The 60413-nt window shown below is 42.9% G+C and overlaps 1 protein-coding gene across 2 annotated transcripts; it reads right to left on the bottom strand.

Annotated features, from left to right (window-relative positions):
• Positions 1–7515: 7515 nt before the first annotated feature.
• LOC111951649 (heparan sulfate glucosamine 3-O-sulfotransferase 1) lies at positions 7516–36685 on the bottom strand. Of its 2 annotated transcripts, XM_070434882.1 has the most exons (3): positions 36406–36685; positions 31460–31629; positions 7516–8998 (listed from the first exon to the last, which is right to left on the bottom strand). In XM_070434882.1, the coding sequence occupies exon 3, from the start codon at positions 8807–8809 to the stop codon at positions 7904–7906; it is 906 nt and encodes a 301-aa protein (XP_070290983.1). In that variant the 5' UTR covers positions 8810–8998; positions 31460–31629; positions 36406–36685; the 3' UTR covers positions 7516–7903. The 2 variants fall into 2 exon arrangements, with proteins under 2 accessions (XP_070290983.1, XP_023825631.1); XM_023969863.2 differs by lacking the exon at positions 31460–31629.
• Between the last annotated feature and the right edge of the window lie 23728 nt (positions 36686–60413).

Genomic DNA, 60413 nt, shown 5'->3' with positions numbered 1-60413 from the left:
ACGTCTTTACCTTGCGTTGAGATGATACCGTTTGCCATTACTAGCCTGTTCACTCAGACTGTTGTTGTTTGGCAGAGGGAAAAAACCGAGCAGGACTAAAAGCTAAACAGTTCGCTCAGATGGGAACTGATTTCTCATTCTGGAGTGGAAATCCCTCCCGCCACATTTCTGCCAGCCCAGAATGTAAATAGACAGGAACTCCTGGGGTAGGGGTGAATGGTGAAGTGGAGAAAAGAGAGAGGACTGAGGGGTTTCAGCACCAGAACAGAGTTTATCTATCAACATTCAGACATTATGATGAGAACATTTAGTGTGCATTTAGTGTGCATGATCCCATCCATTCACCAGATGAAAGCCCATTGGAGCATTGCCCAGTGACCACACAAGGAAACATCAGTGTGAAAGGTGCACTTGACTGTAGGCCTACTCTCTTCCACACAAGCCCCCATCCACACAGCATGTCTGACTTTCACGCTCTCCACTCATTAACAGAAGACGGTATAATAAGACGGTATGGTAAGGAATACTTTTTGGGGGGGGCTAAATATGAGCGGTAATTCAGTCACTCTCATAAACACAGTCTGGCTTTTTTACAGCAGCCAGTCAGGTTTTACCGCACATTTACCCTGTGTGCCCCTGATTTTACACCTACTACTCTAACATCTACATCTTCCCTTGTCATCTAAATTAATAAATCACAGGGCTTTTATGCTGAGGGCCCAGATGAGCAGAGACAAGCCTCCTTTCCCCTCCCTGTGACCTAAATGCAGCTGCTTTCCCCCTCTCAGTAAAGGCCGCTATGGGAACACATCAAAAACCAAGCCCTCTGCACTGTGAAGGCAATTGAAAATCCACAAACAAATGAATAGCTAATTACACAGAGCGGAGGTGTAAACCTTATGAGGTACAGTGTTCCATCATTTACATATGATCAGTTTAGAAATGTTGTTTTGTGTTCTTTCTTCTCATCTCTCAATATCTCAGCCCAGCTAACAATTCTAGGGAGAGAGAATGTATTTGTAATGCTACCCGTAATGTTTCAGTGTCCAGTTTTTCCATTAATTAGGGGTACATTCTGTTTGTTAGAAAACTTGTTTAGCATGTTCTGGTGTTAAAGTTATGTTTTACATTAAAGGAATGTTCTCTTATCTAGGACATTGTTTAAATGTTCTCAGAATACACAACATTGACGTTCCAGATGCGTTTTATGGGACGTTTCAAGAACATTCACGTGTCCAGTTTTCTGAGTGTAAGGAGAGTATTGCAACAATGTCACGTCAAACATACACAGAACATGGTTGCCATGTTCTCACAACATAATTTAAACTCAGCAAAAAAAGAAAACGCCCTCTCGCTGTAAAATGTGTTTATTTTCAGCAAACTTAACATGTGTAAATATTTGTGTGAACATGACAAGATTCAACAACTGAGGCATAAACTGAACAAGTTCCACAGGCATGTGACTAACAGAAATGGAATAATGTGTCCCTGAATAAAGGGGGGGGGGGGTCAAAATTAAAAAGTAACAGTCAGTTTCTGGTGTGGCCATCAGCTGCATTAAGTACTGCAGTGCATCTCCTCCTCATGGATTGCACCAGATTTGCCAGTTCTTGCTGTGAGATGTTACCCCACTCTTCCACCAAGGCACCTGCAAGTTCCCGGACATTTCTGGGGGGGGGGATGGGCCTAGCCCTCACCCTCCGATCCAACAGGTCCCAGATGTGCTCAATTGGATTGAGATACGGGCTCTTCGCTGGCCATGGCAGAGCACTGACATTCCTGTCTTGCAGGAAATCACGCACAGAACGAGCAGTATGGCTGGTGGCATTGTCATGCTGGAGGGTCAGGTCAGGATGAGCCTGCAGGAAGGGTACCACATGATGGAGGAGGATGTATTCCCTGTAACGCACAGCGTTGAGATTGCCTGCAATGACAACAAGCTCAGTCCGATGATGCTGTGACACACCGCCCCAGACCATGACGGCCCCGACGATAAACGCGAATCCGACCATCACCCCTGCTGAGACAAACCGCAACTCGTCAGTGAAGAGCACCTTTTGCCAGTCCTGTCTGGTCCAGCGACGGTGGTTTTGTGCCCATAGGCGACGCTGTTGCCGGTGATGTCTGGTGAGGACCTGCCTTACAACAGGTCTACAAGCCCTCAGTCCAGCCTCTCTCAGCCTATTGCGGACAGTCTGAGCACTGATGGAGGGATTGTGCGTTCCTGGTGTAACTCGGGCAGTTGTTGTTGCCATCCTGTACCTGTCCTGCAGGTGTGATGTTCGGATGTACCGGTCCTGTGCAGGTGTTGTTACGTGGTCTGCCACTGTGAGGATGAGCAGCTGTCCGTCCTGTCTCCCTGTAGCGCTGTCTTAGGGCGTCTCACAGTACGGACATTGCAATTTATTGCCCTGGCCACATCTGCAGTCCTCATGCCTCCTTGCAGCATGCCTAAGGCACGTTCACGCAGATGAGCAGGGACCCTGGGCATCTTTCTTTTGGTGTTTTTCAGAGTTTGTAGAAAGACCTCGTTAGTGTCCTAAGTTTTCATAACTGTGACCTTAATTGCCTACCGTCTGTAAGCTGTTAGTGTCTTAACGACCGTTCCACAGGTGCATGTTCATTAATTGTTTATGGTTCATTGAACAAGCATGGAAAACAGTGTTAAACACCTTTACTATGAAGATCTGTGAAGTTATTTAGATTTTTACGAATTATCTTTGAAAGACAGTCCTGAAAAAGGGACATTTCTTTTTTTGCTGAGTTTATTAGTATTCTAGACACATTTCATGGGAACGTTGCATTTCTGTGTATCAGTTGTCAGGACATTGCCCGATGGCCCTAAATAAACACCACCCCCCCCCCCCAAAACAAAGTTACATTACACATCACACTTTGTTACCAAGTCCATCAAGGTCCTGATTAGTGAACCACTGATCCACTCACAACTCATTTTGTCTGTTGGCAAGGTTAGGGATATTCACACAGAGTGCATTGAACAGTGTTTTCAACTTAAATATTTGACACACTTTGACATACATGATTACATTGTACATGCTCATTGATTGATACAGTAATTATTACTCAACATGTCCTCCTCTTGGATTTGAACTTACAACCTTTTGGTTGAAAGATCATTCAGATCTCACTGCCACAATGTCTGTGTCAGTTAACAATTAAAATCTTTGATCATTGATTTGATTTACTTATTTCAACAATTGATGGGATTTTAGGATAATGGGGCTGGAGGAGATGGCTGCCGTTTTACAGTCCCCTAACCAATTGTGCTATTATGGTTATTTGTAACTTATTTTGTACTTAATGTTTCTGACACCATCTCGTATGACCGAAAAGAGCGTCTAGATATCAGGACAGCGATTACTCACCGCGTACTGGAATAATATTTTTTTTACTCAATGAGTCGGACGTGAAGGATTTACTCCAGACACCCGACAAGGCCCTCATCCCCGTCATTCGCAGGAGAAAGAGACGGAGATATCGGGGACGTAGGTCTGGGTGCCTTGTAAGGATCCGACGGCGAGTGGGTAATCTGCCTTTACCATCGGTCCTATTAGCCAACGTACAATCACTGGATAATAAAATAGACAAACTACGAGGACGTATATCTTACCAACGGGACATTAAAAACTGTAATATCTTATGTTTCACCGAGTCGTGGCTGAACGACGACATGAATAACATACAGCTGTTGGGTTCTACACTTTTTCGGCAGGATAGAACAGCGATTTGTCATCAGGTGGAACGGAAAACCAGCAAGGTCCAGACCTTGTAGAGTAATAGTTTAATTCCCCTGCCCTAGAGATATCCCTTATTTGGACAGTGGGTGTTCATTGGTGCCCTGTGATCGAGACCCGCTAAGCGAGTCACCCTACTCTTGCATTCTTAGCAGGCGTAAAAGTGCATCCATCTAGGTCGGCGCCGGAAAAAACAGGCGCAATAGATTATGGTCATTGTAGTTAATTACCACGTTCTTACGCTGAACTAGGTTGAATAGTTGCTTAACGAAAACTACAATTCCCTTCAACCCAGCATCCCACATAGCTCTTGACATGATTTCTCTCATGAATGATTTGATCTCTCTCTAGAGAAAACAAAACAAAAATCAAAATGGAATTCAAGTAATTGAACCAAAGTCAGTCAATTAGTTGTTTAATAATAGAATTAAAAAAAAAACGAAATGTTGGTTAAATCGCTCAGCACTAAAAGCCTGGGAAATATTTCCATTATGGTCTCTATTTTTACATAAAATACATATAGAATTACATAGATGCAGACACATTACAGAGATACAGGCAAAAAAAAAAAAAGTTATACCATTCACTCATTAGCCAAGTGGTTTTAAGGTTGATATGGCTTTGAGTTGCTGTGGTACAGTAGTTTGTGCTACTCGACAGCACCTGCATATAACAATTTGTTTTTACCAAATAGACTTATGTTTAAAAACAGTGAATATTAGAGTATCTGGCACTGGTACTATGCTGGTGGACATATCTAACAAATAAAAAATAGTTGGCAGGTACCTGGGGGTTGAGTCTGATAATTCTGTGGATTTAATAGTACTCTTTTTTTCCCACAGATGGCCTGCATAGCTGCTTAAGATTCGTACAAGCTTGTTTTGGCTGGTCTGTAGCTTACTCTTTACATGTTTGGGGCTGCTGGTGAACCATGATGTGCAGGCATAATCAAAAGTGACACTGGACTAGCGCACTTGCCAGTCTTTAGGGTGTCGTTGTCAACCCATTTTGCGGATGCTGGAGTTACATTTCGGACGAAGTAGCCTAATCAGATTAACACATTGTGACTGCTTGTGCTTATTATGCCCTGCATCAAATGTAATACACATTTTAAAAGTTAAAATGACACAGTGTTTAGGCTATATTGAAGTCTTAGGTTCAAGGTGCGAGAGGACTAGCCGCTCGGATTGGAGAGGAGGCAGAGTGGCGCATGCAATACGCTTTCCTGAGTAACTGGACCTGCCCGGCCCACAACAGACAGCCCATCGCAGTATTCAAAGTAAAAATACAGCCGGACTGGCCTGCTACTGTGCCTTTCTAGACCTTATAAAAACGGTGGACACCCACAACTGATCCAAATAGAATAAAACATTGAAATCACAGGGCTTTTTGGGCCGTTATTCAAATTACATTTTTCACTGCAGTTTACAGCCTAGACTAGAATTTTGAACTCACTTGAAAACAATGACGCAATTATTCATTGCATTGTGGTGTTGTAGGCTAGGTCTGGGTCAGGATCATTGTATTGTCCCCGAACAAGATCAAGAGGGGAGCTTTCTGAGCTGCGCATGTCATGTCTTCACTTATTTCATGCGCAATGACGCATCTGGCCTCTCCACTGCCGATCAGTTAGCCCATTTCTATTCGTTCTTGTGTAGTCATAAAGAAAATGTGTGCAGCTCTGAATGGTTTTATAATGTGGTATGATTGCTAGTTAGCCTATTGCAGATCTGGACAAACGATCCACCTACTGTACCTCTATTGTCACTATGACTGGTGGATAGAGGGCCAGACAGACAGACTGGTAGACTATATTGACCTGTGGTATAGTAAAAAGTTAGCGTGCGGAAAAGCGTAGTGCATAAGGGAAGTACCAAAACACCTTGATATAGGGAGGGCGCATGGAAGCAGATGAGGACATTTGTCTAGGACGGAAGAACGTGTATAGTAAAACCAGCAAAAGAGCAAACAGACCAGGAGAAAAAAAGCACTACCTTCCCATGTCCCAAAAAATAAATAACACACTCAACCCTCCCCAAAGCAAAAAATAAATAAAAATTAAACCTTTCATTGTTAATTTCTCAATCAACTTGCATGAGAAAGAGGTCGTTTAAGGTGATGATCTACGGGGAGTTAACGTCTCTGAGAACATCTCTCCCTCAAGGCTGTTTGCATTGAACCCAACATGCAACAATTGACCGTCCTCCTCGCCTATGAGGACATTGTTGTTGCAACATGAAAAAGCCGAGAGATTCATATGGCTGAATATCACTCAGACATGACTGAATTAAAAATACTTGTTGTACCATGTAGCCAGCTTTGTATTGAAAAGGAGCTTCGAGTCCAGTGCCGATGGTCACTGCTGTGATATGGTGAAGCAGCGGTCTAGACTCTGGAGCATCAGTTGATAGAGGAATATATTCCAGACAAGGTTATTCATTGATCTGGCAGTGAGTTTGTATTAGAAATCCTGTAAAAATGCCTTTCCCTCTTACAAGCATGCAAATGAGTAATGAAAAGAACATAAATCTAAAAATTTTATACAAAACATTTATAGAGCTATAATTTACACAAACTTACACAAAGCATGACACACCAGGAGTGTGTCTACAGTCAGACAAGGGGTTGGTGGGTGGGTGCTGTGCGGGCTGGAAGCATGTACACACACGGCTGAGATGGCTCAGTGACCTGGACAGGGCCTCCTTGTGGAAGCAGGACAGGGTGTGCTCTTCCAGGTGAACAGGCACATGAAACACACGTGATGGGGCAGGCCCCAGCGAGGCCTTGGCAAGGGTCACCGGTTCCCTGTCACAGCCTCTTCACCTGCACCACTGACAAGGGGAACCCTTGAAAGAGCATGTCCAGACACATCACATCATACTATTCCTGAAGGACCTATGCGCCCCCTAGTGAAGACATAGGGCAATAACGTCCCTTGGTCCAGTACTGCAATGACAAATTACTTTTGAAACACTACCAGCTCCTCTAAGTCAAAATAGAATACTGAGTATTCTGAGAGCATGTGCTGGATGGAACCTTAGAACAAGACTACAGTTGAATACACTAAGGACATATCAATAAACACAAGAAAGTATCAGTAAATGTGAGATGGTAAGATTGAGTGCAAAAACATTGGTTCATATTTTTTGTGTGGACTGACCAACACACCCCTTATTCCTGCTGGCCAGGGATAAAGCCACCAGCATCGATGTCTGTCCCCCCTGGGGTGGGAGAACTTATTTAGCCTCTGTCAGAGCCAGCACAGAAGGGAAATCACATAATCATCACTGGTCTCCCTGGCTTTGCCTGCTCTTTAAAGCCTAATCAACGAGGATAATAATCATGATGAAAATAGTAATTGCTACTCTTCTGTTTATGTTGAATAATCACAACTCCAGTGAGAACTACTACAATACGCATCTGATTTACTGGCTGCCTCTACAGCCTGATCAAACTGTTGAACACTTAACGGTGCTAAAATACAGGAAGAGCTCTGACTTCAGCTTGCTGACTCTCGCGATTCGGCCCCTTTTGCTGCAGGCACTACCTTCAATGTCCAAACCATTAGTGATTTCTGTAATACTAAAGTGGCGCTCTAGGGCAACCATTTCCCTGCATTAATGTCCTTCTTCCACTGCAGTGAATCAAAGGCTTATCCTAATGGCTCTGTCTACCTTAGCATGCTGGACTAAACAACTCCGGTTAGGATCTGGAGGACAGCACAAAGAAACAAAATGAGAAACAGATCCCGTTCCACATGTACATTTTTAAAGCAGAACAATTTATTATCAAGTACAAGAATATCAAACAAAGCAGAAAAAAATTCATCAGGTTCACAAAATTGTTTTGCCGCAATCTGCATCACTTCACTTTTGTTAGGTACAGTACAGAGAATGACTTATCAAGCTTGGCGATTTTTCCACGTTAGCTTATATTTTAAGTTCTTGCTTTATTTTGTAAATGTGGAACTGCTCTGCTGACACCAGAGCAGAGTAAAAGGCAATTGACAGGAGTGTTTGGGTGTCAGAGTTCTTAAAGTGCTTTTGCCCCTTTAATAGTGGTCAGTCAGTCCTTAAACAGGGCAATGGTTCCTAAGTCTTCTGTGGGCCAGGGGGAACTAGTCCACATAGGAAGAGGGGTGCCCTGCCTTACTGCCAGTCAAAAGAGCGCTTCACCAGCCGGTAGAAGTTACGATTGTGCTCCCGGAGGTAGGAGCGTAGCTGTTGCAGCACGGTACTGTTGACGGCCGGGTGGGGACGCCCTTTGGACTCATGCAGGCAGCGTTCTCGCCCCTCACTCCGGATGCAGTAGAACCCCTTGGTCTGGTTGAAGTAGAAGTTGGACGACATTATCCTGGGGGGCAGGTTGAGGAAACGCTCTACTTTCTGCAGCTCAGGAAGGGGGTCCCGGATCAAAGTGTCCCCATCAACGATGTGGATCTGCTCCAGAGGGAAGTGGCGTAGCCAGTTCCGCATATGCACGTCGTAGAAGCTACGCTGGATAGCCTTGTAGCGGGTGTTGAGAGCTCCGCTGCGCACCAGCAGATTCTCAATGGCCTGCACTGGCTTGTGGTTCTCCAGGCGGTTGAAGTAGACCTGGGTGTAGTCCGAGATGACGCGTTCAGTTGGGTCCCGCAGGATCAGCAGCAGCTTGATGGAGGAGTTCATGGCACGGATGCGTTCTGGCGCCAAGGAAGAGGTGAAATAGCCTGGCGTCTTCTCCACTGTGATCTGGTGCGGGTAGGAATAGGGCATCAGCTCACGGTACCAGTCAAAGCCCTTGGCGTAGTTCTCATCCCAGTCGAAGAAGTGCACCTCTGTGGCGGCGGCAGCTACCTCAGGGTGGATATCTAGCATCTCCAGCAGGGCGCGTGTCCCCCCCTTGCGCACCCCAATGATGATGCTGTGGGGGGCATGTTTGCTAGTCCCCGGGGGTGGTGACAGAGTGACATTGGCAGTGAGTCCAGGGCCCAGATCCAGACTCTGAACAAACTCTGACGGGGCAGCATAAGTCTGGAGAACCAGGAGGAACACTGACACCAACAAGCAGGCCATGGTGAGGGAGGTTGACGAGGAGAGAAAAATAGAGGAGAGGAGATGGTCAGAGAGACAGGAGAGCAGTGGATCAGGTTTAGCTGTGGATCAGAGCCATCTCTTTGTGATCAAAGCTCACACGAACGGAGCGGCTGTCTTCGTCTGCCATTGAGCATGAGGAGGAGAAATCACAGCCAGTCCAGAGCACATCTGTGGAGACAGAAGGGGAAAAAATGTACTTAGGTCTTCCCATTTGATTGTCATGAAAAGCTAGTATAACCCCAAGGCAATTTCTTTAACCTGACAAAGCTTTCCAGTAATTAATAGAAGTCTGTCTCAAGTATTTCCTCTCTTTTGGTTATTATTATTCATCTCACTCTGTTTCAAATGTTTTCCTTCCATCTCCCCCCTTTCCATATCAGGAGTCACTGGCATAATTTCACTGGCTGAAAAATATTTAGATCTCTCAGCCACATTTTTTGGGATGAACTATGCAAGTGCCTGGCTCTGGGCCAAAACAGAGGCCACACTACTTCATTTTGTTTTACCAGGGGTCATAATCCTCACTCGAATCAATACACTTAACATTCACCCGGGAACATTTCAATGAAGACAGCCGGGGGTTAAGCGTAAAGGACAAAGTGTGACTGTAGAAATAAGAGAAGTGTTAAGTTCTGGATACTGTACCTTCTGATTTTCTATACATGTGAAGCAAGATCAAAGACAAGGCCAAGAGAACTAGGCCAGGAGGACTAGGATTTAATAATACCGGATAGACTCTGAACAGCCATAACATTTAAATCCTCCTGACCTTAAGTCTTCCCAAATACTTTCACCGGGATAACAAACTAAGGGAGAGGTCGATTCCTCCATGCAAGTCAAAATAACTGCTCTGTTGCATAAACATCAAATACCACCAAAAGGTCATGGTAAGGCTCTCTAAACAAACTCCCAGAATCATTATCCGGCTGAAAATAGGCTTCCCTGCTGAGAAACAAAACGGCATAGGCTGGTCATGCTGGTGACCAGCCGCCTCCGTGTTATGGACACTGGTAGTCTCTCGTGAACAGACTGCGTAAACATAAATGATACCATAGATCTGTCACGATACGTGATGCGTGAGATCCAGTACTATTAGTTCCAGTGTTCGTTTTTTTCCGTCACTGGTTATTTGGACAAAAATAAATAAAATCACACTTTCGTAGGTGTTAGAATCTTTCGAATTCTGGAACAGGAGGGAACATTTGGCTCATAGACCTGCCCGTAACTAACAAAGAGAGAGGACGGAGCTCTTCCTTCCGGTTCAGATCCTCATTCTAGTTCTTCTCAACACGTATGGACCCAGAACTTAAATCATACTTTCGTTCTGTGTTAACCGATATTAGGACATTGGTGACCAGCCGTCACTGTGTTTTGGACACTGGTAACTACGCTGTTCACAAGCATACTAGTCATGCCGGTCACCAGCAAAACTAGCATCAATTCAGCTTGCAAAATTATGTTTTATTCCTATTGGGATCCAGTCAGAGTGGGGATATCCAAGAATCTGCATTCAGAATGACTGCCAGGGTTAGAAAGATTTATAAATGACAATACCTAAACCATCTAAAACAGGAACAACCATTTTAGCAATGGTTGCAATACGTCCAACTAACAGATTGGATTCGTTTAGAAAAATCAATATGTTAATCATGTTTGTGTAGCATAAGATTMAATTAATTCAATGTATACGCAAAAAAAAGTACATTTTCATACTTGAGTACAAGTAAGACACCTTAAAAGAAAGACTCAAGTAAAAGTCACCCAGTAAAATACTACTTGAGTAAAAGTATTTGGTTTTAAATGTACGTAAAAGTATAAATCATTTAAAAATGTCTTATATTAAGCAAACCGGATGACACAATTTTCTTGTTTTTTTATTTACTGATAGCCAGGGTCAACACTCAGACATCATTTACAAACGAAGCATGTGTGTTTACCTCTGCCAGATCAGAGGTAGCAGGGATGACCAGGGATGTTCTCTTGATAAGTGCGTGAATTAGACAATTTTCCTGTCCTGCTAAGCATTCAAAATGTAACGAGCACTTTTGGATGTCAGGGAAATTGTAAGAAGTAAAAAAGCACATTATTTTCTTTAGGAATGTAGTGGAGTAAAAGTTAAAGTTCTCAAAAATATAAATAGTAAAGTACAGATACAGCCCCCAAAAAATTACTTAAGTAGTACTTTAAAGTATTTTTTWCTTAAGTACTTTACACCACTGGTAAAAATATACTGAAACAAACTATTCTAAAAAGCTAACGGCAATAGACCATGCTGGTAAATATGATAATGATTTACATTTAAGACAGGACGCTCTTATCCAGAGCGACTCACAGGACCAATTAGAGTTAAGTGACTTGCTCAAAAGGAACAAGTAGATTATTCACCTAGTCGGCTCGGGGATTCGAACCAGTGACCTTTCGGTTACTGGCTCAACGCTTTTTACCGCTAGGCTACCTGGGCATGGTTTTGCAGACCAGCTTGACCATGCTGGACTAGCATGGACCAGCTTGGTCACCAGCATCACCTGCTGTGGCTAGGTAGCTAAGGGTGTGGGCAATGTATAGGGCCGAGGCTAGATATGAGGTCTGGGACTAGGAGTAGGTATGGCCGCTGGGGCAGGGGCTAGGTATGGGGACTGGGGTTAGGGAATGCAGCCCTGGGGGCTGGACCTGCCCTGCAGCACTGTGGGTAGAGAAAAGGTGCTCTACTGTAAACGTCTGTGCAGGGAGCCACTTATGCGCTGTGACAGGCGAGCTTGCCTGTCAGTGTTTCAATGGTGGAGAGCTGCCAAGTCCAATGCTAACAGCCAGGCAGCCAGACGCGCTTCCTGTCTTATCCAATTCCCCTCACTCCCTCTCAGCACACCGTCACCTGGAATAAGCCATTGTTTCACATCCCGCTGGGCCGCATTGCTTTATTCAAGACTTGATGCATATCTTCATGGCTTTCTTCGTCACACAGCTGCCCGGCACACAATCTCAGTATCTGGGAGAGCATTTAACTAAAACTATTGGACTGAATGCTGAGGGAGAGAGAAAGGGAGTACTGGAAGGTTACAGACAAGACACTGGCATTGATTTACAGTCCCGAACTAGGTAAGAGGTCACGTTGTAGTTGGCTGAGTAAAACAACTAAGATAAAATATACAATGCCTTCGGGAAGTATTCAGACCCCTTAACTTTTTCCACATTGTTACATTACAGCCTTATTCTAAAATTGATTAAATAAAACAATTTCCTCAGCAATCTATACACAATACCCCATAATGACAAAGAAAAAAAAAAGTTTTTAGAAACTTTTGCACAATAAAAAGAAAAATACCTTATTTACATAAGTATTCAGAACCTTTGCTATGAGACTTGAAATTGAGGTCAGGTGCATGCCGTTTCCATTGATCATCTTTGAGAGGTTTCTACAATTTGATTGGAGTCCACCTGTTGTAAATTCAATTGATTGGACAGGATTTGGAAAGGCACACCTGTCTATATAAGGTCCCACAGTTGACAGTGCATGTCAGAGAAAAAAAACAAGCCATGAGGTCGAAGGAATTGTCCATTGAGCTCCGAGAGGATTGTGTCGAGGCACAGATCTGGGGAAGGGTACCAAAAAATGTCTGCAGCATTGAAGGTTCCCAAGAACACAGTGGCCTCCATCATTATTAAATGGAAGAAGTTAGGAACCACCAACTTTCTTCCTCGAGCTGGCCGCCTGGCCAAACTGAGCAATCAGGGGAGAAGGGCCTTGGTCAGGGAGGTGAACAAGAACCCGATGGTCACTGACAGAGCTCCAGAGTTCCTCTGTGGAGACGGGAGAACCTTCCAGAAGGCCAACCAGCTCTGCAGCACTCCACCAATTAGGCCTTTATGGTAGAGCGGCCAGACGGAAGCCACTCCTTAGTAAAAGGCACGACAACCCGCTTGGAGTTTGCCAAAAGGCACCTAAAAAACACTCCGAATATGAAACAAGATTCTCTGGTCTGATGAAACCAAGATTGAACTCTTTGGCCTGAATGCCGAGCATCACGTCTGGAGGAAACCTGACAACATCCCTACGGTGAAGCATCATGCTGTGGGGATGTTTTTCAGCAGCAGGGACTGGGAGACGAGTCAGCATCGAGGCAAAGATTAACGGAGCAAAGAACAGAGAGATCCTTGATGAAAACCTGCTTAGGACCTCAAACTTGTTAATTTTGATAAATTAGCTAATTCAGGGAAAAAGTTTTTGCCTTGTCATTATGGGGTATTGTGTGTAGATTACAATTTAATTCAAGGCTGTAACGTAACAAAATGTGGAAAAAGTCAAGGGGTCTGAATACTTTCCGAAGGCACTAACTCTTATGGCAAGTTAGTGTACTCGCCCTGAAAAAGAATCTGCTATAAACAGCTTCATGTTTTACATCCGCAATCGTTTAGCTACGCCTACGTATGACAAATGACCCAACTATCACACACATACGGCACGATTCACTGACCTGTGATCTCATTCTACAGTTTGTCAGTGGCTGCAGACACTGTGGCTTATCTTCTCATAGCATTACCACTGAGAGCCTGAGCCAGCAAAGCTCATGGTTCTACCCTACTATTCATCATCCTAGCAGGCACAGCGGGAGAAACAACAGGTTTTCTGCTCCACGGGAACCCAGCTCCCACTAATTACTCAAACCAGCCAGCCAGCTATATCTAAGGCAGGAGCCAGAACAAACCCTCATTCATATTCAGTGGGTTCCCCGTTCGGTAACATGTGGTGAGCAGCAGGTATTGTACTGCAGAGTTAGTTTTCTTAATGACACCTCAGAGATCTGTTCATCCAGAACAATTATTGATTCTATGGAGCTTGATTACCAAGCCCTTTGTGCAATCAAAACAGTATCATTTTTGTGCCTGGTTCAGTTGCAGGGTATTACTATTGATATGTAGGTATGCCCTCTTTCTCTCACACACACACACACACACACACACACACACACACACACACACACACACACACACACACACACACACACACACACACACACACACACACACACACACACACACACACACACACACACACACACACACACACACACACACACACACACACGGCTGCTGAGGGGAGGACGGCTCAGAATAATGGCTGGAATTGCGTGAACGGAATCCATGTGTTTGATGTGTTCAATACCATTCTATTTATTCCGTTCCAGCCATTATTATGAGCCCGTTCTCCCCAGTTAAGGTGCCACCGGCCGCCTGTGACACACACACGCACTGTAACACACACACGCACTGTAACACACTGCACTTAGTGATGAGAAGTTAGTCTATTTACTACCTGATCTTTTTGACTCGTTCAGTCAACAACAAAAAAAATACATATTTTGCTTAATTTCGTTAATTTGAGTCGGTAACGCCCAGAGCATGCAGGACCCTCTACCGGTGAACGATGAACTGAAAACTAGAAAGAAACGTGATTCTCTCGATCACATGCCGTTCACCATAAGGGGCTGATTGGAGCTGTCGTTTGTGACTGAGACTTGTAAAAGTGTGCTTAAAAACAATGTACATTTATTGATTGCTAGGAGTACAAATAATATTATTTTTTAGTACATTTTAAACAAGGTGTAGTTGTGGCCGCAACTGGACTAGATTGTGAACGACTAGGCGGAATTAATTGCTTGATTGCCGTGAGGATGATAAGCACAACATTATTTGCGAACTGCAGCACCCCAAACAATTAGTTCTTGAGTTCGAGTTTGTTGAGCAGAGGCTGTGTATGTTTTGGCTCATAACATTAAATAAATTGCACCATGCGATCAATTATCAGCTCTAAACATGTATTTTTCTTCTCTATGCTGCCTGCAGCCTCATCTATTTTGCCTGTGCGCATATACAACCGTTGTTTGTCGGAGCACGTCTCCGGAGTCACCGGAGGAGCGCATATTAATAACACTGCTGTAGAATTCATTGAGGCCAGCAGGTCAAACTAAAGACTAAAATGAACGAGCCATTCAGAAAAACGAATCATGACACTTACTGAACTGTGCTAGACTACACTGTACTGTACACACGGGCCCTTTCTGTGGGCCACTGGGTCGTACTGTGCCGGATGGCCCTCGGCCAGGCTCCAGGGGCTTGTTACCGCGGTGAAGAATAGCCTAGCGGACCGGACGCCAGCGGAGTGTGGCGATAGATTATGTTGGGAGGTGGGACTCAAGCCCCCAATCAAAACGCACCACCGCTCTTCTTGCTGACGAGATGGAATGATCAAAACCAACTGCAGCTCGCACACACAGTGAGGTCAGGGCATGGAGCCATCCTCCCATATATTTTCTTATGTCCAGGTACTCCTTCCTTGTTTGTTTGTTTTCTTCCGCTTGGTTCCTAATAAACATAACCCTGGACTCTTGGGTTGTTGTGGTTTACTGGATATTGCTACACTGATGTTTCAGAATACAGAAAAAAAACATATTTACACAGAACTCTATGGAGAGAGTGTTAACAAGGACACATTCATTTCAATGTATGAAAAAAACAATATATATATATATATATATATAAATCATTAAGCGCCAGAGAAAGAGTACAGTACACAAGCTATTCAATAGCCCAGGTTCTTGCGACATTCCTTGTAGACACTCTTTGCAAGCAGCGGACATGCGAAGGTCACACAAGAAGGGACTTGAGAGAGGGCGGGAGGGGGGTTGGTAGGAGACTTGCTCTCTCATCAAATTTGCGTTGGACTAATGTAAATGTACCTACAGCGCCCCCTGGTGGCCAAAAAGTAAACATTTGGCCATTTCTACCCACTTAGCAGCTAAACGGTTTGTCAAATCAAAGTTTATTAATCGCATACACAGTTTATCAGGTGTTACAGCGGGTGCAGCGAAATGTTTATGTCACTASCTTCTGACAATGCAGTAAAATGTCAAACAAGTACACAAATAATTCAATTGTAAAATAAATACAAAAGAAACAAGAAATCAAGAACGGCGGGACGAATCCAATTAACAATCCAAATAGCACTGTAGCAGCAATCAAAATGCAATCTATACATATGTACACAGGGGAAATTTGCACAAGATATAGTAAAACCAATATGTACAGCAGTAGATATATTAGAGTGAGTTACAGTATGTCAAGAATCCAGTATAAAAATAAATATGCGGTGTGTATAAACTAACTAAAATACAATGTACAGTKGTAGAAGTATTAGAATGAGCTATGTCAGAGATACAGTATTTAAATAGCTCCACGGACAGATTTTACTGCAACTMTATAGACCMTTTATTTCAATATTTGCACTCTATGTACACCCTACATACTCACTGTCACTCCCACMCAAATCTACCTCCATTTCTCCATTATCCCTGCACATATGGTATTGAAATTAAAATATTTCCTGTATATAGTATGCTTACTTACCTACTTTGTGTATTTCATATTTTTCTAGTWATAKATTGTTATTAATTATTGAATTGTTGGGGTTTTAGTTAGCAATAAAGGCATTTAACCGTACTTGTGCATGTGACAAAACCTGAACTTAAATACAGTTGCTCAATGGCTCTATAACATGTGACAACAGTGTTGGCTGCGTGTGAGTGTGAGTGAGTATGATAGCTTGCGTGTGTGTTTTGTATGAGTCAGTGTGCATCACCTGGTAGACGACTGGTGAGGGCCGTTCAACAGTCTGATGGCCTGTTAATATCACTAGGCCCTGAACTTAGTGATGAGCTTGGAGGGCACTATGGCGTTAAAAGCTGAGCTGCAGTCGATTAACAGCATTCTCGTATAGGTGTTCCTATTGTCCAGGTGAGATAGGGTGGTGTGCAGTGCGTCGGGTATGTTCCTTSACTAGCCTTTCAAAGCACTTCATGATGACAGAGTGCTACAGGGCGATTGTCATTTAGTTCAGTTACCTTAGCTTGCTTAGGTACAGGAACAATGGTGGCCATCTTGAAGTAAGTGGGGACGACAGCCTGGGAAAGAGAGAGGTTGAGAATGTCCGTAAACACTCCAGCCAGCTGGTCTGCGCATTCTCCGAGAACGTGGCTTGGGATGCCTTCTGGGCCGGCAGCCTTGCGAGGGTTCACACGCTTGAAGGTCCTACTCACGTCGGCTACAGAGATCGGGAGCCCACAGTACTCGTCAGCAGCGGGGCCCATGTCGGCGGCTCAGTGTTGTTTTCCTCGAAGTCTGTGTCCACGATGTGGCTGGTTTTCCCTTATAATCCGTYATTGTCTGAAGTCCCTGCCACATGCATATTGTGTCTGAGACATAGTAGAATGTATTTGTGAAATTTCGGGAGAATTTCTTACATTTTCTTTGTTAAAGTACCTGGCTACAATGAATGCGGTGTTTGATTTTTTCAAAGTCCAGTGTAATTCCTTGAGTGCCAGCATAGTGTCGGCTTGTGGGGGAGGGGGGGTATTCCAGGTCAGGGGAACAGAAACTCTTAAGGGTTTGTACATTCCTACAATCACACCATGGGTTGTTTATCATGAAACATACTCAACCGCTTTAAGCTTGATCAAGCCCCTACTGTCAACAAAGTCTCTGTAAGGCAGAGTAAGTCACAGTCTCTCGTATCGCTCTGGTAGGAGGTCCACGCTCTGAGCTCGCAGTTTTATTGTCCAGAGACTGTACATTAGCAAGTAGTAGAAAGCGAAGGGTGGTTTGCCCTTTCCTTAAAAATCAGACAAAGGCTCCCGTGATGAATGGAACTGGGGCTCCCGAGTAGCGCAGCGGTCTAAGGCACTGCATCTCAGTGCTAGAGGCTTCACTACAGACTCTGGTTCGATTCCAGGCMGTATCACAACCGGGCGAGATTGGGAGTCACACAGGGCGGCGCAGAATTGGCCCAGCGTCATCCGGGTTAGGCAGTCATTGTAAATAAGAATTTGTTCTTAACTGACTTGCCTAGTTAAATAAAAGGTTAACTAAAAACTGCTTCGGGTAGTCCAGACAAAGGATCCAGCTCCGTAAAGTGGTGATTAATCTTCGATCTGATGTCCAGAAGTGCTTGTCTGTCATATTAATTATACTAGAAACTTTCTGATCAAATAATGTAAAAAAGAACACAAAAATAAACAGACTGACTGCAAAGTTCCCTGGGAGCTGGCAACAGGGCGACCATTGTCGGCACCATCTTGCCATTGAACTTGTCACTCAACATTGTGTGAAACCTGGCTTGCCAGACTAGCAGTAGTTCAGAGTAACCCAATAATCGATGCACGCTTTGCTTCAACTCAAACCCACAAAACACTCCATCAACAAAACGTGATCCCAGTCTTCAAACCAGCGTCCCAAGATGTCCTTCTCTCGATGAAGATGGTACCACACACACACACACACACAGAAATATTATATTTTCATTCTATTTATAAAAAGGCACCACTTTACAACAGACTTCCCACATCTCCACTCAATATGCTGATTTTTGAATGACAATAAGCAGGGCGAAGGAAGAAAATCGCTTTGTTTTGGCTGAAATTGGGGAGCTGTCGGCAGCACTAGCTGGGTGAAAAGCGAGGAGCGCCAGCTATTAGGCTATTTCTGTAGCGTGTGAGTAAGGCGACGACCTAATCCGCACCCACATGTCAGCCGAGGCATTCATTATGTGCTGCTGGTAAACTGCAATTAACTGGTACAGACACACATGCCCTCAGCGCAGACACTAATTGTGGTGTTTTAACTCTAATCTTGTGTTCTCTCTGGTTAAGTCTATGGTGGAGTGGAGCTCTTTCGTTCATTTAACTGCAGTCGGCTTGACTGTTGAGAACAGCATCTCCCAATTAGACACCCGTCTGCCCACCGCCATCTGTAGCTAGCAGCGTTTATGGCTGGAACTCCGTGTGTGTTTGTATGTGTGTGTACATGCATGTGCGTGCCTGTAACAGAGTGCTCCCTGTGGACCACGATACAGCCAAATGTCAGAATGCAAATGGGGATAGCCTACAACACTTTAATACGTACAGTATTTCCAATGAGTTTGCCACTAGCAAGTACTGACCTTTTGTGTATTTGTGAAATGACTAGATACCCTGGCAGCAGTGGTGTAAAGTACTTAAGTAGTACCTGAAAGTATTTTTTTACAGAAGTTGTTTTTTGGGGGTGTGTATATTTTACATCCCTAAAGAAAATGTACTTTTTATTCCATACATTTTCCTTGACTCCCAAAAGTGCTTGTTACATTTTGAATGCTTAGCAGGACTGGAAAAATGTTCAATTCACACACTTATTGAGAGAACATCCCTGTTCATCTCTACTGCCTCTGATCTGGCAGACTCACTAAACAAAAATGCTTTGTTTGTAAATTATGTCTGAGTGTTGGTGTGCCCCTGGCTATCTGTACATTTAAAAAAAAAAAAAACTAAATTGTGCCATCTGGTTTGCTTAATGTAAGGAATTTTTAATTATTTATACTTAAGTATATTTGAGCAATTGCATTTACTTTTTATACTTAAGTATATTTACAATCAAATGCTTTTAGACTTTTACTTATGTAGTATTTTACTGGGTGACTGACTTGAGTAATTTTCTATTAAAAAAATGTATTTTTACTTTTACTCAAGTATGACAATTGGGTACTTTTTCCTTCACTGACTGGCAGCCAATAAACATCCCTCACTCTGAAACAATGGAGAACAATAAGCTAAAACATAAAACAGACATGGAAATGGATGACCGGTCTACCCATATTTATCTTACATGGCTCTGGGTCGTACCCATCTTCAGCTTGAATATATGCATGCTTTACCATATAAAGTATTAACACCTTTTTACTTTTTCCACATTTTGCTGTGTTACAAAGTGGGATTTGTCATTATTTGTCAAAGATCTACACAAAATACTCTAATGTCAAAGTGGAAGGCAAATTCTAACATTTATAAAAAATGATTTAAAAAAAATATATATATATACTATTATCTTGATTATAGAAGTATTCAACCCCGAGTGAATAAATATTATAATCACCTTTGGCCGCGATTACAGATGTGAGTCTTTCTGGGTAAGTCTAAGTGCTTTCCACACCTGAACTGTGCAACACTTGCCAATTATTCTTTAAAAAATTCTGTCAAATTGGTTGTTGACCATTGCTTTTCAAGCAGATTTAAGTCAAAAGTGTAACTCGGCCACTCAGGGCCATTCACAGTCTTCTTGGTAAACAACTCCAGTGTACTATAGATTTGGCCTTGCGTTTTAGCTTATTGTTCTGCTGAATGGCAAATTCAGATATCTCCCAGTGTCTGGTGAAAGCAGATTTTGCCTGTTTTTAGCTCCATACCGTGTCTTTTTTTGACCTGAAAAATTCCCCAGTCCTTAACTACAAGCATACCCTTAACATGTTACAGCCACCACTATGCTTGAAAATATGGAGAGTGGTACTCCGTAATGTGTTGTTGGATTTTGCGAGTAATTGAAAAACCTCCCTGGTGTTTGTGGTTGAATTTCACTTCGCCACTGAGGGACCTCACAGAGAATCGTATGTGTGGGGTACAGAGACGAGGTAGTCATTCAAAAATCATGTCAGAAACACTTATTGTGCACACAGTCCATGCGACTTATTATGGGACTTGTTAAGCACATTTCTACTCCTGAACTCATTTGGGATTGAATACATATTGACTGAAGACATTTCAGCGTTTCATTTTGACAAAAACATTTGGAAACATTCAGGGGGTGTGAGTGACTACTTTCTGAAGACACTGCACATACACCCAGAGTTGCTTCGACATTTGTCAATGTCTGACGATTTACTTTGGGCATCAACTGACATCGATTCCCGAGAGGCATTCTGGCAGACAAAACAGGCCCACTTACTTATCGCCCCTGAATGAACGGAGACCGCTAATCAAAACCTACACTGACTCACTCAGGGAAGCAGTCTACAGTCGGTCAGATAGGGACACTGGGAAAGGCTCCGATCAGAGAGTGGCCAGATGAGATTCATGCTATCTGCCAGTACTGACAAAACAGCTAAGTAAGACAGAGACGCAAGCATGCACACAGAGACTAAGTCAGTGACAAGCATGTGAACACAAACGCATTATCTCATCGCGCATCTTGAAGTCGTTGCAAAGAGTCTGATCTCTGTTTTGAGGTTCTCTCGTAAAGTAAATTGGTCAAAAGTTCTTCTAAAAGTGAACACAAATCCGAGTCGGAGACATCCACGCTCTCTCCCTACTTAATTCAAACAAATTCACTTCTGCTTTCTCTCTCTCTCTTCCCTGTTCATTCTCTAGAAGGCTGAGCCAGGCTTTCTCTCCAGACTCTCCAGGCCTCCCACAAGCTGCAGTACACACATACATTATGGATTAATTACTTCTTCAAATAAAAAGCAGGGCATCTTGTGATAAACTGCAGGGATACTTTTCATCGTTGATGAGGCCTATCTGATGAATAGTTTAACGAGGGAACTATAGCAGGGCCTGTTTAGTGCTGACAAAGTTTTCACAGCAGCGTGGGGGAAAAAAGCAGAAAAGAGTAAGACCGATCGGAGATTCACATAGTCACTTAGCGAATGTGTTTCGTTTATCGTCAGCCCGTTTGTTTATCCTCCACCCAACCCACTCTGTTCACAATCTGCGCAGAGCAGGAGCATGTGCACGACCTAGGATCAGTTTAGCCTTTTATATCATAATGTACACTGAGTGTACAAAACTGCTCTTTCCATGACAGACTGCCCAGGTGAATCCGGCTGAAAGCTATGATCCCTTATTGATGTCACCTGTTGAATCCACATCAAATGGGGGAGACAGGTTAAAGAAAGAATTTTAAGCCTTGGAGACACGGGTTGTGTGTGTGTGCCATTCAGAGGACGAATGAGCGAGACAAAAAAAATGTACGTGGATTTGAACAGGGTATGGTAGCAGGTGCCAGGCTTTGAGTGTCAAGAACTACAACGGTTCTGTTTTTTTTCCACGATCAACAGTTTCTCATGTGTATCAAGAATGGTCCAACCACCCAAAGGACATCCAGCCAACTTGACAACTGTGGGGAGCATTGGAGTCAACATGGGCCAGCACCCCTGTTCCGATGGACGAAAGGGGTGCAACTCAATATTAGGAAGGTGTTCCTAATGTGTGTACACAGTGTATACGACTATATGGACAGGTGGTAACCTGATCCTAGATAAGCATTCCTACTGTGAGATGCTTTGTGGATAAGGGCCCAGTTACCCCGTCCATATAACCTTATTCGTTATGAACTAAATGAAAAACGTATCCTAAATCTTTACTCCTACTTTGAGAAGCTTTATGAATACAGGCCCGGAACTCTCAAACTCTATGGATGTCCTGGCGTTGCTTCTTCCTCAACACAGCTTGCATGTACCCTCCAGAGATGTAGGCCTACCAAATCCTACAGAGGGGTAACCAGTAACTGCAGACTTAACTTCTGATCTTCTACAAATCTACAGCTGGTATATGTCATGTTCTCCACATATTGGAATCTGTTCCCTGTTCTGGCACAATAGTGTCCTATTGGAAGGCGCACAGTCTGGTCCCGCCAGCATTTTCGTCAAGACAAATATGTACTTATCAGGCACTGCAGACAAGACATTTCTTGGGTTTCGAGCTGGCCCTTCTGTGATCCAACGTTGAGTGCCAAGCACTGGAGCGCTTCGAATGCTGATGCAGCTGGGAACTCATTCTAATAATAATCCATTGGATCCAAAGCATTTCCCAGATTCCCAAAGTGTTGGGTATCTACTGCAGTGTGTGCTATCTGTAAACCATTCCAGCTGAGACTGAGATATGCAGATCATAAGTGGTATGGATCGGTATTGACAGACCTGGAAGCACATTTGCACACAGTGCGTGACCTTGATCTCACACAAAAACACGATGTTCACGTGAGACGATCCCAGTGTTGAGTTCTCAGATAACCAGAAGTCGTTGCACTACATGCATGCATGCTGCCTATTGATTGTAACCTAAAAAAAAAAAAACACACGGCTCTGATGATGTAGGTCAAGATGGCGGAGGGGGAAAAAAACATGAATCAGCACAACATGCTTTCATGTTCGCTGTCATGCTTTGAATGCGTAGGCAAGCTTCCCATGGTCGTCTGTCTTCGCATAACGTATGCATTTTGTTCAGCTGCCATCTGAGCACACTTTGTATCCCTTTGGATACAAACGAAACTGTCCCTGTGCTAAACTTCCAGCGGCATCCTTGTAATTTCCCACTATTAAGCGGAATAGATTGGAGGGGACATGTTTATCTATAATGATCATCTCTAGCTCCATTTCCCTGCATCCTAGCTCTGGCTCTGAAGCAGAGGAGAGGAGAGGTACAGAGAGCTGATTGGGCCGACGCAAATAGCATCCGAGCTTCACCTGGTAGTCGTGTTAACAAGCTAGGCTCCACCATTAGATTATTACCAGCATGCCCTTCCCCGGTGATGCTGTACCCCCAGTTCCCATCTCTACGGCTGTCTGCCAGCCATTTTAAAGGGAGATTTTGGGAGTGTGAAAAACAATCTAGCACTTCACTTAGAGGGTGTCGATGTTATCAGTTTAAAAAAAGGGTGAATGTGTGAAAATACATGGTAATTATTTCTGACTCAAAGTACATTTAATACCCAAGAGGGAAATAGCTAGTGATTCTGTTTGTATAGATTTTACTGTCTGACAGAATGAGGTTATGACTGTGTAGTCAGGAATTGTTTGGGATTGTTTTACAATATCAGTGTTGTAGCTCTGGCCTAATAGACAACCACCAAGTCCATGTCAGTCATCCAAGCCCCAAAACTCTCACGTTCCTCTGTATGCTATTTGACCAACCCAAAGAAATATATTTCCAAACATACACAAGCATTTTGTTTCAGAGCAGTCCGAAAGTCATCATCTGTAAACTTGACCATAAAGTACATGTCGAGACAAAAGTTTTCCCCGGAGTCAAACTTTAAAATCAGGTCACAAGTCTTTTCTGACACGCCTTATCATAACTGTAACGACTTATCGTCCTAACCTTTCTCTGTCACTTTCATCCGTGGCCTCTTGTTCTGCGCTCCCTATGAATAAGTCATCAGGGCCTTTGGCTTATTGCTCATCGTTCCACCGCCTCCGTGGCCCTGTAAACCAACTGAAGTGTTTATGGGAGATAAGAGGCGGTGGAGGTTGCACACCCAATAACGCCTTTTATCATCCCACGTTCTGCAGCGATATACATTAGACGAGAGAGAGAGCCCATACTGAAGATGAATATTTAATTAGAGAAGTTTGTGGACCCAACATCAGAGGCATAATGGGGTGGGGGGGGTGGGGGATAAAAACAGCCATTGAAAAGGGCAGCATCTGCGGGATCTCTCGTTGGCCTTGTCTGGCGCTGTGCTGTGTCTGCCGGCGTCGATGGAGAGATAGGAGCCCTGTAACCTCAAAGCAATATCTGTAAAAAATCTTTTTTAGAGAAGCATTGTAATGCTTTTCTGCAACGCTTGAATGGCACAGGTTGTCTAGACTATTTAGAATAGATTTGAAATAAATGTGTTCAGTTCATTGATTTTCTTGAGCTTTATCTGTGCAAGTCATGTCTACATTATCGGTTGAATTACTGCCAAAGTCATTCATTTACTCTGCTCGGATTTCCCGTAAGTCTAACACTACCCACGGAGCAGAAAAGGTTTACAAATATATATATTTTTTTAAATGAATGTGCCTTATTGGTCATGGTGACCATACGGAGGAAAACAGATGAAATGACAACAACAAATCTCGTCGCAATTACTCAAATTTTGAGCACACAAACACATCATTACATAGACAATGGTCATCACCATACTTGGACAAGACAGGCAGACTCCAAAATCCTGAATGTAAAACACCTAGCACAAAACATCCTCTACCTCTAGCCAGACCACGCCGTCCCTCTTGACAGCCTATGATACTTAACCTTTGACAATATTCAACAGCAATTTTAAAAGGTTAGCATCGTAAGGCCATTCTGTTCCTACTCCATAAAAATGTTACCTTTCAGACCTCTGAATAGGAAGTAGTTGAAAATGTAATTAGCCAAGCAGACATGTGCCAAAATACTCAGATAATGACTGGCGCTCCTATTCTCAGTCATCTGAATAATCATTGGTGAAAAAAAAAATTGAATTAATTACTCACTCTCCCAGACTGAGGAAGAGCGATTGTGGCCTCGATTGCATAATTTACCAAACTCCATAATTATCTCCACTCCACAGTGAATATGTAGTAGTCAAGGGGACTCGCATATAGTTCCTGTTTGTCCCTTTGACCGTTCAAAGCGTGATTATCGCCTGTAGAAGACAACATGACCAAAAGCAATACATGTTATGAGGGATTAATTGGCTTTGATTTTCACATCATTTTTTACACCTACAGTGTATGGAGTAAATCGTCAAGTAGCCATATGCCCCATATAACAGCCCAATGTTCAAACAAGTTCAGATATAGTATCACAGGTCTAAAACAATACGAAAGACAGTAATAGCCTAGTGGGAACTGGGGGAAAGGGATGAAGCGATCCTCTTCTTCCCTGAATCTCCTATAAACCCTAAATGAACCATTCTGCATCACAAGCAAGCGCCAAAGCACTATTGGTATTTAACAAAGATTAGCTTTAAATTGATGATTAACCTTCCTAATCCTATGTGCACATTGAGAATAGCTCCACTTGTCTCTTGCAAGAGCCACACTAAAGAGCTGCAATATTGTCCGGGGGGAAAATTGAGGCTCAGCGAGCAAATGAGGAAGCAGCGTTATCTGTTAAAATGGCGCTCCGGCGGATAATGAAGACGAATCTCCAGAATGGAGAGTCCTCTCATAACGAATCACACCAGAATAATTTCTCTCTCGCATTGGGGCATCTTTTAATAAAAGATCTACGTCTAATACATCCCATGACAATATCGCGGCCCTTATCTCACCAGGGAGCAGAATTAACATCAGGGAATGAACGCCTGCCATTGCTTACGCCGGCTGTATTAAGGACTAAATCGACATTAAACGAGCAATTTCTTCATATTTAACTCAGACTGGGGAGGTAATGGTTTAATTTGCCGGGCAATGACTGTCCCTACGTTGTGTATACCTGCTCCCTCTCGTATACAATTTACTGGACCACATCCGCGTATACACTTCTGAAATGATCAAATATGGCACGAGCGGTGGGGAGAAAAAGGCATGGCTCAAGGCTAAGACGGCGCTGTCCATACAGACCCAAAGCAACGGACTTGAATCTTTCAGGTCCGCGGAAAGCACCAAGTCAAGGTTCTTTAGACTGTCACTCTGGCAAAAGGGTAGACCGTTTTAAAGCCACACTGAGATACGTCACAGGATGCTTTTCATAACCGGTGCACCTCACTGCTATCAACAGGTATCTCTTTAGATGCCTCTGCCTTGGGCCCATCCTGACCACCCTGTGTGCCCATGACCCCTTTTACCCCTCTGGTACCCAGCCTACTGCTCAAACAATCTCCATACAAGTTGAATTACCCATACATTTTTTTATATACGAGGCCTTTATACAGATTAATTTCCCTATCCCAATGGCACCTTGTCACTAACCCATACTGCACCACAATATGGAGTTCAATTGCAGGGCACAAACACTGAACTACAAGCCATTCATAAGAGCACAGCATGCATGTGGCTTGCCCTGAAGTTGATTGACCTTTTCACCTACATAAACCTCAGTGCTTATAAATAGCAAGTTTCAGTCCAACTCAAATCTTTTGCTCATTACAAATGTCAAATACCACTCCTGGTGCTATGTGAGAACCAGTAGAGTTGACTGGTTGACATTCCTTTTGCTATAATTTGTTCTTTTAAAATGACTTTATTAAGTGCCAACAAAACCCCCTAAAACTTTTGATAAAAGCCCCTGCTGAATTACAAAGCTACCTCCCGATTTCATTTAAGAAATGAGTGACAACAGCTTGATCTTCACCTAACAGTTGCTATGACTACACCTCACACATGCATAATATGTGCATAAAGTGGCCCCTAAACGGTGTCCCTCCTAAATCACCTTGTCAAGGCGCCCAGACAAATGAATGCCCTTATCCTAAAATACATTTTAGAAAAGCCTCTGTGCTGAGCCTCAGTCAATTAAACATATTTAAATTAAAATCACTTCCCGTAAATTATTTCTTAAAATATTCCGAGGCCAAGAGAGTCAGAATATTGGCATACTTTATAAACATGAGAAGAAGAAAATATTTACAAATGAACTTACAACATCCATCGCAAGGGTAACGTATGTCTGGTGTCTACTCTGTAACACACACACTTCATGAACAAATAATGTTGACACATAAGACCTGAACTCTGCTGAAATCCAAACAACCCCCCCCCCCCCCCCCTCAAAACTCGATCTCTGTGGCAGAAATGACATGGCACGGCTGCAACATGAAAAAACCTGTATGCTACACAATACCCAATAATGAGGGATCTGCTTGACATGTACCTACTCATCTGACAGAGGAGATAGGGAGGGAACAAAAGGTAATGAATAAATTAGCTGCCAGTCATCAACAAGGGGAATGATACATCTACTTCATAACACACGGAAATTATGGCGTCTGCCGATCTCAGAATCCCTGATGAAAAAAATTACCCATAAAATACATTCTGAATTAGATGTCAGAGCCTCTTCCCCATCTACTGCGCCCTCACCCACTCCCTCTATCCCTTTATCCCATTATTCCAAAATGACAGCAAATTGAGCAGAACAAAGCCCATCGTCTGGTAGCAAGGATTGTAGAATGCATCTAGGAAACCTCATCAAAATCCATGTGCCTTTAATAAGGCTTTCCTCAGGCAAGAATTCAGACTCTGGGCTTTTGATGCAACAGCATCGCGGCTCCCGAGCAACAAGAGACGAAAGACGGCGACAGTATCAATACTGCTTTTTCATGTGGGGTTTCCTGGTTACTGGTGCGAAGGCAGGCGAGCCGGCAGAGTGGGATCAGGCAAAGTGGGATCAGCCAGAGAGATAGATACAGTCTAAGTAGCAATACGCTCCACGCAACGCTGCCGTACTCATGAATAATGGAATTCTGTACAAATATGCAAATCTGGGCATTAGCCTAGTTATACCCCTGTACTGTTACTTACAGTGACTTATCTATTATGTATGAGCCCCCTATTGGAAAGACGGTCCGACAGCTAACTTCACGGTCTCCACAGTCACTAGCTAAGTCGCGTCACAAAAAAGGGACAGAATAGCAGGGGAAGTGGCTACATGCTACGGCTACGCAGCACTAGATCGCCGAAGACGTAAACAATTAGCATTGGATTCCACCACCACACTAAATTGCCATGCTACTTAAGATAAACAATTGCATAGATAGGCTTCCAAATCCTATAAGATAGCGGGAATGAGCATGAAGTTGTCGCCAATCCCCTGATTCCTCTCAAAGGCTGATACGAAGTGTTGATCAGTAATAAGTACACAGGGGATGGAAATGAAGGTTCTACAGGCAGGCAGAAAATAGGCCACTGTTCTGTATAACATTGCCATCATGATGTAAGCCTATGATGAACACTCCCTGTTGAATATAGTCCTACAATGATATGGTAGTCATCAACAAGGACCCACCAGTAGCACAGGTTGTTACTGGATCCATGAGAGGTTGAAATCACAGGCCACGTGAGGCTACTGCCACGTTCAGCACAGGCCAGAAGCACAATGAATGAGTCACCACGGTTCTACGATGAGCAACCTAATCATTAGCTTCAATCGAAGTCAATTGTTGAGGATATGACTGTTCAGATTTGAAAGAGAACCTGACATACAATACCTGTCCTCTCACCATGGCAACAGAACAGGCCACACCCCAGCCTCATATCCCTCCAGCATTCAAATATCCCTAAATAGCCAAATCAGGAAGATAGGCCTGCTTTTAACTGGAGAATATTAACTCCAGATTTTAGGGTTTGGAGATTGAATCTGGCACACATTACTGTTGAAAACACTGTTGATTTCATGATAGATACTCCACTTCCTGAGGGAGAATACCAAACATTTTCTCCCATACATTTTTTGGGAATACATTTACATGTTTAAAAAAAAACTGTGCCATTCCTTCCACTAGTACAGTTATTATTTTAATTCAGCAAACACAACCTCATTTAATATTAATACCAATCTTGTGTTGTCTTTTATTGGTGTTGAAGAAAACTTGAAAAATATCATTTAGATCCAGTGAAATTTAATACAGTAACATGGAATACATCAAATGAAACCCGGGGGTTAATTTTTGTACACCAGAGATGCTTTCGCTCACAATCTCCCCCTCTTTCTCTGCAGTGCTGGATATTTGGTAGGAGTACCTTCTCCACTGCCTTATTTTGCCATTGCTTGCTTCTGCATTAGTCAAGTCTCTGTAGACTGCATTTGGCCAAACGTGTGTTAATGTGACATCCTGACACTGTGGGATTTAGAATGTCCCTCATGTGTTGGTAGGCCGGATCACACTAACATCCTGTTTTTAATAACTGAATTCCAAATAGACCCTAGCCCATCCCCTAGGCACTCCTGTAGATCTAAAAGAATTGGATAGGTGTAAGCAACAAGAGTGCCTAGGGGTCCATTTGGAATTCAGCATCTGAATCAGTCACCCTCCAGCTATTCTCCATATTAACCCATCCCCAATTCCCTTTGCTCTCTGCTCACCCCTGCATGCCCCGTCCTTGGCTACTATAGAAAAAAAAGAAAGCAAACAAACGTGACAATGATTCTGTTGCAGACAAACAATGAGCCATTCATGGTAATCAGTGAAGTACGAAAATAACGAGCTGAGCCCTACCCGCCATCCTGAGTGGTTGTCCATGAGGCAAAGCCTTGTCTTCTCAGACCTGCTGAAGTTCAGTGTGCTACTAACAACCCGCTCGCAATGGTTCCATCACAATACCTTGTAGGTTATGCTTCAGCCACAAGCTAGGACTGTTCTTGCAATGGACAGTGTCTTCTTTAGTCTAACCAGCGATCTAAACGTTATTAGGCATGGTGGAATTACTGACAAGGCATGCAGGGCACATAGTTTGGGTCCCGGACCTCCAGGGAACCCCAATTGATTTTGTTATTCCCGCGCTCACTCAGATATCATATTAACATGGCATAAGTCATGGCAAAAATGTGAAAGATTGCAGGAAATGAGCTTAAAAAAAATAGATGCATCTCCACCCCATGGCAAAACGAGTAGAATTGCATAAGACTAGTTAGAAAATTGTTAAAATTATCTTCTGCGCCTCATGAAAAAGAAAAAGTGTAGAATTGCAGCAAACTTTCTTTAAAAACAGCATAATTTTCTCTACGCCCAATGGCAAAATGTGTAGAATAGCAGGAATTGAACTCAAACTAAAAATATTTTTTGCGCTAAGAGCCCCCCAAAAGGCTAGGGCCGGCCCTGCACACAGGACTAGATGCCAGATATGATTCATCTGGCTGATGCGTTTAATCTTAAACAGAAGACTTTAAAAAAAAGAAAGGTATTTTACCTTTCCAAAATCAAGCTGCATTCATTAGTCTACACCACCCACACTATTCTAATTACAGGCGGATGAGACAACCCATGGCAATAATGAATAAGCTTAGCCCTGTAATAAGTGATATAGGAAGCTCCTGGCTCATCTTAAAGGAAAACTCGACACAAACTATATTTTGGTTTACAGTCACTAAACGTTTTGCGTGTCAGCAGAATAACTGAGGGAGTGCAATCTCTCATTGAAGCCCCCTCAACCAACCACCTAGAGAAAAATGATGATAATGTCCCCCAAGTCCCAATATTCATGAACTGAAATAGACAGCAGGAACGGTGCTCTCACACAGGGTAATAAAGGTGATGGAAAGATCACACCACCGCCGTAAAACTCAGCACACATCTGCACAGGTGCACTCATGCCCTTCTGAACACACAGCCTATTGTTCTCGTGAAATCCATTCCTAGTTGGTACGACTCTCTCACCCCAGTTTCATCAATCAGCAAGGCTTACATATCAGCAAGGCTTACATATTATGTGAAAATAGAGGAACTGTGGACGCTACTGCCCCAGCAACAGATGTACTGTTACGGAGTGTCGGTTAGCCTAGCACAATCCTTTAACATCCATGGCCATTGTATGTTATGTTCAGAGTAAAACTGGCTCCGGCAGCCAAAACACCCGAATACTCCATCTAAACGTGAATTAATTTCATTTGAATTGTGATATGGTTCTAGAAACATAAAGCTCTCTTACTTTCATAACACATCCGAATCATCTTAGAAGTTTGTAACAGAATTATCGACAGCGAGAATGAATGGTGCTAGACAAGGAACTATTGAGGCCTGGACAAATATATTTGACTCTAAAGAATAAGCTCAGCTGAAGCACAACGCGTACAAATAAAACAATCTATACCGCACCAGTCTAAAGTCTGGACTCACCTACTCCATCCGGAGTTATTCTTTCTTATTTACATTGCAGAATAATAGTGAAGACGTCAAAATGATAAAGTAACACATATGGAATCATGTTGTAACCCCCCCCAAAAAAGTGTTAAACAAATCAAAATATATTTTAGATTCTTCAAAGTAGACACCCTTTGCCTTGATGACAGCTTTGCACACTCTTGGCATTCTCTCAACCAGCTTCACCTGGAAAGATTTTCCAACAGTCTTGAAGGAGTTCCCACTTACGCTGAGCACTTGTTGGCTGCTTTTCCTTCACATTGCAGTCCAACTCATCCCAAACCATCTCAATTGGGTTGAGGTCGGATGATTGTGGAGGCCAGGTCATCTGAGGCATCACTCTCCTTCTTGGTCAAATAGCCCTTACGCAGCCTGGAGGTGTGTTTTGGGTCATTGTCCTGTTGAAAAACAAAATGATAGTGGGACTAAGCACAAACCAGATGAGACGGCGTATCGCTGCAGAATGTCACCAGCAAAGCACCCCCACACCATCACACATTCACGGTGGGAACCACACATGCAGAAATCTTCCGTTCACCTACTCTGCGTCTCACAAAGACATGGTGGTTGGAACCAAAAATCTCAGATTTCCACCGGTCTAATGTCCATTGCTCCTGTTTCTTGGCCCAAGCAAGTCTCTTCTTATTATTGGTGTCCTTTAGTAGAGGTTTTCATGCAGCAATTCGACCATGAAGGCCTGATTCACGCAGTCTCCTCTGAACAGTTGATGTTGAGATATGTCTGTTACTTGAACTCTGAAGCATTTATTTGGGCTGCAATTTCTGAGGCTGGTAACTAATGAACTTATCCTCTGCAGCAGAGGTAACTCTGGGTCTTCCTTTCCTGTGGCGGTCCTCATGAGAGCCAGTTTCGTCATAGCGCTTGATGGTTTTTGTAACTGCATTTCAAACTTGAAATTTTCCGTATTGAAGGACCTTCATGTCTTAAAGTAATGATGGACTGTCATTTTGCTTTGCTTTGCTTATTTGAGCTGTTCTTGCCATAACATGGACTTGGCCTTTTACCAAATAGGGCTATCTTCTGTATACCACAGTTACTTTGTCACAACACAACCGATTGGCTCAAACGCATTAAGGAAAGACATTTCACAAATGAACTTTTAACAAGGAAAACCTGTTAATTTAAATGTATTCCAGGTGACTACCTCAAGAAGTTGGTTGAGAGAATGCCAAGTGTGCAAAACTGTCATCAAGGCAAAGGGTGGCTACTTTGAAGAATCTCAAACATAAAATATATTTTGATTTGTTTAACACTTTTTTTGGTTACTACATGATTCCATGTGTGTTATTTCATAGTTTTGATGTCTTCACTATTACTCTACAATGTAAAAAATAATAAAAATAAAGAAAAACCCAGGGGATGAATAGGTGTCCAAACTTTTGACTGGTACTGTATATACAAACAATATATCTCTCACACACATATCCAAAGGTATGTGGACAACGCTTCAAATGCTTGGATTCGGCTATTTCAGCCGCACCCGTTGTTGACAGGTGTATAAAATCGAGCACACCGCCATGCAATCTCCATAGACAAACATCAGCACTAGAATGACCTATACATAAGATTTCAGTGACTTTCAACATGGCACCGTCATAGGATGCCACCTTTCCAACAAGTCAGTTCGTCAAATTTCTACCCTGCTAGAGCTGCCCCGGCCAACTGTAAGTGCTGTTATAGTGAAGTGGAAACTTATAGGAGCAACAATGGCTCAGCCGTGAAGTGGTAGGCCACACAAGCTCACAGAACGGGACCGCCGAGGGCTGAAGCATTAAAAAAAAATAGTCTGTTCTCGGTTGCAACACTCACTACCGAGTTTGAAATTGCCTCTGGAAGCAACATCAGCACAAGAACTGCTTTACAAAATGGGTTTCCATGGCCGAGCAGCCGCACACAAGCCTAAGATCACCATGCACAATGCCAAGTGTTGGCTGGAGTGATGTAAAGCTCGCCACCATTGGACTCTTGAGCAGAGGAAACGCGTTCTCTGGAGTGACCAATCACGCTTCATCATCTGGCAGTCGGACGGACGATCTGGGTTTGGCGAATGCCAGGAGAACGCTACCTGCCTCAATGTATAGTGCCAACTGTGAAGTTTGGTGGAGGAGGAATAATGGTCTGGGGCTGTTTTTCATGGTTCGGGCTAGGCCAATTAATGGCAGGTAGCCTAGTGGTTAGAGCGTTGGGCCAGTAACCGGAAGGTTGCTGGATCAAATCCCCGAGCTGACAAGGTAAAAATCTGTCGTTCTGACCGAGCAAGGCAGTTAACCCACTGTTCCCTGGGCGCCGAAGACGTGGATGTCGATTATGGCAGCCCTCCGCACCTCTGATTCAGAGGGGCTGGGATAAATGCGTAAGACACATTTCAGGTGTACAACTGACTAGGTATCCACCTTTTCCCTTTACAATGACATGCTAGACGATTCTGTGCTTCCAACTTTGTGGAAACAGTTTCCTATTTCAGCAGGACAATGCCCCCATGAACAAGCAAGATCCATACAGAATTTGTTTGTCGAGATCGGTGTGGAAAAAKTTGACTGGCCTGCACATAGCCCTGACCTCAACCCCATCAAACACCTTTGGGATGAATTGGAACACCTACTGTGAGCCAGGCCTAATTGCCCGACCTCACGAATGCTTGTGGCTGAATGGAAGCAAATCCCCACAACAATGTTCCAACATCTAGTGGAAAGCCTTCCCAGAAGAGTGGAGGCTGTTATCGCAGCAAAGGTGAGAAAAACTCAATATTAAAGCACATGATTTTGGAATGAGATGTTCGATGAGCAGGTGTCCACATACTTCTGGCCATGTGGTGTAAATATATACATACAACAAAAATATAAAACACAACGTGTGAAAGTGCTGGTCCCATGTTTCATGAGCTGAAATAACAGATCGCAGTAATGTTACTTGTGTACAAAAAAACGATTTGGTGAAATGTTGTGCACAAATTTGTTTACATCCCTGTTAGTGAACATTCTATCCTTTGTCAAGATAATCCATCGACCTGACAGGTATGGCATATCAAGAAGCTGATTAAACAGCATGATTATTACACAGGTGCACCTTATGCTGGGGACAGTAAAAGGCCACTCTAAAATGTGCAGTTTTGTCACAACTCAATGCCAACGATGTCTCAAGTTGAGGGAGAGAGCAATTGGCATGCTGACTGCAGGAATGTCCACCAGAGCTGTTGCCAGAGAATTGAATGTTAATTTCTCTACCATAAGCCGCCTCCAATGTCATTTTAGATTATTTGGCAGTACATCCAACAGGGCTCACAACCGTAGACCACGTGTAACCACACTAGCCCAGGACCTCCACATCCGGCTTCTTCACCTGCAGGATTGTCAGAGACCAGCCAACCGGACAGCTGATGAAACTGTGGGTTTGCACAACCGAAGAATTTTTGCACTAACTGTCAGAAACCTTCTCAGGGAAGCTCATCTGCATGCTAGTCATCCTCAACAGGGTCTTGACCTGAATGCAGGTCGGTGTCGTAACCGACTTCAGTTGGCAAATGCTCACCTTCGATGGCCACTGGCACGCTGGAGAAGTGTGCTCTTCACAGATGAAACTCGGTTTCAACTGTACTGGGCAGATCACCAGGATGGAAGCTGAAAATGTCCCAGTTCTTCTATGGCCTGCATACTCACCAGACACGTCATCCATTGAACATGTTTGGGATGTTCTTGATCAACATGTACAACACTGTTTTCTAGTTCCTGCCAATATCCAGCAACTTTCGCACAGCCATTGAAGAGGAGTGGAGCAACATTCTACAGGCCACAATCAACAGCCTGATCAACTCTACGCGAAGCAGATGTGTCGCGCTGCATGAGGCAAATTGTGGTCACGCCAGATACTGACTGGTTCTGATCGACGCCACTACCGTTTCTTTGTTTTTAAAGGTATCTGTGACCAACAGATGGATATTTGTATTCCCAGGCACGTGAAATCCATAGATGTGGGTCTAATACATGATTATTATTATTATTTATTTATTATATTACATATTAAATGCATTTCAATTGACTGACGTTCTTATATTAACTGTAACTCAGTAAAAAAGATTTTCCAAATGCAAAATATACACTCAATGTGCACTGTTTTAACACAGTTGCAGCCAACAGTATATTTCAGTTACAACAGAGCTATATAGCTATTTAGAACAGCTGGGCGCCTCTCTCTTCCAAGCCATAGTCATGTTACCTTTTGTTTTTAGAAAATTATTTCTCAATGATATGAAAGTAAAGTTCCAAAGGTTTTCTAAACTGTAATGCAAGCTATGATTATTGTGCAGACAGAGCGTTGGGACTGTTGTAGGCTACACATTGGCTGTGCCCTCAGCAATGCTTCAACTGAGAACCCAATAATAGGCTTTTTGGGGTGGAGAGCTGCTGCTGCCCGGGAACGACGACTTGATTTATGCAATTAAACCGCAATCATTTGGAATGCTCGATTGCTGACACAGACATGGCCATTTACCACTTAATGCCCAATTATCGGTGTGGTTACAGCAGCATCAACGTAAAAACGGATTTGGGGTCTTACAAGTTTAACTCCATTGTTTTTTGAGACGCAAATGATCTAAAAGGCCTCAGTTTATGTCAACATGTATTTAATGCAACCACCCTTATCTTATCTAGGAAGCCAATGCCCACTACCAATTATTAAAGTGACACTGTATCCTATGTGCACGACTAGATACGTTTAAATACAATAGCCTAGATAAAAAAATATATAGTTCATGCGCATGAATAATGTAGGGAAGGATAGTACTTTAATATTCATATAGAATGGATGTTAATATAGAATATTAGGTTTGTAAACAGGTTATCTACGATAGAAGATCAACATTTATCTGGTTTGAATATACTGTAGGTAATGGATCGAATGTCACCCGAATTTTCCAACGAGGAATGATGGTAGATTACAAGAAAATGACTACACATTTCCCAACTAACTCGGAAATACATTGAGCTGGAACTACTCATGACTTATCCAAAAACAAGAAGGAATTCTATTTCAGAATGCAATCACAGATCATTCAACCTGCGTCCCAATTCCCGTCGCAAATGAAGAGAGAGATATTAGACTGGAAGGCACGAAAAAGTAGACTACCCTAGACCTAGGAGACAAAATCTAGTTACCTTGCATGAGGTCGGCGATAGTGATGGAATCTCCGAGAGTCATCGGTCTGGCTCGAGTTCAGTCACAGATGAACCAACGGATTGCACTTTTACACCAGCAGCTGACTACAAGAGCCTAAAACGGTCGTCCTTTCTCTCTCACTGAAATACACTCGGAGCATCAGCCACTCTCATCACTAATTAATTCGAAGGAAGACATTAGGGAAACTGAGCCCCGGTTTTTTCAGAGCTTGTTTTGACTCCATCCCTCGAAACAGACATGCACACCCCACTCTATCCGAACGTGGTGAGATTTGTGCGGAGCGCTGCCTTGCGTAGCACTGTGGGAGGAGTCGTGTAAGGTGACCAGGTAAATTGCTGCGGTACTAATTCAAAGGTGCTATTTTTTTTTATATTTCATAAATGAACCATTTAGTTTACTATTAAGAGCGCTTAATGTGAACTCATATATTATTGTAGGCTACTTAATTATGGGCATCTACAGATTTTAGCTACGTTTCGCACTTCCAATTCAAGTGAATATGCATATTCCAAATGTTATACACTGCAGGTTAGTATGCCGGGAGCATCATTGATCGAATTGCATCTCTGATAAACAAAATGTGACTCTGAGAACAATTTTGAATGACTCATCAAGCATACATTAAGTGCTGAGATGTTGAGGAAATGATTAATCCCTTCTCAGTTGATAGTGAACATGTCTCCTTTGAAAACATCTGTAAACTCTTTGAATAGAGGAGATCAAACAAGCCTCGAGGCTATCGCCTGCTATTATGCAAGCCTTTCCTCCAGTGCAGCGACTTCCAATTTGACAGCACGTTCACCATAGACACGGAAGGTGTATGCCACATTCATCTCCGTTCACTATAGGAACTTGAACCTACAAAAAAAACCATGTGTCATAATAGTTGGCTAGCCCTGCTGCCTCCTCTGAGACAAATAGAGGGCAATCAGGGGGCACATCTATATTTCAGCAGTCCTATATATATGAGAGAGAGAGAGAGAGAGAGAGAGAGAGAGAGAGAGAGAGAGAGAGTGCGAGAGTGTGATTTAGATATATATAGTGGGTGCACATGTTAGCATTGTGTTAATTTATCTGAGAGAGAGAGAGAGAGAGAGAGAGAGAGAGAGAGAGAGAGAGAGAGAGAGAGAGAGAGAGAGAGAGAGAGAGAGAGAGAGAGAGAGAGAGAATCCACATGAGTATTTGATATGTTAAAAATGCATGCTGTTTGTAAGGCTAAAGACAGGAGCTCCATACAGACCTCTGAGCTCTGACACTGCAAAGGAAACGACTGGTTGAAACCAGCTGGATAGTAGTGAGAGCAGTAAGCTATGTGCAGACTTTGATAAAGACATCAGGTGAAATGTTCTTTTGAGCAGTGGTGATTTGCACAGACACCTCTCTGGGTCCATGTGATTCAGCTAAAAGGTTGCTTCCCGAGCTGTGATTTACAGAGGTGACACTTCTAAAGTATTTATTGCTCACTCCCATGGTGACATATATCAAAGTGACCATCAAAAGAAAATTAGACTGATTTCAAAGATAATAATTGAAAAATAATTATCTTTGAAATCAGTCTAATTTCCTTCACGTAAGCTTTGAGTGTTAATCACTGTGTTACCGGATCGCATGAGTTTGTGTGTGTGTGTCTTTGTCGTGTGGCGGTGCTACTGTAATCACCTTCCGTAGCAGAGCAGGGCGACAGCAGGAGCGTTGGCCTGTCCTGGACTCCAGCTGATACATTTTTCATTGAGCAAAATAGTCAGGCAGTTTCAGAATACTCTTAGGAATACATACACTTATATTAATACTGTTCCATCGAAATACGGTATGAGAAGAAGGTAAAGATGCCCTGGTGGCTGAAAGAACCTCTTCAGGTCAGTGTTTAGGCTTTTAGGTGGACTATGATTTCCTGAACAGTTATTTTGGTTGTGACATGGCTGCATACTGACTCCATGACAAACGTGACATTTTTTGCACACCCGTTAATGTCAACAAGTGGGTAGGTACATGGTGACGAGGGTAATCAGTTTCATAGCGATGGCTGTGAACTCCTCTGGTTCCATTGACAGTCTGCAGACGCACTTCAGCAGCCTGACCACTGACCCCCTTGGTTGCTGTTTAATCCTTGAGCGCAGTCATATTTTCTAAATGTATGTTTCTTTTTAGTTTGTGAGTTGCCTTTAAGCCTCTGAAATCAAATTTGAGGTTAATAAAAAAAAATGTACAGAGAAAATTCTCATAGTATACTCTCACCACCATGTCTTGTCAAATAATGAGGGAAGTGTGCTTTATGTTTATAGAACAGCAGATCCCATTTGGTCATCAGAGCTGATACTGTTAGTCAGAGTTGAGTTAGTTTGAATGTCTCCCAGGTTTTAAGAAATCGAAAATCACAAATCACAAGAGAGGGACCCTCTTGTATTTGAGGGTTATCAGTTGAAAGTGGAAAGGAAATATGTTTTATTTATTCCATATCTCCACACCATACTTACAGGGGAACTCAAGACTCCTTACTTGCTCTTTACCCCTTTTGCACAAATTGCAAGCAGGCTTACGTCTGAATTTCTTATCAGCCCAAGCATGATTTAATGAGTGCTTAAACTTAAATTGGAGTCCTGGCTAAATATTAATGAATGTTTTAGAGATTAAACACATGTGGGAGGTGTTGTCCAAAATAAATCCTTATCGTGCTAACATTCGGATGTAGGATGTCTCATTCCTATCCAATGCAGGCACCTAATAAAATAGTATTTGCAGTTGCAGTTTCATCATAAAGTCTCATTGTTGAGAATAGCCCTGGCCCTGAACCAGTCTTATCTACATTACATGTTTGTTGGAGAGCATCCCAATGTTAAGACTGTTAAATAACGGTTAAATAGGGTAAGCCTCCTCTCAACAAACATAGGACTGGTTCAGGGCTAGGGCAGGGCTATTCTCAAGAGTTTCAAGTGTCATTAGTTGTACGGGATATGCATGGTATACATCATCCAACGAAATGCTTACTCGGAGGTTCCTTGTCGACAATGCAACAACAATAAGCATAGTAAAAAACAAGAATATGTACATAAAGTAAATGGCTCAGTAGAATAGAATAAGCATGTGACTTTATGATGAGACTTTGCAACTGCTAATACTAGTGCATTAGCTGTCTGCATTGAATAGGAATAGTCATCCCACTTCCCAATGTTAGTGTGATAAGAATTTTCTGGGTAAAAACAAAACACGTATATCAATCAATCAATCAAATGCATTTTATAACGCCCCTATACATCAGCAGTGGTCACAAGTGCTTTACAAATCAACTCAAAACAAGGGATTTTGACTTCATTATCTTAACCCTTTACATTTGTGGGAATGGGCTAAATTAAAATGTTTCTTACAGAAGAAATATGAAAAGCATTAGCTTAAGCATCGTAGCAATTGAAAGGGAACAGTTTGGAGATTATGGGAAAATGATTAGATCAAAGTTGAGGACACAACAGTCCACCTGACACAAGACTGAATCCAAACATTACACTGTTGATTTTATGTGCATTTTACATTTACTGTACTTTTCGCCGCATTTGCTGATAACGAAATCTGAAAATACTCTGGATACGTTCAGTAACATGTAATTATATTCCTGGAAATTGTGGGGTAGGTGCAACATAAGACTAAAAACTTACAAGGATTTGAGTGAGAGGACTAACTGGTGTCTCCAAGTCTCCACACACCTATCCAAGTGTGCACAGTTCCTAAGTCATTTCAATGCACTTTTATGACTCAAAAAAGAGTCTTCAACTATAAGGTTATTTCTTGAGCTCTCCTAGCTGTGCTGTTGAGGAACTAGAGCAAGTACACTTTTTGGGGGGAACACAACCCTGCATCCCCGCCATCACACAATCACTGTTGTTGTTTACGCAATCAGAAAATAGCTCATTATACTGTAAATTGAGATCTGGATTAGGTGGGCATCATTTGAAAGCGTGTTCTATTGCCAATATGACTAGCTAAGTTATAAAATACGATTTTACAGTGTTAGGCTTTCACAGGGCAGTTCAGAGGAAGAGATTGTAATTTTTGTGCTCATAGAAAGAAGTCATGCGTGCATTCAGATGTGCGTTCCGCGGCAAATTTTCTTCAGATTAGAAAAACGTAGGCTCATTCTGTTCAGAACAACCCAGGGCACAATGCCATGTCATCTTGTAATTGTACATCAAACATAGTGATCATAAACTTTGACACTGTATAAGTTATGATATGGAGTGCATATTTGGACTTGCACGTACGACATCAAAGTGGTATTTATTATACTCCTCTTTCAAAATACATAGAGTCCTCTTAATTTACAGGATTTCCCTCACTTAGACAACAAAACAATTGCAAAAGTTGCGCAATTAGCGGGAGGGATGAGGGCAATTTATTGTTGCGTGCGGTGCTCAAGTTCAGAAAGGCTGACAGTCAAAATCTATACAGCGCTGTGAATCGCAGAGCCTAGACTCTGACGTCATTTAGAGCATGTTATTGTACAGACAGTGCGATTGTCAGTGCCCAAATCTGCCATTTTCAACCTGTATACGGGTTTGAGTGTAAAGGGTTATTACAAGATAAGCAATCTAGGTAAAAGTAGATTTTTTTTGTAGTGTGGCATTCTTTGCTGTGATTGGTAAGTGCCCAAAGGTTCTTTGCTGTGATTGGTTGCTGAGAGATGAAGAGAGAAGCGCTACCAGTGGGGCTGGTACATTATAATGACTCAATCGCCATGGTGACAAAGAGGCCATCTCATCAACCCCTCACATAGCGATGGAATACTTTTCCTTCCTAAAAGATGGGCTCAAGAGCTGTGACCCCTTGTTCCTCGCTCCCACTCCCTCTCCCAATTCTGCCTCTCTCGCCCCCAACACACAGAGAGGACTCATAATGGAAAGCTCTCTCCTGCTATCCTGTTAACAAAGCGCAATCACTCCATAATGTCAAAAGGTGACCTTTGAATGTTTGAGGCTTGCACTCCCTTCCAGTGTACTATCCTGGAGGGGCCGCAGGAGCTTCAAAATAGTTTAGAGTGGTATCAGTCCAAATATTCTGCCTGAGAGGAAAATCATCAGCCTTGGGTTGTACATAAGCACCCTACTCAGTAATGTGTTTTGTAGGAGGCGGTGAATCACAGCAATACACTTCACCTTTCCAATGTTGGACGTTCATTTAGTGTTTGTATGATACTGATGGCAATCCACCATTTACAGTGATTTGAGAATGTATTCACTCCCATTGGCATTTTCCCTATTTTTTTTGCCTTACAACCTGGAATTAAAATAGCTTTTTGGGGGGTTTGTATCATTTGATTTACACAACATACCTATCACTTTGAAGATGCAAAATATTTTTTGTGTGTGAAACAAACAAGAATAAGACAAAAAAAATAGAAAGCTTGAGCGTGCATAACTATTTACCCCCCAAAGTCAATCATTTGTAGAGCCACCTTTTGCAGCAATTACAGCTGCAAGTCTCTTGAGGTATGTCTCTATAAGCTTGGCACATCTAGCCACTGGGATTTTTGCCCGTTCTTCAAGGCAAAACTGCTCCAGCTCCTTCAAGTTGGATGGGTTCCGCTCGTGTACGGCAATATTTAAGTCATACCACAGATTCTCAAGTGGATTGAGGTCAGGGCTTTGACTAGGCCATTCCAAGACATTCAAATGTTTCCCCTTAAACCACTCGAGGTTTGCTTTAGCAGTATGCTTAGGGTCATTGTCCTGCTGGAAGGTGAACCTCTGCCCCAGTCTCAAATCTCTGGAAGACTGAAACAGGTATCCCTCAAGAATATCCCTGTATTTAGCGCCATAGAGGTGAAATAATTACAATTTAGCATTAACACTGGAGTGATAGATGTGCAGATGATGATGTGCAAGTAGAGATACTGGGGTGCAAAAGAGCAAGAAGATAAATAACAATATGCGGATGAGGTAGTTGGGTGTGCTATTTACAGATTGGCTGTGTACATGTACAGTGATCGGTAAGCTGCTCTGACAGCTGATGCTTAAAGAGAGGGAGATATAAGTCTCCAGCTTAAGTGATTTTTGCAAATCATTCCAGTCATTGGAGGCAGAGAACTGGAAGGCGGCCAAAGGAAGTGTTGGCTTTGGGGATGACCAGTGAAATATACCTGCTGGAGCGTGTGCTACGGGTGGTGTTGCTATGGTGACCAGTGAGCTGAGATAAGTTCGGGGCTTTACCTAGCAAAGACTTATAGATGACCTGGAGCCAGTGGGTTTGGCGGCGAATATGTAGCGAGGGCCAGCCAACGAGAGCATACAGGTGGGTAGTATATGGGGCTTTGGTAACAAAATGGATGGCACTGTGATTGACTACATCCAGTTTGCTGAGTAGAGTGTTGGAGACTATTTTTTAAATGACATCGCCGAAGTCAAGGATTGGTAGGATAGTCAGTTTTACAAGAGTATGTTTGTCAGCATGAGTGAATGAGGCTTTATTGCGAAATAGGAATTTAATTTTGGATTGGAGATGCTTAATGTGAGTCTGGAAGGAGAGTTTACAGTCTAACCAGACACCTAGGTATTTGTAGTTGTCCACATATTCTAAGTCAGAACCGTCCAGAGTAGTGATGCTAGTCGGGCTGGCCGGTACAGACAGCAATTAAACACCAAGCTGTTTAAAATCAAAAGAAATCAGCCAAGACCTCAGAAAAAAAAATTATACCTCCACAAGTCTGGTTCATCCTTGGGAGCAATTTCCAAGCGCCTGAATGTACCACATTCATCTGTACAAACAATAGTATGCAAGTATAAACACCATGGGACCACGCAGCTGTCATACCGCTCAGGAAGGAGATGTGTTCTGTCTCCTAGAGATGAACGTACTTTGGTCTGAAAAGTGCAAATCAATCCCAGAACAACAGCAAAGGACCTTGTAAAGATGCTGGAGGAAACACATACAAAAGTATCTATATCCACAGTAAAACAAGTCCTATATCGACATAATCTGAAAGGCCGCTCAGCAAGGAAGAAGCCACTGCTCCAAAACCGCCATAAAAAAAGCCAGACTACGGTTTGCAACTGCACATGGTGACAAAGATTTTACTTTTTGGAGAAATGTCCTCTGGTCTGATGAAACTAAAATAGAATTGTTTGGCCATGATAACCATCGTTATGCTTGGAGGAAAAAGGGGTAGGCTTGCAAGCCAAAGAACACCATCCCAACCGTGAAGCATGGGGTGGCAGCATCATGTTGTGGGGGTGCCTTTCTGCAGGAGGGACTGGTGCCCTTCACAAAATAGATGGCATCATGAGGTAGGAAAATTATGTGGATATATTGAAGCAACATCTCAAGACATCAGTCAGAAAGTTAAAGCTTGTTCGCAAATGGGTCTTCCAAATGGACAATGACCTCAAGCATACTTCCAAAGTTGTGGAAAAATGGCTTAGGGGCAACAAAGTCAAGGTATTGAAGTGGCCATCACAAAGTCCTGACCTCAATCCTGTCGAACATTTGTGGGAAGAACTGAAAAAGCCTGTGTGAGCAAGGAGGTCTACAAACCTGACTCAGTTACACCAGCACTGTCAGGAGGAATGGGCCAAAATTCACCCAACTTATTGTGGGAAGCTTGTGGAAGACTACGCGAAACGTTTGACCCAAGTTCAACATTTTAAATGAAATGCCACCAAATCTTAATTGAGTGTATGTAAACTTCTGACCCACTGGGAATGTGATGAATGAAATAAAAGCTGAAATAAATCATTCTCTCTACTACTATTCTGACATTTCACATTCTTAAAATAAAGTAGTGATCCTAACTGAACAAGTTTTTTCTAGGATTAAATGTCAGGAATTGTGGAAAACTGAGTTGAAATGTGTTTGGCTAAGGTGTTTGTAAACTTCCGACTTCAACTGTACATGTGCGTGCAAACGTGTGTTTACATTGGTATGCTGTCGTCACCATCAACATTTTTATGCAAGGCACGTTTAAATATTTAATGAGATGTAAGTGGTTTTGATATGCTACGTAAGCATATTTTCAGCTTTTTGTTGGCGAAACAAAACACAACGTTGATGGGACACTATAGATGTATAAAATGTCATTATGCAATGGTACAAAGAATGTAAATGGTCTCATAACCTTATTGCTTATTGTAGTTGGTCCATGAGTCAGAATTTACATATCTCCAATGCTCTTGGCAAATTACACATATTTTGGGAGACTACTTGCTTGATATAGATTTGTTACAGGCCCTGTTGTACAGCAATGTCTCCCTAACACACAAAGCCATAGCACCATATTGATAATGCATTGCATATTACTGCTGGTATGCAAAATGATTCTCGCTGACAATTTGTTATCTTGTCAGTGCTGGGGGCTGTCCAGACTATAGCTTTAATCACCTCTGCAGTCATAATCATTGAGGCAACGCCACCAGATATCCTCCCAAAGATGGCCCCAACCTCCCATTTTCGGGTTCTGCCCTCAAACCATTTCCCACCTCTTTTTTGTCGCCTTTTTCCAGAGACCTTTGATGTTATTTGTGTCCTGAGGCCAACCAAAAGTACAGAGCAAGATGGATTTTTATTCACTGTTAGATTTTGTTTTGTCTCGTTTCTTCTCCAAGTTTTTCAGCAACACAGCACATTTATGGCTGAGGGGATTGAGGCAGAGCCTCAGGGAGGTATCGCTATTGAAGTGTCTCTCTGCGTAAACCACTTGAAAGGCTCAGGTTTTAGTGGTGTGGATCAAATGCCATCTCCTCAAAAGTTGTTGAAATGGAATAAAACCGTTGCCAAAAAAATATTGTTTTTGCTTCAACGTTGCATTTCAACCAAAGGGATGAGTCACTTGTACGTTCTCGAAAACTATCTCTGCTCCGCTTTGAGTGAGCCATGCTTTGAGTGAGCCATGTCTGTAAGGACCCTGATGTATGGCAGTAAGCCTGCGTCAACACAATCAATTTGACCTCTGTCTTCAAAAGTGTCTGTCTGTTGTTGAACGGTACAAAGGCAACTCTGCTGTTATATAGCTCTGCACTACTGCATCTACACTGTAATGGATTCACCAAGGCCACATCTTTGTTAGTGTTCCAATGCAATTCCAAGAAATTAGCTGAACCAGATAGACTATTGACAGGAACTGGGTTAATACCCAGTGCACAATATGCAACAAGAAAAAAGAGGGAGCTCGTGTGATGACACATGGATTCCTTCTGCTGTTTTAGAAGGTCATTTAACGTGATCAACCATGGTAAGCAACAATCTCTGCAATTCTCTCCATCCCCCACATGGTTCATAGAAACTGTAATAACCCACTGGGAACACACTTGTTGAATCAACATGGTTTCCAAATCCTTTCAATGAAATTACATTGAACCAACGTGGAATAGATGTTGAATTGACGTCTGTGCTCAGTGGAAAAGTACAACAGCAAACCACACGTATGCAAATGTGCCCAGTTGCACCCACACAAATAAACACAATGCAAATCATCACTTATACAAACACGTCAGAGGCTTACAGAAGTGTGTGCACACTGAGTTTTTCACAAGCAACACCCACACACCGGTATTCAAATGAACAGGTGCCAATTGCTTCTCTAGCCAGCCATGGGGGTTGGGTGTCCACTTGCGCAGAACGCTTGTTTTATGAACTCTCCATGACACCAATGTGTGAATGTGCTCGGCAGCATACAGCCTCAATAATTTGTGGCCTGGCAGCTGATTTAGGATAAATGCTCTTATAGCCCTTCAGTAGGGTGGCCCTGAGGGCAGATACAAGCTTCACCCGACACAACACAACGCAAAACGTTTTGTCACAAAATGGGCAGCTCCTTGTAGTATGCACTGACTCCGCCCAAGCCCACGTGCATGTGTACAACTATGCATGTTAAGTTTGTATCGGCCCTAAGGTGCAAAGTAGCTTTCAAAGCTGCATCCTGATAAGCTCAGAGGAAATATTGTGAATTTTTCACCACATCTGGGCTTCACGATTAAACCGAAACAGGGTCACAAAGTGGCAGTTATACATGTACATGTGTTTAAAAGTTTTATAAGAGCCCAATTCAGATTTTTTTMGTATCATGTCTTAAAGTAATGATGGATTGTCGTTTCTCTTTGCTTATTTGAGCTATACTTCCCATATTATGGACTTGGTATTTTACCAAATAGGGCTATCTTCTGTATACCTACCTTGTCACAACACAACTGATTGGCTCAAACGCATTAAGAAAATAAATTCCACAAATTAACTTTCATCAAGGCACACCTGTTAATTGAAATGCATTCCAGGTGACTACCTCATTAAGCTGGTTGAGAGAATGCCAAGAGTGTGCAAAGCTGTCACCAAGGCAAAGGGTGGCTACATTGAAGAATCTAAAATCTAAAATCTATTTTGATTTGTTTAACACTTTTTTGGTTACTTCATGATCCCATATGTGTTATTTCATAGTTTTGATGTCTCCACTATTATTATAGAATGTAGAATATAGTAAAAAAATCAAGAAAAACCCTTGAATGAGTAGGTGTGTCCAAACTTTGGACTGGTACTGTATATAAACCAAATGCATGCTTTTCAACCATTCGCTGCCTGCACCCGCCCGCCCGACTAGCATCACCACCCTGGACGGTTCCGACCTAGAATATGTGGACATCTATAAATACCTAGGTGTCTGGCTAGACTGTAAACTCTCCTTCCAGACTCATATTAAACATATCCAATCCAAAATCAAATCAAGAATCGGCTTTCTATTTCGCAACAAAGCCTCCTTCACTCACGCCGCCAAACTTACCCTAGTAAAACTGACTATCCTACCGATCCTCGACTTCGGCGATGTCATCTACAAAATAGCTTCCAATACTCTACTCAGCAAACTAGATGCAGTTTATCATAGTGCCATCCGTTTTGTTACTAAAACACCTTATACCACCCACCACTGCGACCTGTATGCTCTAGTCGGCTGGCCCTCGCTACATATTCGTCGCCAGACCCACTGGCTCCAGGTCATCTACAAGGCTATGCTAGGTAAAGCGCCGCCTTATCTCAGTTCACTGGTCTCGATAACAACACCCACCCGTAGCACGCGCTCCAGCAGGTATATCTCACTGATCATCCCAAAAGCGAACACCTCATTTGGCCGCCTTTCCTTCCAGCTCTCTGCTGCCTGTGACTGGAACGAATTGCAAAAATCGCTGAAGTTGGAGACTTTTATTTCCCTCACCAACTTTAAACATCTGCTATCTGAGCAGCTAACCGATCGCTGCAGCTGTACATAGTCCATCTGTAAACAGCCCACCCAATTTACCTACCTCACCCCCCATACTGCTTTTATTTATTTACTTTTCTGCTCTTTTGCACACCAGTATCTCTACTTGCACATGATCATCTGATGATTTATCACTCCAGTGTTAATCTGCTAAATTGTAATTATTCGCTCCTATGGCCTATTTATTGCCTACCTCCTCATGCCTTTTGCACACAATGTATATAGACTCATTTTTCCCCCTACTGTGTTATTGACTTGTTTATTGTTTACTCCATGTGTAACTCTGTGTTGTTGTCTGTTCACACTGCTATGCTTTATCTTGGCCAGGTCGCAGTTGTAAATGAGAACTTGTTCTCAACTAGCCTACCTGGTTAAATAAAGGTTAAATAAAAAAAATAAAAAATATACATTGGGTCCTAAAATTCAAAATAAAATAGCTAAATGATACTGGGTATGACCATCATAAAACATTTCCAAAGGTGAGGTTTTCATGCATACTTTAAACCGAACTGAATGTAAACATTTTTTAATAATAATCAACAACAGAACAATTGTTAAAGTCACATTTGTTGATAGTACCCCATGTTACTGTCCCCACTACATCAAATAAATACTTAAATACACAGAATTTTGTCCTGGAAACATTTAACTGAAATACTGTAGAATTCCATTAATTCCAATGAAAAATCTTTATTTTCTCTGTCACATTATTATGGTGGAGTTGGCTGTCTCATGATGAGGTATAATTTTCCCACTCTGTACGCACCAGACTATAATCACAGACTCTTATCTCTCCCCACAATATATCACTAAGATGTAAAGCTCTCCGCTGATATGCTTTGTGATTTGTAACTCATTCATCTGTGGGAGTTCCTATTGCGGTAAGCGATGGGCCATGGATGACAGAGTAGGAACAATGGGGATATCAATTAGAGCAGAAGGACTCGCCCACCCGTCTCCCTCTATACTCCAAACTCTCCATACACTCCAACACATGGGCGGGTTAACAGTTGAGTGCTGCTCTGCCACCTCCCTCCCAACGAGAGATCTTCAAATGATCCAAATCGAAAAGAGGAAAGACTGGCTTCACACCCCATTTATCCCAATGCAAACATAAATCATTGGAATTAACTCACATTGCCAGCCAGGAAGCTCCAGACTGTGGTTCTACAACTCTCTGCATCCTCCCACTTTCCTTCCCCTGTAAGTGCTTTTATTCAGGGAATTATTCTCTTTCTTCATGATTGCTAGTGTTCTCATTTTTAGAAACACATTTTCTCGGTCTGTACATTCTTGCTCTAAAAACGTTGTGATTTTGCTACATGTGGCTGCCAATCATTGGTGGAACAATGGGGGTCAAACATGGTGGAGATGTTTGTGTAAAATTTTAACCCATAAGAGTCTAATCCCTGTCTAAGCCGGGGGGTTCCACTAAGCTAGATGGAATTGTTTTAAGAAGGTCATACAAAGGATCATTTAGCTATTTGTTTGAAAATTAAGGAAGTGGAAGGGTTTGTCCTATATCTGAGAGATATAAGAAAGATCAGGAAACACACACATATACAGTATATATATATATATATATATACATACACACATACAGTGGGGAGAACAAGTATTTGATACACTGCCGATTTTGCAGGTTTTCCTACTTACAAAGCATGTAGAGGTCTGTAATTTTTATCATAGGTACACTTCAACTATGAGAGACGGAATCTAAAACGAAAATCCAGAAAATCACATTGTATGATTTTTAAGTAATTAATTTGCATTTTATTGCATGACATAAGTATTTGATACATCAGAAAAGCAGAACTTAATATTTGGTACAGAAACCTTTGTTTGCAATTACAGAGATCATACGTTTCCTGTAGTTCTTGACTAGGTTTGCACACACTGCAGCAGGGATTTTGGCCCACTCCTCCCTACAGATCTTCTCCAGATCCTTCAGGTTTCGGGGCTGTCGCTGGGCAATACGGACTTTCAGCTCCCTCCAAAGATTTTCTATTGGGTTCAGGTCTGGAGACTGGCTAGGCCACTCCAGGACCTTGAGATGCTTCTTACGGAGCCACTCCTTAGTTGCCATGGCTGTGTTCTTCGTGTCGTTGTCATGCTGGAAGACCCAGCCACGACCCATCTTCAATGCTCTTACTGAGGGAAGGAGGTTGTTGGCCAAGATCTCGCGATACATGGCCCCATCCATCCTCCCCTCAATACGGTGCAGTCGTCCTGTCCCCTTTGCAGAAAAGCATCCCCAAAGAATGATGTTTCCACCTCCATGCTTCACGGTTGGGATGGTGTTCTTGGGGTTGTACTCATACTTCTTCTTCCTCCAAACACGGCGAGTGGAGTTAGACCAAAAAGCTCTATTTTTGTCTCATCAGACCACATGACCTTCTCCCATTCCTCCTCTGGATCATCCAGATGGTCATTGGCAAACTTCAGACAGGCCTGGACATGCACTGGCTTAAGCAGGGGGACCTTGCGTGCGCTGCAGGATTTTAATCCATGACGGCGTAGTGTGTTACTAATGGTTTTCTTTGAGACTGTGGTCCCAGCTCTCTTCAGGTCATTGACCAGGTCCTGCCGTGTAGTTCTGGGCTGATCCCTCACCTTCCTCATGATCATTGATGCCCCACGAGGTGAAATCTTGCATGGAGCCCCAGACCGAGGGTGATTGACCGTCATCTTGAACTTCTTCCATTTTCTAATAATTGCGCCAACAGTTGTTTCCTTCTCACCAAGCTGCTTGCCTATTGTCCTGTAGCCCATCCCAGCCTTGTGCAGGTCTACAATTTTATCCCTGATGTCCTTACACAGCTCTCTGGTCTTGGCCATTGTGGAGAGGTTGGAATCTGTTTGATTGTGTGTGGACAGGTGTCTTTTATACAGGTAACGAGTTCAAACAGGTGCAGTTAATACAGGTAATGAGTGGAGAACAGGAGGGCTTCTTAAAGAAAAACTAACAGGTCTGTGAGAGCCGGAATTCTTACTGGTTGGTAGGTGATCAAATACTTATGTCATGCAATAAAATGCAAATGAATTATTTAAAAATCATACAATGTGATTTTCTGGATTTTTGTTTTAGATTCCGTCTCTCACAGTTGAAGTGTACCTATGATAAAAATTACAGACCTCTACATGCTTTGTAAGTAGGAAAACCTGCAAAATCGGCAGTGTATCAAATACTTGTTCTCCCCACTGTATATATTTTTTTACATGTATTTATCTTCTTATTTTTGGCACTAAACATTCTCCATATATACTTAGAATAATTGTTCAACTGGTACAGGGGGACCATCAGACAACTCTTATGAGGCATGTGTGTTGAGGCCTGTGCATAATAGTTTCTAGGCCAAACCATTCAGACAGACGTTTTTGTGAGAAGACCGATTTTTCGGGTTGTCTCATGGTCTGATAAACACCGCTCTAGCTCTGTCACCTTTCACCGCAGATGCAGAAGTGGAACATTGACAAATATCTTTAATTTTTAATGGGGATTTTTATATTATGCTAATTCAATTTCTGAGAGGCGCAGACAGGAGGTTAATCACTGCCCTTAGTACTGGAGGTTAATAGGAGGTTAATCACTGCCCTTAGTACTGTCCTGACTTTCTCTCTGCAAAGTACTGGGAAATTACATTTATGGGCCTTTTTTATCTTGCCTAAGCGTTTACCCCACGTTTAGCGGAAAAATACATCAAAATATAGGGAGAATTACCTTACTCAAGCGATCAGCGTTGACCTAATCTTGGAAATCCCAGATCTAGGGCAACAGCACTAGGTCTGGGAAACATGAGGGATTTTCTCTGCAACTTCGAAAGGGGAGAAAAAAAAAATCAGGGGTGGCTGTTCTTCAGACAGATAACTCTCCCAACAAATTACGAGTATTCGTAGGTGAGTTTTAAATACGAGCGAGAATTGTGCTCTTGAGAAATAATCCCTTTGGAAACATGACAGAGGTGGACACAATGCGGACAATGATAGCTAGGCTAATTATAGCCACAGCCAGTCAGTGGATGTAAACTCATTACGCTAACGTTAGCCGTCGCGGAGCATGCAAACTACTGACTTTCGAAATACATTAATTGAAAATATCTTCCACGAGCTCCATATAAGCTAGCTACCAATTTTGTGTCCAGTGGGGATGTTAATGCCAGGACACAAACTGATAAGGCTCTAGATGGATTTCCAGCACGTTCATTTCCGCCTAGACCAACCGACGCTAGTACCTGTGCAGACGTTTAAAGCCATCCCCCGCCCCTACTTCGGCCAATCAGATCACGTCTCTCGGTTCGTACTCCCCACCTACAAGCAGCAACTCTAGAGGGAGTCACCAACATAGAGAATAGTGAGGCACTGGACAGAGGAGGCAGACTCAGTACTGCAGGATTGTTTTAAGAATACTGATTGGAATATATTCAAAGATTCATCCACCCAGGACTCATCCATCCAAATTGGGGAATATACATGGACAGTCACAGGCTTCATGGATAGTCACAGGCTTCATTCACAATACCAAGCCATTCAAGAAGACTCTTGCTGCTCCGGACGACCAGGTGACATGAGGAAAACTCTCCAAAGAGTGAATATTCACAAAGCCGCCGGCCCAGATGGCATCCCTGGCGCGTCCTCAGAGTTTGTACCGACCAGCGGGCGGGCGTCTTCTCTGACGTCTTCAACCTGTCCCTGTCCCAGGCTGTAGTCCCCATCTGCTTTAAGCAGACCACCATCGCCCTGTCATGCTCCACTCGGTCATCATGAAGTGCTTTGAGAGGCTGGTCATGGCCCAAATAAAGGTCAGTGTGCCAGGCACACTGGACACACTCCAATTTGCCTATCACTCTAACAGATCCACGGATGATGCCATTTCCCTCGCTACTCACATGGCTGCAGCACATCTGGACAAAAGGAACACCTATGTGAGAATGCTGTTCATTGACTACAGTTCAGCATTCAACACTATCGTTCCCTCCAAGCTTGACAACAAGCTCAGAGCCTGGGTCTGCAACTGGATCCTGGAATTCCTGACGGGCAGACTACAGGCTGTGAGGATTGGCAACAACACCTCCTCCACACTCACTCTTAACACAGGGCCCTCCCCCTGTGTAAAGAAATTTGGCATGAAAATCGGCATGCCGCCCGGGTCCTCTCCAAATACTACCGCTGCACCATTGAGAGCTGGTACGGGAATGGCTCCGTCCATTACCGCAATGCCCTCCATTGGGTAGTGAAGACCGTGCTCCCACCCGTCAAGGACATCTACGCTAATACCAACAGGCTCAGAGACAGTTTCTATCTATAAGCCATCAAACTGCTGAACACTTGAACTGGACTGACCACCTGCTCTGATTCTCTGAACTTTAGCACAAATGCACAAACCTATACAAACATACACACACACACATACAGTGCATTGGAAAGTATTCAGACCCCTTCCCTTTTTCCACATTTTGTTACATTACAGCCTTATTAAAATGTATTTAAAAAATATCTACACACAATACCCCATAATGACAAAGTGAAAACAGGTTTTTAGAAATGTTTGCAAATGTATCAAAAAACAAAAACACCTTATTTACATAAGTATTCAGACCCTTTGCTATGAGACTAAAAATTGAGCTCAGGTATATCCTGTTTCCATTGATCATCATGTTTCTACAACTTGATTGGAGTCCACCTGTAGTAAATTCAATTGATTGGACATGATTTGGAAAGGCACAGTTGACAGTGCGTGTCAGAGCAAAAACCAAGCCATGAGATTGAAGGAATTGTCCGTAGAGCTCCGAGACAGAATTGTGTTGAGGCACAGATCTGAGGAAGGGTACTAAAACATTTCTGCAGCATTGAAGGTCCGCAAGAATACAGTGGCCTCCATCATTCTTATATGGAAGAAGTTCGGAACCACCAAGACTCTTCTTAGAGCTGGTTGCCTGGCTAAACTGAGCAATCGGGGGAGAAGGGCCTTGGGCAGGGAGGTGACCAAGAACCTGGTGGTGACTCTGACAGAGCTCCAGAGTTTCTCTGTGGAGATGGGAGAACCATCCAGAAGGACAACCATCTCTGCAGCACTCCACCAATCAGTCCTTTATGGTAGAGTGGCCAGACGGAAGCCACTCCTCAGTAAAAGGCACATGACAGCCTGCTTGGAGTTTGCCAAAAGGCACCTAAAGGACACAGACCATGAGAAACAAGATTCCCTAGTCTGATGAAACCAAGTTTGAACTCTTTGGCCTGAATGCCAAGCATCACATCTGGATGAAACCTGGCACCATCTCTATGGTGAAGCGTGGCGGCAGCATCATGCTGTGGGGATGTTTTTCAGTGGCAGAGACTGGGAGACTAGTCAGGATCGAGGGAAAGATGAACAGAGCAAAGTAGAGAGTTCCTTGATGAAAATCTGTTTCAGAGCGCTCAGGACCTCAGACTGGGGCAAACGTTCACCTTCCAACAGGACAACGACCCTAAGCACACAGGCAAGACAACACAGAAGTGGCTTGGGGACAAGTCTTTGAATGTCCTTGAGTGGCACCGCCAGAGCCTGGACTTGAACCCGATTGAACATCTCTGGAGGGAGAGACCTGAAAATAGCTGTGCATCCAACCTGGCAGAGCTTGAGAGGATCTGCAGAGAAGAGAAACTCCCCAAATACCAAGCTTGTAGCTTTTTTATACATTTGAAAAAAAAAACACATGAACTGTTTTTGCTTTGTCATTGTGGGGTATTTTTTTGTAGATTGATGAGGGAATGTTTTTTTCCTACATTTTAGAATAAGGCTGTAACGTAACACAATGTGGAAAAGGTCAAGGGGTCTGAATACTTTCCGAATGCATTGTATGCATTCCTGCCACACACGCATCACAACTACTGCTAACAGATTCTTATTATTCTGCTCAATTTGTACACTTTCCCCCATCCCCCCTTCCCCAATACATGTGTAAATGTTGGGCTACGAATTGTGCCGTCCTGTCTTATACTTATGCTAAAATGTGTTATTCTAATCTTCTGCCATTTACTTTATGTTCGTATCTTATATTATTTCTTATTGTAGTAGTGTTGTCGAGAAGGAACCTGCAAGTAAACATTTTTTTGGATGACGTACAGTATAGCATGCGTATCCCGTACGGACGACTACTACAACTTTTCCTGACCAGGAAATAGGACAAAAGACCTCACTTGATTGTCGGAAAMGAMGGCYYYGSMGGGGGGGGGGGGGGGGATGTTGAATGTGGTTTTCACATGAAGAAAGCAACAATACACCCATGCTATGATGGCTTATGATGTCATACTTCGTGACGGCTGGTGTTAATTGGAGCTTCATTCAATCAAGCTCCATTAACAAATATCCTAACTCAGTCCAGAGAGAGAGAGAATTTTTATTTGATTTATTTAAGAACGACTGCCCCTTAAAAGCAACTTCTCATTTTGAAAACGGCGATATGAGTCAGAAACATTTATTCTAGTTTCAAGTGTCAATACAAAGTGTAAATATGATCATTTTGGTCAAAAAAGATGATAGGAATAAATATGTAAAGGAACGAGGGGTACAGTAACAGTTTTCCTTGGTAGCACCCAAGTCATGCCCGGTTCAGTTTTTGTTTTATGTCCCTATATAAAAATAGCAAAAAAGTTAAGATGATTGAGTGACAGGTTGGTGCTCTATCGCCGCTGTGTCAGCATAATGGACAGTGCACACCGCAGTGTGTGTAGGGAGCCAAGGGGTGCTATGGAAAGCCACTAGGCAGTTACGTATGACTCCTTTGAGTTTCCCTAAAAAGCAGGGGAAAAACGCTTCTCATCTTTCATTTTTGGTGGTAGGCTAAGTGGATAACGTGATACGCCTCCACCTGTAATATTTGACTTTGTCGGTGTCAAGTTTACTGTTGAAGCTGTTTTACTCTTAGCTAGCTAGCTGTATAAAGCATTAATGTTATTAGCCTTAGCCTATTTAGCTAGCTCGAACCAGCTAATCGGCCACGATGGAGATCAGAAAATTGGCTTTGCCAAAGTACCCAAACTAAGGAGAAAGAGAGCGATGAGCAGCAGCAGCAGCATCAAACCACTGAGGCCGTGATGGTGTTGCCGAGCTCCAGCTAGCTCTGTGTGCATATCCTACACATTCTTCCACAAGAGCCACCAGGATAATTCTGGCTTCACAGTCGCCTCCACCTCCGACTGTTGCTGACGATATTGGAACAGAGAAGCCAGCCCTGGGTAGCATAGAATCATATCTTAACCGGTTTTCTGTCCAAAAATGCTTTTCTGTCCAAAAACATTTCTGTCCAATGGTTTTTTGTACAAAAACGATAATTTAATAGCAATTGGTTCATAGGAAGAGAGTGGCTGGAATACCCAGTTACTCCAGATGCAGAATTTCGTTTCCCATAATAAAAGTGATGTGTTTTGTCCAATGCTAACGCAGACAAGGCCTTAACCCAAGCTGGGTATTCTAACTTGAAGAATGGCATTGATAGTACCAAATGATTTCCGAGGCCAGCACACCTCCCCACGGTGGAGCGTTGCCGCCGGAGACAGCTGGGGCTCTGTCTCTATTGTGGTCAAGGAGGGCACCATATCCAGCAGTGTCCGATACGTACCAACTCGGGATCCACGAGAGCCGAGGGAGGGTCACGTGATCTTCCACCTCCTGGGGGGCAGGTGTGACTATCCCCTCTTCATCACTTTCTGACATACCCTTTTTGATGTCGATCACACGAGTTGACTGTCGCTAATGTACTGTTTCTACAGCGTTAGTGGATTCTAGTGCGGGGAACTTTATTGACCAGACCCTTGCTTCCTATCTTATCACTTCATACCCGCTCTCCTCTCCTTTCCCAGTTCAAGCCCTCGATAATTGACCATTAGGATCTGGGATCATCACACACATAACCAAACCACTCATCCTCACTGTGGAGTCTGTACATCAGGAGAACATTCTCTTCTTCATCACCAGTGCACCAGCTCACAAGATCATCCTCGGCCTCCCCTGGCTTCAACGCCATAACCCCACCATCTCATGGTCGAGGAGGAAAATCACAGACTGGGCACCCGAATATCAGAAGAACTGCTTCCCTGTTCCCTTTGGTTCCACATCGGTTGAGAGTCCTGTGGTTGCCCTTCAGTCCAACGCCAGGTGGTCTTATGTATCGACGACATCCTGGTCCACTCGGCTACCTTGGAGTATCACATCGCTCATGTCCGAGTAGTCCTGGAACGCCTCCTGGCTAACCAACAGTTTTTTTAAGGCTGAGGAGTGCCAGTTTCATCAGGAGTCTGTCTCCTTCCTAGCTACCAAATCAGCCCGCAGGGAGTGAAGATGGAAATCAAGAAGGTTGATGCGGTCAAGTCATGGCCAGTCCCAACCACCATAAAGGGGTTACAATGGTTTTTGGGTTTTGCCAACTTCTACTGCTGTTGCATCAGGAACGTTAGCTCCATCAGCGCTCCTCTCACCTCTCCTCAACGGTGGTCCCCATTGGTTGGTGTGGAGTCCAGCAGCTGACGAGGCCATACCCCACAATGCCACATCGATACAACTTCTCAAAAAGGTAAGAAACAATCTAGCTGGTTGGTTTATCAAAATCTTGGTGGTATATCCAGTGGTGCCATGTCATGGTATGGAATGGCAAATCTAGGTTATGTAATGGCAATATGACTTCCTTACCCAGCTGAAGTTTTCAACGGCACTGCTTAGTGTGTAGGGCGCTGTCCATGGCACTGATAGACCACAGCAGAGATTTTGCGCCAACCTGTCACTTCTTGGTCAAAAGCACTCAATGGTCTCAGCATTTAAACTTGAATGTTTATTGTGGTAGTGTGATATAAGCATAATTCAATATAATTCCAATGCATTACACAAATGAGGGCCCTGGGTATAGCTACATGTCGGTATAATTCATCATAGAAATAGATATTCTATTATGGTTTTCTTGGTAGCCTGTTGGTTTTCGTGGTTGTAAATGGAACTGTATGTATTGGAACCGTGTTTATGGTAGGCTGGCATTGCTGAATTGGTTGCGTGGGTTGAAGTTATATACACAGAAGTGCACTTTGTCATTTCAGAAGGTTTTAGCTGAACTCACGAGCGGCATGATTTTCCATGTTTAAAGCAGGCCTATAGGCCTATTTACGTGACAAGACAGCAGTGCGTTGCTGCATCTGTCACGGTCGTCAAAAGAAGTGGACCAAAGTGCAGCGTGGTGAGCGTACATTTTCCTTTTATTTTACAAAACAACAAATGAAAAAACAACCGTGAAGCTTACAGGGCTATAGTGCCACTAACAAAGTTAACTACCCACACTGAAAGGAGGGAAAAGGGGCTACCTAAGTATGATTCCCAATCAGAGACAACGATAGACAGCTGTCCCTGATTGAGAACCATACCCGGCCAAAACATAGAAATAAAGAAACATAGAAAACAAAGCATAGAATTCCCACCCCAAATCACACCCTGACCAAACCAAATAGAGAAATAAAAAGGCTCTCTAAGGTCAGGGCGTGACATTATCTCAATGTTATTCACCTTTTGTTAACTGCATTTTGTTTACTGTTAATTTAACTAGCTGTAACAAGTGCGCTGAGAGTCGGGTAGCAAGTTCAGAGAGTGAGTGATTTAATAAATAAATGATACAAGAAACACAAACGCCATGAAAACAGAGTCAATAACACCTGAGGAAAGAACCAAGGGGAGTGACAGATATAGGGAAGATAATCAGCAGCCTGATGACCTAGAGGCCGGAGAATGAGTATACCTGACACGAGCCTAAATAAAGATTGTGTCAAGGCTTTATCGATCTGATATTTTGTTTCTAGACCTATAGTACGCCTACCGCTGTTTTGTTCTGTTCGCATTCATTCGTTCGCATTTCTATGCCAAACTGCTGTTTTTGTTTGCATGTAATGAATAACCAAGCAAAAATATAATTTAGCTCTCATTTAGCTATTTGCGCCTTACGGATTGTGGTTGTTGTGGATGGCTGTTCACAAATCTAAATATATATTTGAACCCAATAATGGTTGAATTTAAGCTGCCTATCAATCATTGTTTTTGAAACCAGAGGACAGCCAGTGAAAAATGCGCTCTGGCAAAAGATGCATAGTGCGGATCCCAGCCTATGAATTAAAAGTAGGGCTTTTATTACGCAATCTAAATCATGCTGATGAAAAACAAAAACACATCCACAGGCCTAATGGACACATACTCAAACTCACAAACTTTTTTGATAGACGTAAAGGGGCAATCTGTAGTTGCTACATCCATTTTTGGACTTATAAATATATAAATGTAAAGATTTAATTGTATTAATATATGTCATAGAATATAAGGACACAAGGCGAGACCCAAATGCAGACACAGGAGGCAGATGGTAGAGCTCCAATATTTATTATAACAAAGGGAGTAGGCAAAGGCAGGTCGGGGACAGGCGAGAGTTCATAAACCTGGTCAGAGTACAAACAGTACCAGACGATAGGCAGACTCGTGGTCAGGCCAGGCGGGTCAGAAACCAGATCCAAGTCCAAAACAGTACAAGGGGATAGGCAGGCTGGTAGTCAGAGCAGGCATAGTGGTCAGGCAGGTGGGTTCGGAGTCAGGACAGGCAAGGGATGAAACCAGGAGGACTAGAAACAAACAGAGACTGGGAAAAATAGAAGCAAGGAAAAACGATAGTTGACTTGGCAAACAAGACGACTTGGCACGGAGAGACAGGAAACACACACACATATACATATACATATATATATATATATACACACACACACCGGGGATAATAAGCGCTACCTGGAGGGGGTGGAGACAATCACAAGGACAGGTGAACCAGATCAGGGTGTCACAGTAGAAAGCAATGGGTTAGAAGAAGCCTATATAACCACCCCATAAAGTATAATTTTACATCTACAGTTGAAGTCGGAAGTTTACAGACACCTTAGCCAAATACATTTAAACTCAGTTTCACAATTCCTGACATTTAATCCTTTTAAAAAGTCCCTGTCTTAGGTCAGTTAGGATCACCACTTTATTTTAAGAATGTGAAATGTCAGAATAGTAGTAGAGAGAATGATTTATTTCAGCTTTTATTTCWTTCATCACATTCCCAGTGGGTCAGAAGTTTACATACACTCAATTAGTATTTGGTAGCATTGCCTTCAAATTGTGTTAACTTGGGTCAAACGTTTCAGGTAGCCTTCCACAAGCTTCCCACAATAAGATGGGTTAATTTTGGCCCATTCCTCCCGACAGAGCTGGTGTTACTGAGTCAGGTTTGTAGCCCTCCTTGCTCACACAGGATTTTTCAGTTCTTCCCACAAATGTTCAACAGGATTGAGGTCAGGACTTTGTGATGGCCACTTCAATAGCTTGACTTTGTTGTCCCTAAGCCATTTTTCCACAACTTTGGAAGTATGCTTGGGGTCATTGTCCATTTGGAAGACCCATTTGCAACCAAGCTTTAGCTTCCTGACTGATGTCTTGAGATGTTGCTTCAGTACATCCACATAATTTCCTTCTCATGATGCCATCTATTTTGTGAAGTGCACCAGCCCCTCCTGCAGCAAAGCACCCCCACAACATGATGCTACCACCCCCATGCTTCACGGTTGGGATGGTGTTCTTCGGCTTGCAAGCCTCCCCCGTTTTCCTCCAAACATAACGATGGTCATTATAGCCAAACAGTTCTATTTTTGATTCATCAGACCAGAGGACATTTATCCAAAAAGTATGATCTTAGTCCCCATGTGCAGTTGCAAACCGCAGTCTGGCTTTTTATG

Source organism: Salvelinus sp. IW2-2015, linkage group LG25, assembly GCF_002910315.2.
Source record: "Salvelinus sp. IW2-2015 linkage group LG25, ASM291031v2, whole genome shotgun sequence".
NCBI classification, from domain to species: domain Eukaryota; kingdom Metazoa; phylum Chordata; class Actinopteri; order Salmoniformes; family Salmonidae; genus Salvelinus; species Salvelinus sp. IW2-2015.
This window is presented reverse-complemented; position numbering and strand designations above follow the sequence as displayed.

Excerpts from the sequence above, each read along its gene's own strand:
- LOC111951649 (XM_070434882.1), bottom strand. The coding sequence starts at position 8,809 with ATGGCCTGCTTGTTGGTGTCAGTGTTCCTCCTGGTTCTCCAGACTTAT.